The sequence below is a fragment of the Lynx rufus genome, unplaced genomic scaffold, assembly GCF_022079265.1.
Source record: "Lynx rufus isolate CCGP_SWC_20201006 ecotype Redwood Valley unplaced genomic scaffold, mLynRuf1.p SCAF_4, whole genome shotgun sequence".
NCBI lineage: Eukaryota > Metazoa > Chordata > Mammalia > Carnivora > Felidae > Lynx > Lynx rufus.
Genome location: NW_025814856.1, coordinates 485,880 through 553,694, shown reverse-complemented (window position 1 = coordinate 553,694; position 67,815 = coordinate 485,880). Strand labels below are relative to the sequence as shown.

General features: G+C 58.1%; 3 protein-coding genes across 5 annotated transcripts; 2 read left to right on the top strand and 1 right to left on the bottom strand.

Moving 5' to 3' along the window:
* Positions 1-10,412: 10,412 nt before the first annotated feature.
* On the top strand, positions 10,413-30,223 carry LMNB2 (lamin B2). The gene is made up of 12 exons (XM_047095521.1): positions 10,413-10,709; positions 17,415-17,551; positions 21,899-22,055; positions 22,276-22,401; positions 24,360-24,530; positions 24,624-24,749; positions 25,077-25,297; positions 25,486-25,780; positions 25,868-25,975; positions 26,489-26,608; positions 26,870-26,983; positions 27,626-30,223. Exons 1-12 carry the CDS (start codon positions 10,413-10,415, stop codon positions 27,665-27,667), a joined length of 1,914 nt encoding a protein of 637 aa, XP_046951477.1. The 3' UTR covers positions 27,668-30,223.
* A 348-nt stretch (positions 30,224-30,571) lies between these two features.
* TIMM13 (translocase of inner mitochondrial membrane 13) lies at positions 30,572-32,481 on the top strand. 2 transcript variants are annotated; one of them, XM_047095523.1, is made up of 3 exons: positions 30,572-30,709; positions 30,841-30,909; positions 31,061-32,481. In XM_047095523.1, exons 1-3 carry the CDS (start codon positions 30,635-30,637, stop codon positions 31,157-31,159), a joined length of 243 nt encoding a protein of 80 aa, XP_046951479.1. In that variant the 5' UTR covers positions 30,572-30,634; the 3' UTR covers positions 31,160-32,481. The 2 variants fall into 2 exon arrangements, with proteins under 2 accessions (XP_046951479.1, XP_046951478.1); XM_047095522.1 differs by having other exon boundaries at positions 30,578-30,754.
* TMPRSS9 (transmembrane serine protease 9) lies at positions 32,010-61,633 on the bottom strand. Of its 2 annotated transcripts, XM_047095519.1 has the most exons (18): positions 61,492-61,633; positions 57,584-57,711; positions 54,486-54,553; positions 54,197-54,376; positions 53,303-53,340; positions 52,094-52,207; positions 49,453-49,624; positions 46,770-47,044; positions 44,684-44,820; positions 43,662-43,965; positions 43,353-43,524; positions 42,561-42,832; positions 41,858-41,994; positions 37,595-37,976; positions 33,762-33,933; positions 32,853-33,118; positions 32,642-32,778; positions 32,010-32,171 (listed from the first exon to the last, which is right to left on the bottom strand). In XM_047095519.1, the coding sequence occupies exons 1-18, from the start codon at positions 61,631-61,633 to the stop codon at positions 32,010-32,012; spliced, it is 3,258 nt and encodes a 1,085-aa protein (XP_046951475.1). The 2 variants fall into 2 exon arrangements, with proteins under 2 accessions (XP_046951475.1, XP_046951476.1); XM_047095520.1 differs by lacking the exon at positions 54,486-54,553 and having other exon boundaries at positions 54,197-54,343; positions 57,585-57,711.
* Between the last annotated feature and the right edge of the window lie 6,182 nt (positions 61,634-67,815).

Sequence of the window (67,815 nt, the reverse complement as noted above, 5' to 3'; positions counted from 1 at the left end):
ATCTCACGGTTCGTGAGTTCGAGCCCTGTGTTGGGTTCTGTGCTGACAGTGTGGAGCCTGTTTGGGACTCTCTCTCTCCCTCTTTCTCTTCTCCTCCCCTGCTTGTTCTCTCTCTCTCTCTCAAAAAGTAAATAAATAAACTTAACCCCCCCCCCCAACACACACACACACAAACCTGGGAGACAGGGGTTGTTCCCAATGGATGAAGGACGAGCCCAAGGAGGTGGGATGGGGGTTGGCCTGCCCAGGGTGGGTGGATGGGGCTCCCTGACAGCACAGAGAATGTCCCAGGCGGAGAAGCAGGACCGGGGAGGACAGCCTGCCCACCCCCCACGTCACTACAGGAGGTATTAGGGACCAAATGTTTGTGTTCTTCTGCAGAAGCCCTGACCTCCAGTGGGGCGTACTTGGAGGTGGGGCCCCTGGGAGGTGACTAAGGTCAGGTGAGCTCATGGGGTGGGGCCCCCCTGGGGTGGATTAGCGCCCTTATAAGGAGAGGAAGAGAGATGAGCACTTTCAACACAGATGAGGACACAGTGGACAGGTGGAGGCTGCGGGCTGGGGAGGCCTCCCCCGGACTCACCCCTGCTGGCACCTTGATCTCAGACGTCCAGCCTCCAGGACTGTGAGGAATCAGTGACTGTGGCATAAGTCCCCCAGTCCGTGGTGTTTGGTTATGGCAGCCCCAGCTGAGCAGGCGGGGGGGGTGTGAAGGGTGGGGATGAGGAGAATGGGGACAGAGTCCCCGCCCAGCACGTGGCGGGGAGGGGTGGGGTGTTTGACTGGGTTTGAATCCCAGCTTCCTTCCCGACCAGCCGTGTGAACGTGGGCACATGATTCCCTTGTTCCACTCCCGTGCCTCAGTTTCCCCCCTCTGCAAATGGAAATAATAGCCTTGTCTAGGATTGTTCTGTGCACCGAACGAGGCCATTCTGGTCCACACTCAGAGGAGGGCTCTGTGGGTAGCAACTGCCTCTGAATAGGGCTGCTTCCTGACTTGCGGGCATTGATTGGAGACCCGAGTCACGTGAAGAAGCCAGGCTCGGAGGCATGAAGGGAGAGGGCCTCCGACACAGCTCGTGCAAAGGTCCTGAGGTGGGGCCACAGCTGGCATGCCCACGGAGCCCCGAGGAGGCCCAGGTGGCAGGATAGTGAGCAGAGATAGTGAGGGGGTGTGGGGGGTTGAGGTTAGAAAGGTGGGTCCTGGGGGCTGCAGGTTGGGGCGTCTGGATGTGACTCCGGCTGTGCCAGGAAGCCATTGGCAGGTGTGAAGCAGAAGAAAGGCCGGCCTCTGACGTCATGTGGGTGTTTTTGCAGAGATGAACAAGACGGGATTCCTGTCCCTAAGGAGAAGCTTCCGGGTAGATGTGAGTCATCATCTCCAGTTTGAGATGTTGGTAAGACAGGATGGGTCGGGAGGAGGTAAGGGTGACCCAGCAGGTGGGGGAGGTGACAGGAGCAAAGGTCATGGGGCCAGGAGCCCAGGCACACTTGGGAAAGAGATGGCACATCCTACAGGGGGGTGGCTGAGGGGGGTTCTGCTCTGAGGTCACACTCACCTTGTTCAGATCCCACCTCCACCCCCCTCACAAACCGTGTGTCCTTGAGTTGGGGTCGTAAACTCCCTCAAACTCCCTCTTTTCATGGGAAAATCGGGCTGTTGACAGGCGAGAAATGATGGCCCAGACTGCACTTGGCACGTGGGAAGTGTGTCTCCATACGCCCCCCCTGCTGAGGTTACCTGGAAATCCACGGAAGGCCACCCCTTCCCTCCTTGGACACCCACGCCCCCCCCAACTGGCCTCGCTGCAGTGCTCAGAGGATCCCTCCCTTGACTCACCCTCCCAAAGTAACACACACGCCAGAAAACCTCCCGCTCCCCTTTTCTGTTTTTTAAGTAGGCTTCACGTTCAGCGCCCCAATGCGGGGCTTGAACTCACGACCCTGAGATCACGGCTGAGATAGGCTCAGCAGGGCTGCTGAGCTGCTGTCCTTGGAATGCACCGGGCAGGGTCCTACCCCCAGGCCTTTGCTGGTTCCTCTCCCTGGAACACCCTCCTACCCCATGTCATCTCCCCACTGTCCCCCTGCACCCCCCATCTCAGCGGGGCTCCCCGCCCCCCCCCCCCGCAGCCTGAGATGTTTCACACCCCTGCCCCGCCACCTCGCACATTTCGTACTCACCCCTTGTTTCTTCTTAGCCTTTCACACCGTCTATGTGTCTTACCTCCCCCTCCTAGTTACCCCCCGCCCCGTGCCCCTTATGGGAGCATGGATGCCCCAGGGCGGGAGTTCCCAGCACACAGTAGGTGCTCAAAAAAGACGTGTTGGTTGAACGACTGAATGAGCCCGCTAACTAATGAAGGGACTGGTGAGATGTCACAACACTCTCAACTCCAGAACCACACATTTCTAGGCAATCGGGATGCTGAAATAAATGTGTTTCACGGGTACGAAAGGATACGGACCACCATCGACTTTCCATCGTTGACCGGAGAGTTCATGCCGCTTGGCTGGAGGACACGGTTCCCCGGAGGCTGCCCACACTGCAGGCACCAGCCGCGAGCCTGGGGGCCCGAGACGGCCCAGAGCCACCGAGGACTCGGAAAAGGGCTGGATTTACAACAGCAGCACAGCGGTCTCCCGTCTCCCGGGGCCGGACGACAAATCCCCACACGCTGGGCAGCTTAAAATGACAGGGATTTATTCTCTCCCAGTTCTGGAGGGCCAAGGTCAAGGCCGGGCTGGTTCCTTCCGGAGGTTCTGAAGGAGAGTCTGTTCCGGGCCCCTCCGGCAGAACCGGGACTCCTTGGTCCCACCTCTGCCTGGGTCTGGACCCGGCCTTCTCCCTGGGCGCCTCTGTCTTCACAGAGACCTTAGGGCTGACCTTAATCCCAATGACCTCACCTGAATTCAACCAATAATTATATTATTATTTAACCAACCCTATTCCCAACCAGGTCCCATCGCTGGTTCCAAGGGGCCGTGAATTTTGGGGGGACACGTTCGCTCCAACACACAGTGAAGATTCAGGGCTCCCGGGCAGGAGGGGGGCACACGTACAGACAGGTCAGCCAGCAGGAGTGCAGGTGGGAGGTGGGAGGTGCCGCAGGGGTGCAGGAGGGGTCGGGTGGGGCTCACCCTCTCACCTCCCTGCCCTGCGGCATCGAACTCCTCAGCTCTGACTCCAAACCAGGCCTCGTGTCCATGCCTTCCCTCGGGTCTGGCCCACGGCCAGCGAGCCTGTCTCTAACATCCATGGGACCCAGAGCAAGTATTTGGGGGGGGGTGTCACAAAACCCTCATCCAAGGGTTCAAAGTCCATACACCGAGTGACAAACTGGGGCACAAATGTGTCCGTCCTGTCTGGACAGATGCTCTGATGGATTAGAGACGCTTGCCCTGGGACCGCGGGCAGGCTGCCTGCCTCACGCCCACCGGGGCGGTTACAATAAAGACACAGATTCTAACAAATGTCGGCAGGAGGTGGACACGTTGGAACCCTCACGCGCGGCTGGCGGGAGGGTGAAACGGTGCAGCCGCTGTGGAAGAGTCTGGCGGTTCCCCCAAAGGGTGAACGCAGAGTTTCCATCTGACCTGGAAAGCCCAGCCCAACCCTGATCCGGGAATGTTAATGGCAGCGATGTTCATAATTTCCCAGATGTGGAATCAACCCCAATGTCCATCAGCTGATGGTGAGAGAGATGTAGTTCATCCCCACGACGGAATTCATTCACCTGCTAGCAAGAGCGAGGCGCCCACCCCCGCCGCCCCGCGGATGGACCCCGAGCACACGACGCCCAGGGAGGGAACCAGACCCGAGAGGGCACACAGGGTGTGAGTCCGCGTGCGTGAAACGTCCAGAACGGGCCCATCCACGGACGGGAAGGGGGCTCTCGTGGGGGGCGGGGGAGGGCAGGGGGAGTGACAACCTGTGGGGACGGGGCTTCTTTTTGGGGAGAGGGAATGTTCTAAAGTTGACTGTGTTGGGGGATGCACCATGCTGTGGACATAGTAAAACCCACTGAAATGCACACTTTAGGGGGTGAACTGTTTGGTATGTGAATTACATGTCAATAAAGTTGTTAGGAAAAAAAAGAAGGTTGCAATTCTTGGACATCCCTCCCATCGGCGCATCCCGGTTCCCCTCTCCTCCCTCACATCTGGGTTGCACCTGGTCCTAAAATTCAAGAGGCCTGGAGCTTCCGTCTGGCTCCCAGGGAGCCCCGAGACACCACGTAAGAAGTTCCACTGTGCCGCAGCCACAGGCACGCGGGACCACACAGAGGGGAGCGGGGCTCGCTGAGGCACCAGGCCAAGCACAGAAGCATCTGGGAGCCCCCACCCCGGCCCACCTGCAAGTCAGACGCCACCCCGTGACCCCTGTCAAGCCCACCCCACCAGGCACGGAAGAACCACCCAGCTGAACCACATTCCCGACCCACAGGTTGGGATAAAATCTGGGGATGGTTTGTGACACAGGGATAGACCAGAACTCAAACCTTCCGAACTTCCTGGCAAGCCCGCTTCACGTTTAGAATTCTTGGATTCCTTGTGGTTCTGCCCCGGAGGCTGCAATGTGGGGAGAGCCGGCCCTGTGTCCAGGCCACCCGCCGTGGCTCGCTCTCTCCCTGGGGTTTGTTCTCTGTGATAAGGTCCTGGCCTGGACCAGGTGGCATCTCGGCTCACAAATCCCCCCCCCCCCACACACACACACCTTCAAAAACCAGCCGCCCTTCACCACCTGAGTCCGGGCAGCACACACACTGGGCCCCAGAGTGCCTTTGGGAGGACAGGCCAGAGAGGGAGGTCGGCCCAAGTGTTGGAGACAGGTGAGTCCTGAGATCTGGGTGCTGGAGTGAGGTCTAGAAAAGGAGGTGTAGGGAGAAGCCCACAAAGGGAGACGGACTAGGTCCAAGTGCAGCAGCGACCCCCACCCAGGCCACTACAGTCCCTCCCCTGGGTGACCTTCCCAGAATTCTCTTCAACCTGTGCTGGCTGGTAGCAGCTGCGTGTGGCTACTGAGCCCTTAAAACAGGGTTAGCGTTGGGGCGCCAGGGTGGCTCAGTCTGGGGGGCTTGAACCCATGAACTGGGAGATCATGACCTGAGCCTAAATCAAGAGTCAGATGCTTAACTGACTGAGCCACCCAGGTGTCCCTAAGGTCTCATTAAAAAAATTTTTTTTGGTAAAGTTTATTTATTTTGAGAGAGAGCACGCTCGCAGGAGGGGCAGGGAGAGAGAGGGAGAGAGAGAATTCCAAGCAGGTTCCACACTGAAAGCTCGGAGCCCGATGCAGGCTCTATCTCACGGTTTGTGAGTTCAAGCCCCGTGTCAGGCTCCTCACTGACGGTGCAGAGCCTGCTCGGGATTCTGTCTCTCCCTCTCTCTGCCCCCTCGTCGGTTTGCTCTCTGTCTCTCTCAAAATTAATAAATAAACTTGAAAAAATCTTTAAAAAAAATAAAGTAACAATGTGGCTCACATTCTATATCTTTTCTTTTTTTGGATATTCTTTTTAAAAGAAAAAACTTGAGATTGGGGCACCTGGGGGGCTCAGTCGGCTGAGCGTCCGACTTCAGCTCAGGTCGTGATCTCATGGCTGGTGAGTTCGAGCCCGGCGTCGGGCTCTGTGCGGACAGCTCGGAGCCTGGAGCCTGCTTCGGATTCTGTGTCTCCCTCTCTGTCTGCCCCTCCCCCCACTCGCGCTCTGTCTCTCTCTGTCCCAAAAATAAATAAACATTAAAAAAATTAAAAAAAAACTCAGAGATATAATTGAGTATAACATTGTGTAATGTAAGATGTACAACGGGTAGAGTCGATACATTCCTAGATTGCAACACGATTACCACCATACCTTAGGTAACATCTCCATGAGGTTGAGCGGTTACCATCTCTCTTTTGTGGTAGGATGTTCTATTTCCATTTTTTCCCCCACTTTTGAAACGTGAAATATATCAAACACACGAAAAGCATCTATAACTCATATGTCCGGCTTATGGAATAGAGACTTCACGACCACCAGGCGTACAAAATACAAGGGGACCACCATGTTGAAACCCCCACCGTGTACCCACCTCAGGTATCACCCCCCTTCCTCACCAGACAAAACCACGAGCTGACTTCTGAGTAAACAAGTTTGTACTTTTCCTTTCAATGTGTCACCTTTGCAGCAGCCCTCCAAAATATAAGCTAGGGCGGCCACGTGTTGAATTTTATAAAAATGGCAGGATGTTGTTGGAACTTTTCTCCGTTTCGCTTTCTTTGCACGATCTTCTGTTGGGGAGAGCTTTCTGTGGATGGGTGTCCCCGGGGCACATTCAAATTTACTGCTGTATAAAATTCCACGGTGTGTATTTACACGAAGGTGTGGGTCTGTTGCCTGAGGGATATTTGGGCTGTTTTGGGTTTTGATTCCCTGTTACAACAAATGGCGAGGGTTTCAAAACCCAAATGAGATCCTCTGTTATGTGATGAGGAACTGAGACAGCCCTTGGACCACAGCTGGCCAGAACCTGAGACCCTCAGCCCAACTGCCTGCAAGGACTTGAACCCTTCCATCAACAGTGTGAAGGCGGCACCTGGGTGGTTCAGTCGGCTGAGCATCCGACTTCGGCTCAGGTCGTGATCTCACGGCTCGTGGGTTGGAGCCCCGCGTCGGGCTCTGTGCCGACAGCTCGGAGCCTGGAGCCTGCTTCGGATTCTGTGTCTCCCTCCCTCTCTGCCCCTCCCCAGCTCATGCTCTGTCTCTATCTCAAAAATAAACATTAAAAAAAAAAAAAAAGTGAGTGAACTTGATGTGAGCTTTTGTGAAGCCTTGGCCAGGTGTGCAGCTAAGCCCCACCCAGATTCTGGAGCCACGGAAACTGAGAAAAATGGGAGTTGCTTTAAGCCACTACATTTAGGGCTATTTGTTACACGGTGATAGATAACCAATACACTAACATCATATCCTATATTTGCTTAAAAGCGGAAAGTCAAAGAAACAAAGATGGCTCCACTAATGCTTCCATAAAGCTTGATTTTATTTTATTTTTAAGTTTTATTTTTTTAATGTATTTTGAGAGAGAGGGAGAGCATGAGAATGCAACAGGGGAGGGGCAGAGAGAGAGTCCCAAGCAGGCTCCGTGCTGTCAGCGCAGAGCCTGACGCGGGGCTCAAACCCACAAGCCACGAGACCCTGCCCTGAGCTGAAGTTGGATTTTAAAGTACTCTTTTTCCCAGGGCACCTGGGGGGCTCTTTATCCCCAAATCTGTCCTCGGGCTACTAGTTTGGGTGAGAACACCCCTCCATGCCCAGAGGCAGCGCTGGGGGGTCCCTGTCCGTGGAAGGCTTTCTCCCCACAGTTGACAGGGTGGATCCCCTCCTTCTCTGGGAGTCCTTGCTCAAACGTCAGCTTCGCTAGCACGAGGCCCAGCCTTTAAGGAGCGCTCCCTACTTAAAAATGCAACCCCCCTGGGGCGCGTGGGGGGCACAGTGGGTTAAGCCTCCAGCTCTGGATTTCGGCTCAGGTCATAATCTGAGGTTCCTGGGATCGAGCCCCACGTGGGATCGAGCCCCACATCAGGCTCCGCATGACGTGGAGGGGCCTGCTTGGGGGTCTCTCTGACCCTCCCCCGCTCTCTTAAAATAAATAAACTTAAAAATAAATGCAACCCCCTATCCACATGCTCCCAAGCCCCTGCTGCGTTCCCCCGCAGGCCCTGTCTTCCAGCTCCGCCCAGGTCAGCTGCCCCAGAGCCGGGATCCTCGTCTGGGTCCCCGATGCAGCCCCCGTGCCCGGCACAGGGGAGAAGTTCAGTGAGTCTTTGGTGGTGTCTCCAGCGCATTCCGCGCCTGTGAGGAACGGCAGCCTGCACCCAGATTCCATCTGGGGCCACCCGTCTGCAGCCCTCCGGCCTCCCGAATTCTGCCTCTGTATTCCAGGGTCAGCCTGCAGGCTCTGGGGTCTGGGCTCCAGAATCCGCACTCCCCGCCAGGCCCCGGAACCCAGGATCCAGGCTCGCGAGCCGGGCCCGCAGCCAGCGGCGTCCGTTGGACCGAGGTTTTGAAAAATCAGGCGCCAAACGGCGCGCGAAGCCCGGGGCGCGGAGGGGACGACTGGGGGAGGGGTGGGCGCGCTGGGCGGTCCCGGGTTCGGCCCCTCCCACCCCTACCCGGACCCCCTGCCTCCAAGGCAGACAGCGGAGCACTCTCTGCGTGCGCTCCTGGGTTCGAGCCCCGCCTCCGCGTCGCCCCTGCTAGGGGGTCCCGTGCCTTAGTGTCCCGTGCGGGCCGGAGGTCCGGAGCGCAGCCTGCGGAGGGGGCGGGGTGCGGCCGCAGCTGTCGCCGCCCCGCCCGCCCAGCGCCAAAATTTGAAAACTGCCGAAGCCTCTCCAACCGCGCGGGGAGGGGGGACGTCCCGGGCCCCACCCACGGGGAGCGCAGGGCTTTCTGGGACTTGGAGTCCAGCCCCCGGGGGTCCCGCGTCGGGGGGTGCTCCGGACCCCGAGCCCCGCCCAGCGCTGAGAGGTCAGGGCGTGTGGCAGGGACCCGACCCCGTTTCACAGACGGGAAGGCTGAGGCCAGGCCAGCCCGACAGCCAGCAGGGCAGTGGCACCCTGGCCTGGGAGAGACCAGGAGGCGGATGGGACATCCCCGCGTCGGGAGGGGTGACAGCGGTTCACGGTGCGCCGGACCCTGCGGGGCCCTGAGTTGCAGGCGCTGGGGGTCAGTCAGGTCGCTGACCTGTGGCTCTGGGCGCTGGTCCAGTTGCTTTGATGAGGAGGGGGTGGCAGCTCAGTCTAGGGGTGGAGCGCTGGAAAGGTGACCCCATGCCACCCTCAAACCTCAGTCCTCTCCTTCCCCTCTGGCCCTGCCGCCTGGAGTATCACCTACCTTCCCTCTGCTTTAAATGCCCTCACATTCTACCAGCTGTCTTTTGTATTTGATGGCCCACCGTTAGCAGGTGCAGACGACAATATCAGGTTTAAAGCACAAGGTAACGTTTGAGAAGACAGCGGAGTGACAGTGTAGCTGGGGACCTGCTCCTGCCTGGGTGTTCAAGACCGGTGACCACGCAGGGCAGACCTCCTGGCCTCCTCAGAAGGCTGGAAGGGGAATCACATTCTCAATGTGCCACTGGCCAGGCTCCCTGAGGGAAGCTGTTTAAGCCACAGTCCCCAAGGTGGGACGAATGGGAAGGAGGGGTTCTCGAGGCAGAAAGAGCACCTGGCAAGGTCCAGGGTACGGGGAAGGAAGTGATCCTAACTGGGGGTGATTTTGCCTCGGAGGTGACACGTGGAAATGTGTAGACATTTTGGTCTTAGGGACTGGAGTGAGGCAGTGGTGCTCCTGGCTTCAAGGGGAGCGGTGGGGAGCCCGGAGATGTTCCTCCACGTCCCACCCCCACAGAGCAGGACGCGGCCAAATGTCCAGGCTCCAAGACCCCGCTCTGTAGAGGCCCCTCTTGTGGACATTTTATACAAGTGGAATCATAGACTGTGTGGCCTTTTGTGCCTGGCTTCTTTCCCCGAGGGGTGTGTGTGCGTGTGTGTAATATTGAGATGTAATTGACATATTACATTGTAGTAGTTTCAGGTGTACAACCTAATGATTTGGTCTTTGTGTGCATTGTTGAAATGACCTCAGTGGGTCTAGTTAGCAACCATCGCCGTACATAGTTACAATTCTTTTTCTTGTGGTGAACACTTAGCAACTTCAAATATGCAATAGAGTGTTATTAACTACAGTCACCATGCTGTACATTACATCCCCAAAACGTATTCATCTTATAACGTGAAATTTGTGCCTTTTGACCATGTTCACCTACTTTGCTCACCTCCCACCTCTCCACTTCGACCACCCCCAACTTGTTCTCTGTATCTATGAGCTCAGTTACTTTTTTTAAGTTAATGTACTATTTTTTTTTTTTAAGTAATCTCCACACCCAAAGTGGAACTCAAACTCACGATCCTGAGATCAAGAGTCGCAGACTCCACCGAGTGAGCAGGCCAGGCACCCCTGTGAGCTGTTATTTTATTTTATTTTTATTTTGTTATTTCATTTTATTTTAATGAATGTCACAGGTAAGTGACATCACTGAGCATATTTTTCAGGTTCCTTCACCTTTCATTTTAATAGGACTCCAAAGAAGTAGGTAGGCTATGCAAGTGTGGAAACTGGGCATTGGCGGGAAAGCCGGTGTCTCTCGGTGTCGAGCTGGGAGTTTCGGGGCGGGCGGCTTGGCTAACGGATTAAGGTTTATGGACAGCCAAGGCCGGAGCGGGAACCCGAGCGGGAGGCGGGCCGGCCGAGCCCGCGCAAGAAACTACAGCTCCCGGCGTGCCCCGCGAAGCCCCGACGGACTACAAGTCCCAGGCTACTCCGCGGCGGCGGGCGCCGGGCGCCATCTTGGTCGGCGGCGCGGATTGAATGAGCCCGCCGAGCCGCGGCCGCCGTTCCGAGCCGCGCGGGCCCCGAGCCGTCGCCGCCGCCGCCGCCGCTGCCGCCGCCGCCGCCGCCGCCATGGGCACGCCGCTGCCCGGCCGCGCGGGCGGACCCGCCACGCCGCTGTCGCCCACGCGCTTGTCGCGGCTGCAGGAGAAGGAGGAGCTGCGCGAGCTCAATGACCGCCTGGCGCACTACATCGACCGCGTCCGCGCGCTCGAGCTCGAGAACGACCGGCTCCTGCTCAAGATCTCCGAGAGGGAGGAGGTGACCACGCGCGAGGTGGGCGCGGAGCGGGGGCTCCGGCCTCCGAGGGTTCCGGGGGGTTCCCCTGCGCGGGAGTGACACTGGGCAGGCCCCGCCCACCGGGGGGGGGTTCCCCGGGGCTTCGGGGGGACCCCTAGGGTCGCACGCTGGGGTGGGCGTCGGCCTCCGAGGGTACCTGGGGGGCTTCGGGGATCCCCGCGAGTGAGGTTTGGAGGCCAGGTGGGCCCTGACCACCGAGGGGTCCTCAGGGGTTTCTCGGGGAACCGGTGAGCGAGGGGTGCACACTGGGGCAGGCCCCGCACACCGAGGGGGATTCTCGGGTTTTTCGGGGGACCTGTGAGCAACGGGTGCACACTGGAGCAGGGCCCGCCCACCGAGGGGGATCCTCAGATTTTTCGGGGGACCCGTGAGCAAGGCGTGCATCCTGGGACAGGCCCCGCCCACCGAGGGCTCCCAGGGAATTTTGGGGGGACCTGTGAGCGGGTGTTGCATACTGGGGCGGGCCCCGTCCGCCGAAGCGCCCGCAGAGGGTTTCGGGTGTCTCCTAAGCGAGGCGTGCAGTCTGGGGCAGACCGTGCTCTGAGGGACCCCCAGGGCATCTCGGGGTCCTCTGTACGACTGGTGGATATGGGACAGCCCCGAGCGCTGAGTGATCGGAGAAGATCTGGGGATCCCCTGACTGAGAGGGTGTGAGCCAGAGTAAGCCACGCCCCTAAGAGAGTTGTGGGGATGTGTTAGTCTGTTTTGGTGTCCTGGGAGAAAATTTGGTGGGGTTCTCTGGTCTCTGAGGAGACTGGGAGTTCAGGCTGTCTGATGGGGCCCTGAGGAGGGGTGGAGGGTCTCATGGGTGCGGGTGGGGTCCCTGGGGCGAGTCACGTGGCCTTTTCTGGTAGAACTCTGCAGAAGTCCTGTGATGAACTCTGGGGAGTTCAGGGACTGGGGAGGTGGTTAGGCTGTAGGCTTCGGCTCCTACCCGCACCTGGGGTGGGAGGGCGTCCTGGGGGGGGGGGGGCTGATGTGTTAGGGACCCCGCGGGAAATTTGAGAGGTCCTCAGTTGGGCCCTGGGGAGCCCTGTTTGCTGATGAGTTGTTTGATGAGTGGATGAGAGGGGATGGGGAGACAGCTGGTCTTGGGGACCCACTAGGAAGTTTTGGGTTCCAGGTGGGCCCCAGGGTTTCACAGACTGAGGGGCTGGGTAAACCCTCCCCCTAAGGGGATGTGAGAGCCAGATGTCTGGGGGTCCTGGGTGGGTTCTTGGTGGGGACTACGGCTCCCACCCAACTATCCCCCAACCCTCATTGGCCCCAGGCTCTTTTCTCGTTTAGCCGGCCCCCTGAAACCCACGTAGGGGTCCTCTGAGTATGGGTTGGGGTGACGAGGGTGCTCACCTTGCGGTCCCCCCTGAGGGCCGCTAGGAGAGCCAGGTCCTGAAGCCACGGCGTCCCTAGCCTGACAGTGGACCATGTGACAGAGTTGTGGGAGGACAGCAGCTAGGGGGTCATTTCTGGGAGCCACTTACTTACCCTTCGTGTGACCCTGGGCAAGTCACTTACCCTCTCTGGGTCTCAGTTCCTCTTCTGTAAAGTGGAAATATCAATACCACCTTTTGTGCCAGCTGGTGGGCCCTGGGAGTTGGTATTGGCTTCGTGGAGTAAAGGGCAGGCACTCAGGGGAAGTGCCCTGTGGCTTCGTTGCCCCTGTGTAATCGTGGCCTTAGTGGCTCAGAAAACGGCTTGGGTGACGGGGAGGAAGAAGTGTCCTTGGCGGGGGGTGGTGTTGTGTGTTGCTCGGAACTGGATTCAAACCCAGATCCAAACTGCTTTTAGTCTGTGTGACCAGGGGGCAGGTCATTTACGCCGTGGGGCTAGAATTGTCCGGTCCCAAGCGTGGCCACCTGCCTCAGCGGTGCTCGTGTCCTCAGGATGTGGACCTCCAGCTCCCACCTGCAGGTTGGTCAGGACGCCACGGGACCTGGCTTCTGGTCTTTCCCCTGGCCTCGGTTGTCCCACCGACAGACAGAGTAAATGGCGAGCAGACCTTTGGGGGCCATGAGCCTGGTGGGCGGAGCGGAAGTGGGTGCTGTCCCTGGAGTGCACACAGGTGGGGCCAGGGAGCTGTATCCGGGCCCTGTCTGTCTGTCTGTCTGGGCAGTGGCGTTACTTACTTTTCAGGGGTGAGGCTTGCTCCTGGGAACAAGGGGAGTGGTGCTTGGGGCGATAAGCCTGCCCCACCGTGACCTTGAGGGCTGTGCACAGGCTCCAGGGGTGAGGGATGGGCTCCCAGGATAAATGGGGGGATAAACGCCCCTCTTAACTGGGCAGTGGAGGGAGCTGGTGACCTGCGGAGGGATGGGGAAGGTGGTCACATGGGCCCTTCAGAGGGAGTGACCTGGAAATGGCCTTGGGCTACAGTGGGGCCCAGGCTTGACTGCTGAGCTGGGCAGAAGCAGAGGGGGCTGGAGAGGTGGCTCGGGTGGGAGGGCCATGGGCCGAGCAGCGTTTATTTTACCTGCGCGGAAGCTTCGCACCTGGATGGAGCCTGCCCGACACAGAATGATGTCTGGGGACGCTAGTGGTCATCACGCTGGGGGTGCTCCTGGCATCGGGTGGCTGGGGAGAGGGGTGTGCTCAGCCCCCACAGTGCCCAGGATGGCCTTGCCCCAGAGGATGAATCCGCCCCAATGCCAAGAGGAGAAACCACTTGAGGAACCCTTTGAAGATGCCTTTTAAACTGTTCTGAGCGTGTCACACGCTTGTCATAAAATCCAGACAGTGGAACTGCATGAAGTAAAACCACAGCTTCACCCCTTTTGAGTCCTGCCCGCAGGTTCGCTCTCACACGTGGGGCGGGCAGTGCACTGCTCAATAGCCATGTGCTCGGATCACTAGAAGGTTTCCGGAAAGGCTGGGGCGGGCCGGATTCTGTTGGGAGAGAGATCTGGGTGCGGGCGGGGAGGGAAGGGGCCCCGGGAGGGAGGGGCAGTTCTCCAAGGAGCCTCCCCTTGGGATGTTAGGTTCCTCCAGCCTTCAGTTTCTTTTCCCTTACCTGCCCAGGTGTCCTGTTCCTCCTGGGGGGGGGGGGTGGGGGCGGGTCGGGACTCCCTCAGGTGGACCCAGGGAGCAGGGGCTGGGCAGGGCGAGCTGGGTGGGAGAGGAGCACTTGGGGCTGCCTGCATTAGGGGATTGTGGGACTGTGGTTCTCAGCCGGGAAGTCGTCCCCCGGAGACACAGGGACAGGAAAAGGCCACCTCGGGTTACGTGCGCCTCCCCCCCCCACGCCCCCTCTCTGCCCAACACATGTGAGCACATTTGCTCACTCCTGGCACTTGCAGAACGCCGTGAAAGACCGAACGATGGGCCGAGCGCTTGGTCTCCGGTTGCCTGCCCGCAGTGCCTCACAGGTGCAGGGAAGCAGGGCCTGCCAGGGGAGCGCCTGTTAGTGGTCTGAGAAAAAGGAGTCTGTGAGCTCGTCCCCTACAAGAAGTTTCCAGGTTGCCCCGCTGCTGTGAGCCGGGTCCGCGTTTTAGCTCTGTGGGCTGGAAGTCTCCGTCGGGGCCGCTCGACTCCGAGGCTGCAGTGGAGCGCGGCCGCAGACACCGCGTGAAGGAGCGGGCCAGGCCACGTGCCCGTGAAACTTCATTTGTACACGCTGAAATCGGAATTCCCGGGATTTCCCTCCCTGTGTCGCAAAATCTTTCTCTTTTCTCTTTTGTCCCCCCCCCCCTCGGCCGTTTAAAGATGCAAAAACTATTCGGGGCTTGCAGGCTGGACGAAGACAGGTGGCGTGGTGGAAATTGGCGCGTGGGCCCGAGTTTGCAGACCTGGCTGTAGATGAGTGCCTTGTCGAGACCAAAGGGACACCAGCCGCACGCGGACACACGCAGGGACCTGAGTCACGCTGCAAGAACTTGGCGTTGTGCTTTTGGTTTTCTTTTTGTTTTTTTAAGTAATCTCTGTAACCGTGGGGCTCGAACTCACCACCCTGAGATCGAGAGCCGAATGCTCTCTGACGGAGCCAGCCGGGCGCCCCAGAACTTGGTACTTTAAACAGGACACTTGAGGTGGTTGTGACGCTTCGGGCACAGAATCCAGGGGGGGGTGCCAAAAATCTCAGTCGTGAAGACAAGCGATAGGGTGTATTTTTATTGACTCAACCTGATGTTTTAGGCCAGTTTTAGATGTAGAGAAAAATGGCAAGGCTAGCGCGGGGTTCCCACAGAGCCCAGCCCCGTTCCCCTTCGTGTTACGTTTGTCACCGCGATGTCACCAGTTTTGACGTCACGTTGACCTCGTTGACTAACACCCATACTGTATTTGTGGGTCCTCAGTTTCCCCTGACCCCTCTGCCCCAGGACCCCCTGGGGACCCCACATGGCATCCAGGGGTCCTGTCTCCTCGGGCCCCTCTGGACCGAGACGCTTTCTGAGACTTCCCTCGTGTGCATGCCCTGGGCCGCCGTGAGGAGTGCCGGTCAGGAATTCGTAAGATGTCTGTCCAGTGGGGTTTGCCTCCTGTTTTCCTCGTGGTCAGGCTGGGGCAGTGCGACAAGTAATAGTTTCACAGACTATTCAAGAAACTAAAACGTGTAGGACGCCTGGCTGGCTCACTCGGTGGAGCACGTGTCTCCTGATCTTGGAGTCGTGAGTTTGAGCCCCACGTTGGGGGTAGAGTTTACTCCAAAAAAATTTTTTTTAACTAGTACAAAAATCTCGCTGTGAGTGAAATACGGTGTCATAGTTGCTGGCTTCTCCTGCCCTGTGCCCTGACCAGGCTCCGTACTGAGGTCGCCTTAGTGACCGTTGTGTCGGTCACTGTTCGTCCCAGGACCCCCTGCCTGGTGAGGGGAGGGTGTGAGGGAAAGGGCCCCAGGCTGGGGGAGGAGCAGGGGTATGTCCTGCGTGTGCCCCTCCCTCAGGCTCAGGAGAGTTCTAGAAGGTGAGATGGCAGTTGATGAGGAAAGACACACACGTAAACCCAGGTGCCCATCTACCTGTGGAGAGAGGAGCCAGTCACTTTGTGAACTGAGGTTTATTCCAGAAGCCAGTTCCCAGAGTTGGAGGCATCGGGTGTGGCCAGAGGTGACCACCTTTGTGGGAGGGAGGGCGGGCCCTTGCTGCTGGGGGTGCAGGAGGGAGAAGCTGGCTTTGTCTCCACTCCCCCTATCGTGTGTCCTGACCTTGGAGCTGCGCCCGGCAGACCGGCCCTGCACCTGCAGGTCAGGAGACCACAGCTCACCGCTCCCTGTCTGGGAAGTGGGCCTGGGAGCCCGGATCCCGTCTTACCTGTGGGATGAGATGACTGGGAGCTGCCGGGTTGAGGCACAGGGTGCCCGGGCCAGTGGGGGTGGTGCGTGGGGTCTCAGACTGGATGTTAAAACCCCAGCTCTTGGGGCGCCTGGCTGGCTCCGTCGGTGGAGCATACAACTCTTGGTCTCCAGGTTGTGCGTTCAAGCCCCGTGTTGGGTGTAGAGATTACTTAAATAAAACTTGAAAAAAACTTAAAAAAAACAAACAAACCATCTTTTCTGAAAAGCGCCACCTCCTGGAGGCTCCTTGGCCCCTGGGCGAGCCGGGATGGTCACGACCCTAGCACATGGCAGGTTCCACGGCCCCTCTGCTCAGGGGCCTTTCCTGTGGACGGGTGGGGTCCCAGCCGCGCCCCGGACACACACCCGCGCGGGCACCTTCTAGCTCCACAGCGATGGCTGTGCTTGTCGTCCCGCGGCCCCGTCTTCAGCCGCTTTACTGAGCTGGAATTCCCGTCTCCCACCTCTCACCCAGTTACACTCTACATCTCCGTGCTTTTAGCACTTCCAGAATGGTGCAGCCTTCACCTCCGTCCAATTCCAAAACATTCCATCTCCCCAGAGGGAACCCCATCACCCCCAGCCCCCAGCTCCTAGCCCCCACGAGCCCCCCTCCTGTCCGTGGAGGAGCCCGTTCTGGACGTTTCACACACGTGGGCCCACACCCCGCGTGGCCTTTCGTGTCCAGTTCCCTCCCTGAGCGTCGTGTGTTCGGGGTCTGTCTGCGGGGCGGTGGGGGTGGGCGCCTCGCTCCCGCTTGAGGCCAAGTGAGTGGGTGGGGTGCCGTGTGTGTTCGTCCACGGATGGCCCTGTGGGTCGTGTCCACTCTGTGGCTGTTGTGAATCGTGCTGCTGTGAACACGCACCCGGGTTTGTGTAGACGCGTGTGTCACTGCTTCTGGGCAGACAGATACTCAGCCGTGGAATTGGCGGGTTACAGGTGAGTCTGCTAACCCGTCCGAGGGGGCGCCCCGCGGTCTTCTGCAGCAGCTGCTCGACTTTCCATTCCCCCTGCCGTGCGTGGAGGGCCCCATTTCTCTGTGTTGCCAGCATTTGTTATCCTTTGTCTTTTCGACCCCAGCCGTCCTAGAGGGTGGAGGGGATACCTCACTGTCCTGTTGGGTTCCAGATATCCGTGAACACATATGCGTGGTCCTGGGCACGTAGACATGGGGGAGGCTGGGGCAAGAAGGCCACGAGAAGTGAGCCGTGTGCCCAGCTGGTGGGTGACCTGGGCAGGGGACGGGCCACAAGGGCGGGTGGGACCGGCTGGGGTGGCCCCGGGCTAGCGGGGCCGAACTGGGTGCGGAAGCCTCCGCTGTCCCTACGAGCTCCGTCTGGCCCGGGGGGGTGTGGGGAGCCTGCGCGGTGGGGAAGAGGCTTCTCTTTGACCTGGGCCTTGCCGAACCCCCTCAGGTGAGCGGCCTCAAGACGCTGTACGAGTCGGAGCTGGCCGACGCCCGCAGGGTGCTGGACGAGACGGCCCGAGAGCGGGCCCGGCTGCAGATCGAGCTGGGGAAGGTGAAGGCCGAGCTGGAAGAGACGAACAAAAGGTAGGTGTGTGGCTGGCGTCTGCCACCCTCGTTCTGGGCTGCGTCCCCGCGACCGAGCTCTGTGGCCTCGGCCTCCAGACGCCCCTTCCCAGCATCATGCAGCCCAGGGGAGATTCCTTTCTTTTTTTTTTTTTTCTTTTCAGAAGTTTATTTATTTTGAGAGAGCGGCAGGAGCAGAGAGAGGGGGAGAGAGAGAATCCTGGACAGGCTCCACACTGTCAGCACAGAGCTCGATGCAGGGCTCGATCTCACCGACTGTGAGATCATGATCTGAGCGACGGCAAGAGTCGGACGCTCATCCGACTGAGCCCCCCAGGCGCCCCTTCCCCAGGCAGATTTCAAACCCGAGCAGCTCTCCTGAAGCGAGTCTGTAGGGAGCTGTCAGCACGGGGCCCCTGTGCTCCCAGGGGGAAGGACGGGCCAGAGCCCAGCCTCCCTTCTCTGCCCTGGACTTGGGAACCACTGTTGTGTCGCGGGTCCCCAGGGACCTTGCCGCCCACCTCACGTGTGCGCAGTGGCCCTCGTCCTCCACGGCACCTGTTGGGTGCCCGCCCCGGGAAACTCGGTCCGCTTCCGTCCCCCCACTGGAGCACCTCAGCCACCATACAGGCCGCGTGGGGGAGGCAGCCTTCGGGCTGTGGGCTTTTCTCTTCAAAAGCACACACTGTGGCCACTTTTGAGTGAAAGGGCCGCACGGGAAACGAGCAGAACCAAGTTGTGCGGGTGTGGACAGCAGCAGGACGGAGTACTTGATCGGGGACACCGTGCGCCACAGCAGGCAGTCAGATGTGACCCGCTGTAAGCCTCACACCCGCCAGGGCCCGACCGTCACGGTCTCCAGTCCGGACGGGCAAACTGTGGCAGGGGCCGGGCTTATCCAGGGTCCCTCAGTTTGGTGGTCACCGGGAGAGGCCTGGTGCCTGTGTCCCTGCCCACAGCCCCAGCCGCCACCCAAGTCACCGTTGCATTTGCGGGAATTTTTCCTTCCTATTTTTTAAATAGAGTTTTGGGTTTTTTTTTAAGGCAGTTTTACGTTTATAGGAAAACGAGTGGATGGTACAGAGTTTCCAAAATCCCCCCTCCGGTTTCCCCGTTATAAACACCTTTTTCACCTTCCATTAATGAGCGGGCTAGGCTGTTGTAACGGACGAGGCAACACCAATACGTTGTCGTTAACTGAAGCCCACAGCTGACGTTAGGGCGCACTCTCGCGGGGGTTCCCCCGTGAGTTTGCACAAACGCATCGTGAGGACGTATCCGCCCCTATACCGTCGTAGTCCCACTGGCCCTCAAAGTCTCGTGCTCTATCCGTCCCTCCCTCCCTTTCTCCCTCCCTCCTCCCTTCACTGCCTCCATGGTTCTGCCTTTTCCAGAATGTCCTAGACTTGGAACCACACTGTGCGTGTGGCCCCCTCAGCCTGGCTTCTGTCGCTGAGTGATGGGCACCTGTGGTTCCTCGGTGGACTAGATCCGCTGGAGCAGAACAGAGAGCCCAGACACGGGCCCACGCTGCGCGGTCACCCGGTCTTTGGCCAAGGAACAAAGGCAAGTCCTGCTTTTGTAAAAGGCCAGGTAGACTGTGTGGGCCATCCGTTTGGTCGGTTTTTTTCATTAAAAAGTGATCCTGGAGAAGACTGAGGGGATTCCAGAGTCAGCACCGCCCGGACCCCAGCCTCTCTCTCTCTCGTGTCGGTGCGGAGTCCAGAACTCTCCAGACGCTCCTTGTCTGGGCCAGAAGTCTTGGTTTTTTTTTTCCCCACTATCGGTCACAGATGCTCACTGTCAAGAAAGTGGAAAATGCAAGATAGTTTGAAGAGAAGCAGCACACGTGGCCCCAGCCTTCGCCCAGAGTCGCCTTAGTGGGCCTGCCATGTTTCGGTCCCACGGGTCTTTTCTGTGTGGCCTCAGGCAACTCCACGAACTGGCGACGCCTGAGGGCAATGGGAGGGGCGTCTCTAGCGGACGTCCCCCGAGTCATGACATGCCCCTGTGCTGGGGCTCTGTCCTGGCTGCTGGGATGTCCCCACGTCTGGGCTGCTTCACCAATGATGCCGGGGCTGTGCACTGCCAGCCCCATTGTTCTGTGACCGCCTCCGCGGGTGACAGCTGCGGGGTGGGGGTGGGGACAGATAGGACAAGAAGAATGGCGAACGCTGCTAAGTGTCTGGGCCGGAACTTTCCCGTAAGGCCCCTACTCCAGAAGGAAGCCTTCCTGTGCTTGCGGGCCTGTGGACGCCTCTTTGGCCCCTGACCTCCGGGGCTTCGCGCAGTCGCCTCACTTCCTCTCGTCCGTGCAGGAGCCCTTCCAGACCAGGGCGGCCGTTTAGCTCTGGTGTCTTTCTTCTCCCGAACAACCTGTCACCACAGCCCCGTGAGGATGGGAATGTGGGTAGCGTGTGGAGGAGCCGCATTCTCCCACTTAACCTCCCAGGACTTCCTGTCAGGCAGGTGAGCGATCTGCCTTAGCGCCTCGAAGCTGGTGAGACGCGGCCAGTGAGACGAAAGCCAGTATAAGCCCCAGTGCCCCCGCTTTCTGGGCCGTTCTGTGTAGTTGTGCAGGGTACCGAGCACTAGATAAAGTTGTTCAGAAGTTCTCCATGTTACCTGACGCCTCTGTCCCAGTCGCCCTGGCTTCGTTGCCGATTTCAGACGTGCCGGGCACACCTCGCCCCAGGGCCTTTGCACTTCTGCGTCCTCTGCCTGAACGCTCTTCTCCTGGAAATAACAGATCTGGCTCCTCCCACTGCTGCCCTCTCGCAGGTCTGTTTCTGGCCCCCCCCCCCCCCCCCCCCCCGGGCACGGCTGGCGGGACTTAAAAGTACAATTCCCACCTCGCTCTGCTCACCCCGCGTCTCCCCTCCCTGCTTCACCTGCCCTTCTGATGCAGACTTACGTCTGGCAGGCAGCGTGTTTCCCTCTGGTCCCTACCCACGAGAAAGTTCTGCACCGTGGGAGCAAGGGTGTTCCCGGGTGGATCTCTGGCAGGAGGGTGTCCCCCACAAAGCGGGCTGTCAGTAATGGTTGTGAAATGAGTGACTTGTTTCCCCGCCAAACGCCTGCAAAACCGCTCTAGGGGCTCAGGGTTTGCAGCCCCTGGAGAGCCAGGACTGTGTGGCTGTGGGGACCCTGAGACCCCCCCCCATGGAGAATGGCCATATGATGCCCGGGCAGAGCCCCACGTTCGTGGGGCTGCTCTTGGGGACAGGGGCAGCTTGGCGGCCAAAGTCTCTGGTCCTCATGCCACCCCACCTCACGTGAGCTGATGCGGGGTCCCCTGCGCTTCTCCCGGGGGGGGAATGGCGGGGATGCCGCCCAGCCCCCACCGTGTCCCACGTGAGCAGTGCTGCTCGATGGGGATGGCTCCCTCAATTCCGTGGTGGGGAGGTGGGCCTGTGTTCAACTCCAAGGTTGAGAATTCCTTTGAGAATCAAGGGCCAGGGGCCCACGCTAGTAATAGCTGTGCCTTAAAGAATCTGTTTGTCATCTTCAATATCGGGAAAGTTGTCTACTAGGATACCAGGTGAACCTGCTTCAAGTAACTTAAGTTTGCAAGTGAGATGGACTTTTCAGCGGCTGGGATGTTAATTTTATAATGTTTATTTTTGAGAGAGAGAGGCAGACTGCAAGCGGGGGAGGGGCAGAGAGAGGGAGAGACAGACTCCGAAGCAGGCCCCAGGCTCCGAGCTGTCAGCACAGGGCCCGACGCGGGGCTCGAACTCACCAACCGTGAGATCGTGACCTGAGCCGAAGTCGGATGCTTACCGACTGAGCCACCCAGGTGCCCCAATATATACAACTTTAATAAATTTAAATTATACATTAACTTTTTAAAAAATTTATTTTTATTTTTAAGCTTATTTATTTTGAGAGAGAGACCATATGCAGAGAGAGAGAAAGGGAGAGAGAATCCTAAGCAGGCTCCGAGCTGTCAGCACAGAGCCCAACGCAGGGCTTGAACCCACAAATCGCGAGATTAGGACCTGAGCAGAAATCAAGATTCGGACGCTTAACCGACTGAGCCACCCAGGCGCCCCAGTATATGTTAACTTTTTGATAAATTGTTCTCCCCTCTACGAGCCGTCCAGTGTCCAGAAATCACAAAACAATGACATTAAAGCTCTTCCCTTGGGGTTTTTGGAGTGTGTGTGTGTGTGTGTGTTGGCCAGTGGGGCCCTGCTGGCCTGGCTCAGGGCAGGTTTGTGCCGAGAGCCGGGGTGGGTCTGGCCTGCTTGGGCCCGGGTGACCTTGTCCCGGGGCTTCCTGGGCTGCCTGAGGGGCTCCCTGTAGCCGCACCACAGCTGCCCTCCTGCTCTGCACTCTTGGCTGAGTCCCGCTCTTGACTTTCAGCTCCAAGAAGAGGGAGGGCGAGCTCACGGTGGCCCAGGGCCGTGTGAAGGATCTGGAGTCCCTGTTCCACCGGAGCGAGGCGGAGCTGGCCGCCGCCCTCAGCGACAAGCGGGGCCTTGAGAGCAATGTGGCGGAGCTGCGGGCCCAGCTGGCTAAGGCGGGTTTCCGGGGGGCCCTGGTCTGGGGGAGGCCCGGTGCCACTGGGCATGTGCGTGTGCTGCGGGCCCAGGCGGTGGCTTTCCTGTCGGGTGTGAGCGGCTTTCCCACCTGGCGACGCCCCATCAGAGTGTGTGTGTGTTTAAGGGGATCCCCCGCGCCCCGAGAAGCTGCGTGGTGCGGCAGATGGTCACGTTGGCTTGCTGTCCTGTGTCCCCCAGGCGGAGGACGGTCACGCGGTGGCCAAAAAGCAGCTGGAGAAGGAGACGCTGATGCGCGTGGACCTGGAGAACCGCTGCCAGAGCCTGCAGGAGGAACTCGACTTCCGGAAGAACGTCTTTGAGGAGGTGCGGCCCGGCCGGCCCGCTAGGGCCCTGCGACAGCCTGAGGACAGGGGCCTCAGCCCGGCACAAGTGTGGGGGGCGGGGCGGGACCCGGGGAGGGTCCTTCTGCCTCTCTCAGCCTGGGGGACCCCGGGCACCTCTCCATCTGTGCCTTTCTTCACGCGGCCTCTCTGCCTCTCACCCAGACACTTGTCACTGGGTCTAGGGCCCACCCAGCTAATCCAGAATGATCTGATTTTGAGGCTCTTAATCGCATCTGCTAAGCCCCCCTTTCCAGATAAGGTCACACTCCCAGGTTCTAGGGATTAGGATGTGGACTCCTCTCTTGGACTTGGGGCTCCACCATTCAATCCACAGCAGACCCTCCCCATGGAAGGGAAGGAAGGGGGGGCCCATCTGCTTCCCTTGCTTCCTGGGTCTCTCCCTCCCCCTTTAAACCTGGGCCTGCCCGGGAGCGAATGAGCGCTCCTGGCGGTTAGAGCAGGGGTTTCTGTGTCCCCCCCTCCCCCCCCCGTGGCCCCTCCCAGCTCGTCCTCACAAAGCCCATTGTCCTGTCACAGCCCAGAATGGAACCCTGGGGCCCTCGCTGCTGCCCTCACTGCCCGGGTGAGCTGCTCGAGGGAGGGATGTCCATGCTCCCGAGGAGTGGTTTCCCACTCCAGCCGCACCCCGCGAGAGCCAGGGCCGCCAGGGCACTTGGGGAGCAGCCCGAGAGGGAACCCCTGAAGGCATCCGCCAGAAAACTGGAGCCTTCGAGGGGATCTGTAAGGGACCCTGAACTTGTGAGGGGCCCCTCGGAGGCACCAGTGAAGGATCCCGGGTCTGCCAGGGGGCCCGGGGAGACAGACATGAGGGGGCCTGCCAGGGGAGCCGGAAGGGCACCCCAGAAGGGCTCCTGGAGGGGCACCGTGAGGGGCGCCGTGACGGCGGGTTCGTTGTCAACAGGATCGGCTTCCTTGAGAAACATTCCTGTTGTTCTTACAAGCGATGGCGCAGTGTGATAAGTGACAGCTCTCTGTGCTGGGGGGAGCTTCTGGGAGGAAAGGCTGTCCCCTTTCCTGGAGCCGGAGGCTGGCGGACAGCTCCTTCTGCCTGCCCTTGACCCCACCGTGCGTCTGGGGCAGCTGTGCTCTGGGGCCCCTGCCTTCCTCAGGCGTTGCCCTGTGTCCTCTGCTGTCCCGAGGTCCGGGTCTCTATCTCAGACCCCAGGTACCCGAGACGACCCGTCAGGAATTCTTTTAGCGACAGCTCTACTGAAATACTCCCAGGGTGCCTGGGTGGCTCCGTCGGTGGTTTAGTGACCGACTCTTGATTGAGCCCCCGTGTCCGGCTCCTTGCTGGAAGCTGCTTGAGTCTCTCTCTCTGCCCCTCCCCCACTCAGGCAGCACGGGCTCGCGCGCGCTCTCTCTCTCTCTCTCTCTCTCAAAGAAAAAAGGAAAGGAGCATTCCCATACCCTAAAACTTTTAAAGTATACAATTTACCGGGTTTTGTATTTAACTCCAGAACATTCCATCAGCCCAAAAAGGAAGCCCCGTCCCTATCAGCAGTCACCCCCCTCCCTCCCAGGTCCCCAGCCCCCCCCCCCCCCCCCCGCGAGCCCCCTTCCTGTCCGTGGACGAGCCTGTTCTGGACGTTTCACACCCGTGGACTCCCGCCCCGCGTGGCCTCTCGTGTCTGGTTCCCTCCCTGAGCGTCGTGTGTTCAGGGGTCCGTCCGTGGGGCGGCGGGGGGGGGGGGGGTGGACACACGTTATTTACCTGCTAGTCAGCTGGAGGACACTTGGGCTGGGTCTCCCCTGCGCAGTGTGAGCAAGCAAGCGGGAGATCCCCCCGCCCCCCGGTGGTTCACTGTGCAGTTCTGAGCTCGGCCTTGGCTCTCGGGTGGGGGACACCGCCGACCGGGAGGCCAGGGGTGCCCGGGCCGCGGGCCCGCCGCAGCGGTGACGCTCGCTGTGCCGCAGGAGGTGCGGGAGACGCGGCGGCGGCACGAGCGCCGCCTGGTGGAGGTGGACAGCAGCCGGCAGCAGGAGTACGACTTCAAGATGGCCCAGGCGCTGGAGGAGCTGCGCAGCCAGCACGACGAGCAAGTGCGGCTGTACAAGCTGGAGCTGGAGCAGACCTACCAGGCCAAGGTGCCCGCGGCGGTGGCGGCGGTGGCGGCGGTGCGCGGGGAGGGGGGGGGCGCCCGCCGCCAGCCGCTCACCCGCCGGTCCGTGTCCCTTCAGCTGGACAGCGCCAAGCTGAGCTCTGACCAGAACGATAAGGCCGCCAGCGCCGCGCGGGAGGAGCTGAAGGAAGCGCGCATGCGGGTCGAGTCCCTCAGCTACCAGCTGTCCGGCCTCCAGAAGCAGGTGACTCCCCGGGGCCTCTCTACCCCCCCCCCCCCCGTCGACCCCCGCCGCTGCTGCGGGACCCCCGCTTCTGGCTTCGGGTGTAGATGCAGTGGCGAGTCACGGGCGCTGGTGATGCATGCAGCGCTCCTTCCGGCCTGGCCTGGCCGAGGGGGCTGTGGGGCCCGCCGGCCACCGGAGCTCCTGGGGCTGGGTGTCTGTCCCCGGCCCGCCCCAGGAGCCTGGCCGCGTGTGCAGGAGGACGGGAAGCGAGGCGCACAGCCGGGAGGGCTTCTCCCCGTGACCTGCAGAGGCCGCCCTGACCTGGCCGCCCCGACTCCTCCCCAGGCCAGTGCCGCGGAGGACCGGATTCGCGAGCTGGAGGAGACCATGGCCGGGGAGCGGGACAAGTTCCGCAAGATGCTGGATGCCAAGGAACAGGAGATGACAGAGATGCGCGACGTGATGCAGCAGCAGCTGGCCGAGTACCAGGAGCTGCTCGATGTCAAGCTGGCCCTGGACATGGAGATCAGCGCCTACCGCAAGCTCCTGGAGGGCGAGGAGGAGAGGTGGGGGGGTGGGGGGGGGGCGAGGGGGCGGGGCGAGGCCGGCTGTTGGGGCCGAGGGGCGGGGCTCCGGGGGGGAGGGGAGAGGCGGAGCCGCAGAGGGTGGGGGCTCTCGGGGCAGGGGCGAGGAGGACGGGGAGGCCGAGCGGGTCTGGTCCCTTGGGAGCCCTAGTCGGCCCTCCGTCCCCCAGGCTGAAGCTGACCCCCAGCCCGTCGTCGCGGATCACTGTGTCGCGGGCCACGTCGAGCAGCAGCGGCAGCAGCGTGGCGGCGGCCGGGCGCACGGGCCGCGGCAAGCGGAAGCGGCTGGAGGCGGAGGAGTCGCCGGGCTCGAGCGGCATCGGCCCCGGCGGCGGCGGCGGCGGCGGCGGCGGTGGCGGCGGCGGCTTCCACCTGGCGCAGCAGGCGTCGGCCACGGGCGGCGTGGGCATCGAGGAGGTCGACCTGGAGGGCAGGTTTGTGCAGCTGAGGAACAGCTCGGACAAGGTGAGAGGCCCGCGTCCCTGGGGGTGGGGCCCCGTGGGGTTCCCCCCGAGCCGTGCGTCACGTCGGGCCGCGTGTCCCCTTTGCCAGGACCAGTCTCTGGGTAACTGGAGGATCAAGAGGCAGGTCCTGGAGGGGGAGGAGATTGCCTACAAGTTCACGCCCAAGTACGTGCTGCGCGCCGGCCAGACCGTCACGGTAGGTGGCTGCGGAAGGGCAGGTGGGCCGGCGGGGGGGGGGGGGCAGTAGCAGCTAGCCAGGTGACCGATGTGACCGGGGGCCGGGATGGGGCAGGAAAGGGGGTGGGGTGGGGGGCGGTGGTCGAGTGACTTTGCCCCGAGAAGGGCTGTTGCTTGTCACGGGTCACCCGTGTGCCACTGCCGTGCCAGCGGACCCTCCCCGGAGCCCTGTAGCACCTTGGTGACACGTCAGGGTCCCGTGGCAGAGAAGGATCCAGGTTGTCCGGGCTGGCGGGCGGGCACTGGCCGAAGGTGTTAACAGTGACGGGTGTGGACCCCTGGAGCCGACGGGCTTCTGATCCCAGCACGGCCGTCGTTCGCTGAGATGAGAGCCGTCGGCCACCGTGAACCTCAGTGTCGTGGCAACGGACGTCCCCCGGCAGGCCCAGGGGGCAGTGACAGGGACCCGGCTGGTGGCACAGAGTACTGGGGCCAGAGCCAACATTGATGGGGAGGCCCCTGTGTCCCCCAGGTGTGGGCAGCTGGTGCAGGAGTGGCCCATAGTCCCCCCTCGACGCTTGTGTGGAGGAGCCAGAACAGCTGGAGCACAGGCGACAGCTTCCGGACCGTCCTGGTCAACGCGGATGGGGAGGTGGGTGCCCCGGGCCTGCGGGGGCCGTCCTCTGTCCTGGCCTCGGGGTCCCTCCCGGAGCCTCCCTGGCCGCACCACAGGCCGCTGTGGGAGCCCTGGGGTGGAGCTTCGGCCACAGGGCCAGCGACGCGATCCCGGGTTTGGGGTGCTGGCCTGCGGCGCGCCGAGGCCCGGCCGGAGCATTCTCACCTGACGGCCGACCTGTGGGCCGGGCCCTGGGCACCCGAGGGGTCGAGCGTCCACGGCTCTTCTCTCGCCCAGGAGGTGGCCATGAGAACCGTGAAGCAGTCCTCAGTGGTGCGGGAGACGGAGAACGGGGAGGAGGGAGAAGAGGAGGGAGCCGAGTTCGGCGAGGAGGATCTTTTCCATCAACAGGTAGAAGTCCCCAAGGTGGCATGCGCGGGGGCCGTGCTGCTCCGCGGGCTGCTGCGTCTGCGCTAAGGTTCTTGGCACAGTCCGGGCCTCACCCCCTGGAGGGCCCCACGGCCTGTGGCCAGAGATGGGCCATGGTGGGGCTGGGGGTGGGGGGGGGGCGACATCCCTGCCTCCTGGCTCTTGCCCATTGTGAGGGCCTCAGGGTTCTGGCCCGGGGGCCCCCCAGGAGTGCGGTGTTGGCCCCCGAGCGCCGCCAGGCGGCACCGGTGTAACCCCGAGGGTCCCCAGCGAATGGGCCCTGTGCCACCGCTCCGGCAGCCTGAGACAGCGGGGCCTAGATGATGGTTTGAGGGGAAGGGCCCCTGGAGGGCCCTGGGGCCTTGCCGCAGCAGCTCTAAGTCCTGAGACTGGGGTCTGACATTCCAGTTGTGTTGTGTAGCTCAGAAGGGAGACGTGGAAGGTTCTGGAACGGGGACAGTTGAGGCTGAAGCTGCTGGCCCTGTGTTCTCGCCGGGAGCTGGTGCTCTGGGCTGGCGAAGGCCCTGGTCCAGCCCCTGTCTGGCAGGGGTGGGGGGCCACCAGCTACCTGCCTAGCCAGGCGCGCACGCTCCGGCCTCTTAGGCTGCTGGCCTTTCTTTCCAGGGGGACCCAAGGACCACCTCGAGAGGCTGCCGCGTCATGTGAACGGAACTCGCCTCATCACGTCTTTACCCAGAGCCACTGAAAACTATTTTTATATCATTGGCCGTCTTTAGTCCTTGATACATTTCTAGAGAATTTTTAAGCAAACTGCCAGAACGTGGGGGCGGGTCTCTGCCATCTGTGCTGTGGGTGGGCTTCCTCGGACCCTCCCTTCATCGCCACTGTCTGGACCTGGTTTTTGTTTTTGGTGCCGCGTTTCACCATTTGGCTGAGTTCGAGGAGGCCGAGGAACCTAATAGCTGCCGGGGGCGGGGCTTGGAGGCTGGAGGGCCTGGCGGGGGTGCAGGGGCCCGACTCTCTCCCTGCCTCTGTCTCTCCCTCGGACAGAGCGGGGCTGGCCTCTCCTCTCGCGACCAACCCGTGGGCCTTAAGGGGGCGGAGAGCAAAAATGCCCGGGAGTTTCGTTGTTTGTTAAGCTCTTTCAAAACCAAATCCAGAGCCCAGGCTGTGACCTGGCGGGGGGCCAGCGCCCCCCCCCCCGTGGAATTTTGGCGGCTGGGCCGGAGACCAGAGCGTTGGGAGCGGGTGGTGTGGACGAGGCTCTGCTCTGACTCCACTGGAGCGTGTGTGCGGCTGCAGGCCGGGTGTCTGTGCACGTGTCGGGGGCTCTGCGGTGAGCCCCCCTCCCTTCCTGGCTGTCGGGCCCTGGGCTTCTGGAGCTTTCTGTACTTGAGTTCCTCGGCTTGCGGGACCTGGAAACCTAGGGGACAGGGACAGCTCTGTTTGGAGACTTGTCACCAGGTAAATGGCAAGGGCACAGGCGGGATAGCCTCGCCGGCGAGTGTCCACGTGTGACAGCTGCTTCCCGGGCCTCTGAGAGGAGAGCCGCCTCGGGGTGAGACCCGGCCCCCTTCTCCAACTCTGTGCCTTGTGCACGGGGCTGAGTGCGGGTCCCCGCCGGCTCCTGTGTGCTTGCGTGTCCCGCTGTCCTGGCTTCTGTGGGCGACTTCCTTCTCTGACGGCCGTGCTGGTGCCGGCCGATTCCTGCAGGGCGGCTCCCGGTCACCTCGCCCGGCCCCCCCTCTGCACTCGCTGACCGTTCATACCCCCTCCCACATAGATACACAGAAGTTATTTTTTTAATGGATATTTATTTTTTTACATTGGTCAGTGCTCAGACTGCCGGATCCCACTTCAGGGCTCGAGCCAGGGTCACTGGGACAGTCCCCCGAGGGGGTGGAGTTGCGGGGGGGGGGGGTGGCCAGCTCGGTGGACGCTGAGGCCGAAGACGGCAAATTCCTTCAGAAAGCGCAGCTCAAGTCTTAAAGACGAAATACTGAGCCATGGAGGCACGCTGCCCCCAAAAGGTAGCACGTTTACCAAGCTGGCCCCTCCCACTCGCCCCAGGCAGGGGGGACCACATGGGCAGGGAGCCCCGCATGCGGTCCCTGCGGTCCCCACCGGTCTCCCTTTCCTTGGAAACTGCCTGTGGCCAGAGGGTTAGAGGCTTGTAGGCTAGCGAACAGTCTGCTGCATCTAGGGTCGGCTTTAGGTCAGGTACTTTGCGTGGCCACCAGAGTCCCCAGGGTGTGAACTTGGTTTTTCTCGTGAAGGGAAATGTCTCACCGCTACCCCTCCCCCGTTTCTGGTGGGTCCTGGGGTGGGGGGGAGGGCTCGCCTGCCACGATGATGCACCAGCCTCCGCCCCACGCGTGACCTTCCCCAGGAGTGCTTCCGGGCCCCCGAGGCCCTAAGGTGGTGCCCCCACACCCACATCACAGGAACTGCATGCGCAGTGAGGGTCTGGAGCTCAGACGCAGAGGCATCAGGCGGGTTGTGGGGGGGGGGTCTCCAAAGTCTGCACTGGTCTCAGCCACATCTTGCGATGTATGGGGGAGGGGGGAGGGGAGAGGCGACTGTGGACAGGGAGTGGGCCCCATCGTTCCCATGGGCCCAGATGCCTCATGGCATCCTTTTCGGTTCCGGGCAGGGCCTCCAGGTGCACGGGTAGGGCTTGCTCCTGGCAGGTGACATTTGTCTTTTCCAGGCCCGCTTCCAGCCTTTCCCCCCAACCCGTGTAGGCCTGGCCTTCCCCCTCCCCCCCCAACCCGTGGTGGCCTGGCGGAGGTCCCGAGTGGAGGGGTGAAAGGGCCCAGGCACCGTGGTGTCCTTGTCTGGTGGGGGGAAGGTAAACTAGGGACCCTTGGTGACTGCAGGAGGATGGTGGCCGTTGGTAAGGGAGTATTTGGAAATCCAGAACGGAATCCAACGTTCAGATGTCAGCGCTGGCCTGGGAAACAGTCTGCAGTTGTCATTCTTAGCTTTAAGCCGCTCTAAACGATGCGGGAACGATTCCTTTGTCCGAGCCCCACTCGCTAACCGGGCGCCCGGGCCAGCGGCACCCCCGCTGGGGTCTCGCCCCGCGGCCCGCGCCCCGACGGATCATCAGCACAACCTGCCGTGGGGCCGGCTGGGCGGACGGCGTCTAAGGACTTGCATGCCAAACGTGTGGTCTTTTTCTTTCTCCAATGATTTGTAATATGCATTTTATGACCGGAAACTTTTTGTACAACACTCCAATAAACATTTTGATTTTAAGTTCTGCCCCCGAGTCTACTCTGACGCGGCTGGCCCCAGACCGGGGACGGAGGGGGGCATACGAGACCGCGGGACACTCCCTGGCAGCGACCCGCGTCGGGGTGCCCGAGCCTCGGCGGCCGGGCTGCGCCTTCGGTCACGCGACACGCCCGACGCTCTGTGCACATGCGCCGCGGGATCCGCAGGACGAGCCGGGGACGTTTTCCGCAGGCCCGGGGCCTCGAAACCAAAAGCTGCTGGCGCAGAAGGTGACTCCTATCCGCGCATGCGCAAAGGTGGAAGCACAGCTTTGTGGGGGTCGTAGTCCAACAAGCCCGGACTCCATTTCCCGTGGTGCCCTGGGGGGGGGCAACTTCCGGCGCGGGTACGGGTCGGCGCACGCGGTCTCGGTTCGGTTGACTTTGCGGAGCCATGGAGGGTGGCTTCGGCTCGGACTTCGGGAGCTCCGGCGGCGGCAAACTGGACCCGGGGCTCATCATGGAGCAGGTGAAGGTGCAGATCGCCGTGGCTAACGCGCAGGAGCTGCTGCAGGTCCGGGGTCGGGCCGGGGCGGGCGCCGAGGGCAGTGGGGTCCACCGGGCGCGGGTGTCGCGGCTGAGTTCGCGTTGTCCCCACAGAGGATGACGGACAAGTGCTTCCGGAAGTGCATCGGGAAGCCGGGGGGCTCCCTGGACAATTCGGAGCAGGTGAGGCGCGTGGGGCCGCGTGGAGGCAAGTACGCGTGCGCGGATCAACGGGCGTCGCGGTGGGACGAGTGCGCGTGCGCGGCCCGCTGCCTGGGGTGGGGCGCCGGTCCGGCCGCTGCTGAGCCGAGCCGCGCCCCCTTCCCGCCCGCAGAAGTGTATCGCCATGTGCATGGACCGCTACATGGACGCCTGGAACACCGTGTCCCGCGCCTACAACTCGCGGCTACAGCGGGAGCGAGCCAACATGTGACCCCCCCCCCCCCCCCGCGCCGCGTCCGGCCCGGCGGGCTCCCGGCAGGCCCCCACCCCAACCCCCTTTTCCGTTTCCATAAAGGCCCTTTGTGAAGCGGGGGCCCGCCTGTGCATCCTGCCTGCCCGTGGTTCCTGAGGACGAGACCGGTGCCGCCACACTGGGGTCGTCGCTCCCTCGGGTCGTGGGGGGCCCTGGGACTTCCCAGATTGCAGGCGGCGCGGCCCCTGCGGGGTCCAGGCTCACCGTGCACCTCGGGTGGCGAATCCGCCCTGGGACCTGGGGGCATAGTCAGGCCCCACCTGGCTGTGGCCACCTGAAGGTGGAGGCCAATAAGGGAGGTGCGGAGAGCACCCGATCGGTGTTCCCTGGAGGGGGTCTCTGCGGGAGGTGGCCCGGCGTGTTCCCGGGTCCCCTGACCGGCCTGCGCCTCTTTACCCTCTGTGCCCCTGGTTTCCAATGACCGTGACCGGGAGCCGGTTGCTCACGCGAAAGGCAGCTTGGAGAGGAAGCGTGGCCAGACCCCCCTCCCCAGCTCCGGCGCCAAAGACGGAGGGTAGTCCTGCCCCGGGGAGGCCTTGCTGCCCCTTCCCCGCACCTCCCATATCCGGGCCCCGGGTGAGCAGCAGCCGAACGGTCCCTGCTGTGATACGGAGGTGCTGAGCCAGCAGGCTGGGGACAAGGGGCTGTTTATTGGATCCAAATAAGCAGCAAACGTGCACCCGGTTACCCGCAGCCCCCTAGCCCCCCGCCCGCCCACCCCCTAGACTCTCCTCCTCGGGCAGAGGGGCCAGCGGGTTCCTGGCGCCGTCACCTCTCGTCCCGGGCGTGTGCAGCCACGTGCTGGCGGTCACTCCTGGATGTTCTGCCCGATCCAGCCTCTGACGGCAGCCACCCGAGTATAGACCCCTGGGAAGTGGGGCCGCCCGCAGCCGTACCCCCAGCTGGTGACCCCAGTTAGCACCCACCGGCCAGAGGGCTCCCTGCAGGCCAGGGGTCCCCCGGCGTCGCCCTGAGGGAAGGAGAGGAAAGGCCTTAAGAGCAGGCCACTACCTCCCCCATAGTAGCCCTTGGGCCCGGGTCCTTTTCCTCGTGAGCTTATTTTCTGGGGAAGGGGTTCTAGGTTAGGATGACCCGTTCATGCAGACACTCATGGACACTCGGTATTTCCCCCGGGCTGAATGGGGGCCTCACGCGGCAGTCACTGCCCAGCCCACGTCCCCATCCCGCCGGGGCCGGGCCGGGGAGGGGGGCGGGGGATGCCGAGGCGCCGAAACCGGCTCATAATGGATGCCCAATAAACGGTGGTCGAGTGAAAATTCCTCCAGGGTCAGAAAAGGTGCCCTGCTTGGTGGGCTTGAGAGGGCGGCGCCGGAGGGTCTTGCAGCGGTGACGACTTCGCCCCGCCACGCCCCCCCTTGCCCTCTGCGTGTGGGACCTGGGTCCTGAGAAGCGCCCGCTTCCGCTGCAGAGTGCGCTCACCGAACAGCTGTCCACGCCGCCCTGCGGGAAGCCGGCGCACAGCATGCGACTGCTGATCTGCACCGGGTAGAAGCGGCGGCACGTCTGCTCGCTGAGGAGGCGCACGGCCGCCTTCTGCAGCTGCCGCGCCATCGAGCCTGCGGGAGAAACGGGAGCCGTGGGCCGAGGGCCCTCTCGCCGCGGCGGGGGGAGGGGGGGCAGCCGAGCCTACCTCCCTCGCGCACCGAGCCCCAGCCGGTGATGACGCAGCGCGCGCCGTCGGGGGGCCGCGGCGTGGGCTCGGGCAGGCAGATGGGCCGCACCAGGCGGCCGCGGCGCACGGGCCCCGCCAGCTCGAGCAGCGCCACGTCGTAGTCGAGCGTGTAGAGGTTGTAGAAGGGGTGTTTGTAGATGCGCGCCACCCGCTCCAGCTGCCCCTCGGCGCCACTCAGGAACGGCGTGCCCAGGAAGGCCGCCCACTGCTTGGGGTCCCCGTAGCTGCGGGGTGCGCGGGGACAGGCGTCGGCCCGAATCCCCGCGCCCCGGGCGCGCCCCCCCATCTGGAAATGGGGCTGTCGTCGCTTCCCCCTAGGACGGCGGGGAGGGTGCGAGGGTCCCGTGCCTGGAGCGAGTGCTACCGCGCACGGAGGTGACACCACAAGCGTATCCGTTCCCGTCAAGTATTAGGGCTCTGACCCTGGGAGGCGCGCTGCGCGTTTCCCTGGAGGACAGGGCCCCTAGCCTGGTCTACCCTACGAGCGCCCTACCGGGAAGGGGACTCACCACTGGGTGGCCTTTGGGTCTGGTGCCAAGTGCCAGCGGGGCGGGCCAAGGTGGGAGTGTTCCATCGTTCCCCAGAGCCTTCCGCCCCGCCCCGCCCGTGGCTGCAGACCTGGCCCCCTGGTGCCGGCAGAGGCCATGGCCAGGGTTCGGGGTGGGGGGGCTGCGGGGCTGGACGGGACCGCGGTGCCGCACGGCCAGGGGAGGGGCTGTGTAGAGGAGGGGCCGGTCTGGGGCGGTGGGTGCCAGTGGCTGGGGAGGGCATTTGGGGCCAAAGCGTGGACAGGCGACGCGGTGAGTTTTCAGACAAGGCGCTCCAGTGAAGCGCACAGGCCAGGGGCGCCGGGGCGGCCGGACTCACACATCGAAGCAGTGCGCCGCCGACAGCAGCCACCTCTCGGCCACCAGGACGGCCCCGCAGCGGTGCTCCCGGCGCCGCAGCCACAGGCTCACCTGCCACGGCCACTCCCCGCGGGCCGCGGCGCTGCCGCCCACGATCCTGGTCATCGCTGCCACCGGTGCCAGGCCACAGTCTGCGGGGGAGTCGGGTGACAGATCGGCGGGCGAGCGCATCCCTGCCTGCGGCGCGCAGGGGAGGAGGAGCCCACACTAGGTTGGGGGACCTGCCTCGGGAAACCTCCGCTGTCAGGAACACTGGGCCTGGTGGTTAGGCCTGCAAATGAGGCTTCTCCGAGCTTTTCTCAAATAGTATTTGAAATGCACTTTAGGTTTGCCTCCTTCGTGGCTGAGGGCCAGCCCAGCAACTCTGCTCACCTCCCTCTCCTCACCAGGCGTCTCCCACTGCCCTAGTAGCCAAGTTCCTTGCTGCCCCGGGGCCTTGGCACACCCTAGGCTGCTGCCCAATAGGCCCCTTCCCTGTCCCAACAGCTCCTGCACTGCCCTGGATGCCCTCTCTGGGCATCTCCCCTTACTGGGGTCCTGTGTGACTCAGTATCCTTCCCTCGACACTTCCTCCAGGCTGTGACATGTATCACTCCCCCTCCCCCAGCACAAGATGCCCTCTCAGAACACTACTGCAGACAGAACAAACTGGTGGTTGTAAGGGGTGCTGCAGGAACCCTTACCACCCATAGGGGCACTCGGGGACCCGCCCTATCATTCCCACAAGGAATTTCCTGCCTCCGGAACAGTCCTCCTTCCCCAGCCCGCCTTTCCTGCCCTTCAGCCTCCTGTCCCAACCTCAGCTGGAAGGGGAGAACGGAGAGATGGGGGGCCACCTGCCCGGTTCCCTCTCAGCCCCACCCCCAACACGCCAACACCATGGGGATCTTGCCCAAGACCAGGAGGCCTGGGGAATCTGATGGAAACAGCTCCTCTCCTGGAAGTGCCCCCCCACGCTGAACAACGTGAGAATGTGTGCCATTCCAGGGGGCTTCCTCACCTCCACTGGAGGCCAAGTTAAGAACTTGGCTGTAACTATTAGAACAGTAAAAATCACCAGGGCGGGAGGCCAGACCCAGATGAAGCCGGCTACAGAGACAGCGTTTCTGCCAAGAACAAGCAGCAGCAGCTGTGAAGTGTCCCTGAGTGTCCCTGCTGGAAGCTTCCCCGCACCCAGACCAGCAGAAACTGCCGTCAGGAACCAGAGCCGCGTGAACAGAAGACCCCCTTTGGCCTGGGACCTTGGTCTCCTTTCCGGTCCAGGACAACTTCTCGGCGGGTTCCGGACTGGATGCTCCGCATCCGTCTTAACTTTGTGTTGCCAGGGAGACAGGACCGGGGCCCCCCTGAAAGGGTCTAGACGACCCTTGCCCGGACCCCTGGCATGTGGCCGACTGGGCCCGCAGCCAACAGAGACTGCTTCTTTTCGACGCCATCCACCCCCTCTGTGCCCCCAGACCCTTCCTTGGTCTGGGAGCCGTGCGATGGTTCTGAAGGTGTGCGGGCTGCCTCGCTGCAGCGAGCCCCTAAACCTGGCTTTGTGGGCACAGGTCTGTGCCTGAGCGACCCAGGCTCATCGGGCCACGTGTGCACACGTCCATATGTGTGCGAGGGAAAGGGAAGAGAATAGGGAAGAGAAGGCGACACATCCTTAAAGAGAGTGACCATGAGCATTTTCCCCCAGCTCCTGCGTCCTGGGGTTAGACCAGACGCACACACCCCTGCCACCCCTGGACAGGACAGTGGGGATCCAGGGGCCCAGGGAGGGACCCTGATGCAGGAGGGAAGCAGGGAAACCCCCCTGGGTCGCAGTCTCTATAGGGGAGGCGGTGAGGATGCTGGAGATGGGGACTTGGAACAGCCGGGAATTCTGGGAAACTCCCCAGGAGGAAGGGAAGTGGATGCAGCCGGCAGAGGTCCGCAGCCCCACGTGCTGAAGCCCTGGGACTCCCAGAAGCGTGCTCGGTCCCTCCCTGCCGACCCGCTCCCCGCCTGAATGAAGCCAGACTCCGTCCCTCAGCATCTGGACACGAGCACAACGTTCACGTCTGCTGGGGGCAGGCGGGGGCGGCGTGCCCGGGGCCCTCCCCCATCCCCCACCCCGCCTCCACCCTACTTGGTAGGGCCCCTCCTCTGTGGCAGCACTTCCTCTCTGAGTTTTGCGACCTACCGCTCGGTCCCTTGAAACTGACACGGTGGGGGGGGGGGGTTGACAGGGCAGGAGTGGGATGGTTGCTAAGACAGGGGTCCCGCCAGCACACCCCGCGCCCCACAGAAGCCAGGCCTTGTCCTGCCCTTGGTTCCCCACGACGCTGCAGCCAGTATGAAGCTGGCTGCTTTTGATGGCGTTTTACTCCGGACCTGCCAACACGCGTTCGTACCTTCTGATCACTGTTTAATAAAAAACGCTTTGGTCACGCACGAAGGATCTCAAAGGCACGTTCTCCATCAGTATCTCTCTGGGCCCGTTCTGCCAAGATGGGCTGAGCCAATTTAGCCAGGGGCCCCTGAGCGGGGCCTGTGGGGTCAGCTGGGGCCTGCACAGTCCCCTTTTCACTCCTGCCTGCCAGGGACTGTGTGTGCGTCGCCAACGTCTGGTTCCCTGCCGCGCCGCATGGCATCGCACGGCAGGCTCGGCCCAGGGACCCAGGGCGGCCCAGAGGAGGGATTCAAGCATGGACGACGGGTGCCTGGACGTCCGTGATGACCCTCCCGCCGGGCACTTCCCCACATGCCCTGGTGCCTCAGAAAAGTCTCCGTTTTGTAACAGGAGCACACAGCGGCGCCTGGGTGGCCGTCAATTGAGCGTCCGCCTCTTGGTTTCAGCTCAAGTCGTGGTCTCAGGGTCGTGGGATCGAGCCCCACGTTGGGCTCATGTTGGGCACAGCGCACAGCCTGCTTGGGATTCTCTCTCTGTCCCTCTCCTTTTGCCCCTCCCCCACCCGTGCACGCTCTCTCAAAATAAATAATAAATAAGCATTAAAAAAAATAAAGGAGTGCCCGGGTGGCTCAGTTGGTTGAGTGTCCAGCTTTGGCTCAGGTCACGATTTCATGGTTCATGAGTTCAAGCCCCGTGTCAGGCTCTGTGCTGACAGCTCAGAGCCTGGAGCCTGTTTCGGATTCTGTGTCTCCCTCTCTCTCTGCCCCGCTCTCTGTCTCAAAAATAAACAGTAAAAAATTTTTTTAATAAAAAATAGGGGCACCTGGGTGGCTCAGTAGGTTAAGCATCTGGCTTCAGCCAGGGTCATGGTCTTGTGGTTTGTGGGTTCAAGGCCGACATCAAGTTTTGCGCTGACAGTGCAAAGCCTGCTTGGGATTCTCTCTTCCTCTCTCTCTGCCCCTCCCCTACTTGGGCTCTCTAAGTGAATAAACAGACTTAAAAAAATTAAAAATGAATAAATAAGTAAATAAATAATAAATAGCACAGGAGCAGACAGGGGCTTGGGGCTAAGGCATCCGCCGCTAGACAACATACATCTGGCCAACCAGTGCCCGTGTCCCTGGCTCTCAGGACTGGGGGGTGGGGGGGTGCTGATCCAGTATGACAGGTGTCCTTACAGGTGACGACATGAGGACACAGACACGCACAGAGGGACGGTCCCATGAGGACACGGACAAGGGAGAGCACAGTGTCTACACAAGACTTCTAACCTCCAGCCTGGGTGAGAACAAGCGTCTGTTGGTGAAGCCTGCCCCCACCCTCCGCGCACTGTGGCCCCTGTGACGTTAACAGCGTGAGCAGACCCACGCGGGACCCCTGCCACCCGCACATCACTCCACTCGCCCCAGTACCTGGTGGCTGGAAGCCCACGGTGGTCCTCGGGGCGTCTGGGAGGGGTGTCTGTCCCCCAGCAGTGGCGCTTACGGTGGCTGCAGTCATGTTGGCGGGCTGGCTGGTTGCCCCGCTGGTGGCCGAGGGGGTGGCTGTGCTGGCCGGGACTCCCGGGACTGTGAAGGCAGCTGCCGTCCCGGAGGACTGCCTGGTGGCGGGGGTCCTCGCGGTGGGGAGGAGGCCGGAGGACATGGTGTCCAGGATCCAGCCCTTCAGCCTGGTGATTCGAGCGTACACGCCAGGTCTCCGGGCCTGAGCGCAGCCGACCCCCCAGCTCACAATCCCCGCCAGGTAAAACACACCGGGGGCCTCCTCGCAGGCCAGGGGTCCCCCGGAGTCGCCCTGAAAGGGAAGGAAGGAGAAGGTGAGCTACATCCGTTGTGGCCATCATTTCACACGGCGCGCGAGACCACACGCTGTCCGCCCCCAGCACACGCGATGGTGCAGATCACTTACTCCTCGGAGACTTGGGGGGGTGGAGAGGGGAGGAAGTTAAAGCGAAAAAGTAGAGGGGGCACCGCCTGGCCCTCCAGCCTTCCCATGGGTGGCGGAGGCCCATCAGCGGAGCAGGAGACACGGCACGGGGGCTCCGGAGACCTGGCTTCAGACCTTGCATGACCTTGCTCAAGTCACTTCTCTCTGAACTTCAATCTTTCCTGCTTTTGTTCTTGAGATGTAAAAAAAAAAAAAAACGCAGAAAACCCCATCTCTGCTCATTAGCCGCCAGCCTTTTTCCTATACGTTTCAAAAAAATTACACCAGTAACATACTGCTCTTCCTTTAAAAAGAAAAAAAAGGGGCGCCTGGGTGGCGCAGTCGGTTAAGCGTCCGACTTCAGCCAGGTCACGATCTCGCGGTCCGGGAGTTCGAGCCCCGCGTCGGGCTCTGGGCTGATGGCTCGGAGCCTGGAGCCTGTTTCCGATTCTGTGTCTCCCTCTCTCTCTCTGCCCCTCCCCCCTTCATGCTCTGTCTCTCTCTGTCCCAAAAATAAATAAAAAACGTTGAAAAAAAATTTAAAAAAAAAAATAAAAAGAAAAAAAAAACTTTTTTTTTTTTTTTTTTTTGAGAGAGGGAGAGAGAGCGGGAAAGGGGCGGAGGGAGAGACAGAATCCCCAGCAGGTTCCATGTAGTCTGCACAGAGCCGGCTGGACACGGGACTCCAAGTCCTGGACTGTGACATCATGACCCAAGCTGAAATCAAGAGTCAGAGGCTCAACGGACTGAGCCACCCAGGTGCCCCCATTTTGTTTTTTAATTTTTTTCATGTCTGCTTATTTTTGAGACAGAGAGAGAGAGAGAGAGAGAGAGCATGAACGGGGGAGGGTCAGAGAGAGGAGACACAGAATCCGAAGCAGTCTCCAGGCTCTGAGCTGTCAGCACAGAGCCTGACACGGAGCCCGAACCCACGAACCGTGAGATCATGACCTGAGCTGAAGTCGGACGCTTAACCAACAGAGTCAGCCAGGCACCCCTTGCTTTTCTTTAAAAACTCAGAATGTTACAATAGAGCTTAGGCCACACAGCAGACTGCTTTTCCCAAAGGTGGCAGGAGACTGTCTCCCTCATCCCACATGTGCTCTTTGAACGCGGAGATCTTGGCACTCCTCCCATTGGGTGGTGGGGGTCTGCCTCTCCACATGACCCTGGGCACAGCTCTGTGGCTGCCTTCGCCCCTAGACTTTGGGGACAGTGATGCCAGGTGACTTCCATCTTGCTGCCTTGAATTACCCGCTCTTGGGAGCCAGCCAGCACGTTTCGAGGTGGGAAGGAGCCCAGGCGGAGTCCACGTGGAGAGGCCACATGTAGGGTGTAGCTGAGACCCCAGCCAACAACCGGTATTGGATGTGCAAGTCGAAACCCCGTCAGAACCTCCTGGGACATCAGCCTTTGAGCCGTCCCACTGCAGGCCGCAGACGCCATGTGGAGCACACGAGCCAGCCCCACTGGGCCCCACGGGAATTTCCAACCCACAAAATCTACGATTGGAAGAAATGGCTGTTTCACACCACCAAGCTTTGGGGAGTTTTGTTACACGGCAGCGGGGACCGACACAGCCCTGCCCCTGGTCCCGGGGCCCCATTTCCCCAAAAGTGAACATATTAGGAGCTTGGTGGGTCCCACTATGCTTTTACATTTATTAGTAATTTTAGAAAATATGTAGTGCTGTCTTTAAAATGTACATAAATGTTACGTGTAGTATTTTACAACTTGCTTCATTCATTCAAGTCACAGCAGCCCTAGCAGACAGGTATTACTATGACCCCGTTTTACAGACAAGAATCTGAGGCCCAGAGAGGTTGAGTAACGTGCCCGGAGTCACGGAGCTTGTGGGAAGAGGAGCCAGGATTTGAACCCACAAGTGCACTTCCCAGAGGTTCCCACTGCAAGTTATTTGCCACATTTCCCTCAACTGCGGCCTGTGAGTGTACGTTTATGTTGCAGCCGATATCTTCAACCTGGCGGATGTGAGCAACACCTCTGAGTGTTACTACTGAAGTCCACCCTTTGGGGCCCTGGCCCTCTCTGCTGGGACGAGCAGGCGGAATCCGTCCCTGCTGAGCTCTTACCAAAGTGCAGGTTCAGGAGCCCCATCGATGAGTCTCGTTCCCAGTCGCTAAGCTTCGGGCTGGTTGTTGACACAGAAGTAGGAGCCATCGCCACTTCCTATTTTGTTGTTCCCGGCGGTACACACATTCCTGATTCTTCTTTACCAGGACTATCCTGCCTGGTCAGGTACCATTACTTTGCTCTCCTGCGTGAATTTAAAACCAGCCTGCCAAGTCATATGGTGAAATGCTACTGGAATTTTGCCTGGAATTGCAGTGATTTATAGGAAAAAATGGAGACAAATAGCTCTTCATAATATTGTCTTACCGTCCATGAATATGGTATGTTTTTCCATTCATTCAGACCTTTTTATTTTCTGCAGAGTTTAGTAACATTCTCCACGAAAACCTTGAACATCTAGAGTTTACTGCTAGACACCACACAGATTTTGTTCTCACGTCAGTGGGATCCCTTTTTCTAGGATGCTGATTTTTGCTGGGAAAAGAAACGTTCTTGACTTTGTATGACCTTGTATCAAGCCAGACTTGCTGGACTCTTTTGAATCTTTGTAGTTTCTTACTTGGCTCTGTGTGTTTTTATTTTATTTTACTTTTTTGGTAGACAGTCATGTTACTGCAGATTACATTTTTGTCTACTTTACAAATCCCTATGCTTTTCTTTTTTCTTGACTTCCGGCATTAATCCAGATGTCCTTGGTGACGGCAGGCAGCCTGGTGTGTGAAAGGAAGGCTTTGTTTCACCATCAACATGATGTCGGCTGTAGGTTTCTGTTGTCTTTCATAGGATTGGAATTTCTTAAAATCGTAATTACGAATGGTTGTTAAATGGTTGTTAAAAAGTATCGGATGCCTTTTTCTGTGGTTTTGGAGAAGACGCCCTCTTTCCCTTTTGGTCCACTAATGTGATGAGTGGCGTTACTGGGTTCTCCTGTGTCAGACTAGATCTTATGAGATAAACTCACTATGGTTGTGATTTATTTTCCTTTTAACACATTATTAGATTTAGTCTAATATTTTATTAAGGGTTTTGCATCGATATTTCTTCAAGATTTTTAAAAATGTTTTTTGAGAAAGACAGACGTGGTAGGAAGAGGAGGAGAGGGGGAGAGAGAGGGAGGGGGAGAGGGAGAGAGACAGCGGTGGGGGGGGGGGCGGAATCCCAATCAGGCTCTGTGCTGTCAGTGCAAAGTCTGACATGGGGCTTGATCTTGCAAACTGAGATCATGACCTGAGCCAAAACCGAATCAGATGCTTAACCAACTGAGCCACCCAGGCGCCCCACATCAATGTTTCCAAGACCATACATTTCCCCACTTGTATATTTCTTTGGCCTTCACGGCATGGTTCTGGAGCCAGGTTTCCCCTAAGCTGGATCGCACACACCTCAGGTGCTCACTGGCCACCCTGTGACACAGAGCAGTCACATGTGCCATCACTTGTGATTAGCTTTTCCTCCTGTGAATACATGCTGCACATTTTCAAGTTAGTGTCTGTATTTTTATGCACACCCACCTCATCTTCTGCTTGGAAATATGACAACTTCTCTAAACCACACATTTACAGGCATTCAGGTTCTCTTGAGGGCTCCCCTGCTCGCTGCGACGCACTGGAAACTGTTTCCCTTCCGTCTGCGAACACGTCAGGCGGCCCGCTCACCTGGCAGGAGTCCACTTTGCCCTCCAGGAAGCCGGCGCAGAGCATCCTGTCCGTGAGGGAGGAGTTGTAGAGTGCGCTGCACGCCTTCTGGTCTATGATGCCTACAGACGCTCTCTGCAGAATGTCAGGCTTGGTGGCTGCCAAGGAGAGGAGGCCCCACACAAGCTCACTCACAGAGCGATCCCTCTTCCACGTCGGCTACGCTGTGGCAACACCCACCCGGGCAGGGGAGTCCCTGCCCTATGGATAAAGAACCACAGCCCCTCGGGGCCGCAGGGGTCCGTGTGGTCGTGTAGCGATAAGGGGGCGGACCCCGTGCTCCTACTCAGCACCCTAGACCCTCACCAACATCCCCAGGCAGATTCCCTAGCGCCTTGGGTGACCTGCAGGGAGGACAAAAGCAGCACTAACTCTTGGGGGTCCCTGAAGGGTACAGCACAAGGGTCTCCGAGCTTTTCTACCAAGGGCCACAGAGCACATAATCATGGCTTTACGGGCCAGACAGTCTCTTGGAACGACTGAGCTCTGCCCTTGTAGCAGGAAAGCCCCCAGAGACCATCTGTAAACCAGTGGATGGGCTGGGCGCCGATAAACCTTTACGAAGCAGGCGCACTGCCCGTGCGTCAGAGCCTGCGACCCTGGGGGGAGCGGAGGGGAGAGGGGTTTGCAGGTGTGGGACCGGAGAGCCTGGTGGGGAGCTCACCGTTTCCCTCCTGTGTGTTACCCCAGCCAGAGATCATGCACTTCCGGCCCACGGGGAACTTCTGGATGGCCAGGGGCAGGCAGACAGGCTGGATGTACTTGTTGAAACCCAGGGGCCCGGCCAGCTCCAGCACGGCCACATCGAAGTCCAGGATGCCGGGGTTGTACTGGGGGTGCAGCACTGCCCGCTTGAGCCCCATCTTCACTGGGTTTCCGCCGACGCCCGTGAGGGACGCGGTGCCCAGGTGGGCCCGCACCAGCTCCACCTTCGTGCTGCCGACAAGGGGCCGCTCAGACACCCCGCTGCCCCCAGGACGCCAGGCACAGCTGTGGGGCCCGGGCTCTGGGGAGGGGAGCCGGGAGGACGGAGGGGCCACAAGGCTGTTGCCCAAAAGTGGTCCCAGGCCGGGGGCCTGTGGACAAGGCAGGGAGCCCCTGCGGGCTCATCTCCTCTGGCTAGAACACAAGGGGCCCCTGGTGCCCTGTGACTGACAGACTAACCATGGGGCGGAGGCGAAGATGCCCCCACTTGTCCCCCAGAGACCAGCCCAGCAGAATCATCCCCCCAGGAGCTGCGGCCCAGGTGGGGCCCTTGAGAGGCACCCCTGAACCCTCACTTCTCCCGCCTGTTCCCTCTCGGTTTTGCAGCTGGACAGAACCAGTTCTTAAGCCCAGGGGAAGGGCTGCCTCTGTGTGGCAGGATTTGTGTTCACCAGAGGAGGGGGGCAGGGCACCGGGTGACAGAGGGGCACAGGGGTGGCTGCGCAGACCCGGGGGCCGCGGTGGGTCTTACTGGTTGAAGCAGTGGGCGGCCGACAGCAGCCAGCGGTCCCCCACCACGGTGGCGCCACAGAAGTGCCGGGAACCTTCCTTCAGGCTGACCTGCCAGGGCACTTCCCCGGACACGGCTCCCAGCCCGCCCACGATCCGAGTGGGCTTCTCCATGGCGGGCCTGGCCCCGCACTCTGTGGGGAACGAGAGAGAAGGGCCCAGACGGCATGCATCTCCTTCCCGCAGAGAGCTGCCGGGAGCCAGCACCCATCCGCCCAGCCCCGCAGGGGCGCACGCCTACCCTACCTGCGCCCGCGCCCCTAGAAAGTACCTTGTGGCTTAGAGGCGGTGACTGAGTCGGGAGGCGCGGCGCCGAGGCCCAGAGTGGGCCTGGTGGGGCTCTCAGGACTGGTGGGCCGGGCAGTGCTGGCGGTGGTGGAGGCGGGAGCCGCCGTGGGGGCCAGAGGCCGGCCTGCCGTGGTGATGGCCTCCAGGATCCAGTCACGCAGCCTGGTCACTCGGGCATAGACGCCGGGGCGTCGGGCTTCCGCACAACCTATTCCCCAGCTCACGATGCCGGCCAGGAAGAACCTGCCAGAGGGCTCCTCGCAGACTAGGGGGCCTCCCGAGTCGCCCTGGGGGACAGAGGCACGCCTTTGGGAGGGTCGGGGGCGCTGGCCGCAGCCAGTCCGGATCCCAGAGCCGCAGAGTCAGAGGCGCCCCCCTCCCCACGGGCTCCTGGAGCCAAGGTGGCTGGCGAGCCTCCGTCTGCTCTTCGTAAACACACAGCAGGACAGCTGGACAGCCGGGCCGTGGGGTCTCCAAGACCTCGCTCGGTTCAGCCTCCGGCAGTTCAAAACCCAGCCCAAATAAACATCCCCTCCTCTCCTCGCCCACGGGATCTCTGATGACGTTGCCACTTGCTAAGGCGGCCAGTGTGGCTGCCCCCGTGCCTCACTGGCAGTGAAGGGCCTGATCCGCCCTCACACATCCTGTCTGCTCACCCTTTCCCTTCCCACTCCCAGCTCGCCTGGACTCTCACGTTCCCAAGCACACGCCCTCTGCCACCATCTCCCCACCTTTTCCACAGGCCCCGGTTTTGCTGTGGCACCGAGTGCAGGCAGCAGTCTCCCCCCCTCCCCGCAGCCAGTGGGCTTGAGAAATGAGACCAAAGGCATAAAGGAAAAAGGAGATCCGGAGCCGTGCCAGAGGTCAAGCAGGGAAGTGTTGGTGGCAGACTGGAGACTGTGAGCACCCCCTCTTCCAGGGCGGAAACCTGGGGGCCTCGGGCAGGTGGGGCGGGGCCTGGGCCCTCGGGACTCGTCCCCAGGCCCCGGGGGCCGCGGGGCTCACCTGGCAGGAATCCACCTTCCCGTCCAGGTAGCCGGCACACAGCATCCTGTCGGTGAGCGAGTGGCCGTACAGGCTGGCACACAGGCCCTGGTCCAGCAGCTCCACTGTGGCTTTCTGCAGCGTTTCTGGCTTGACCACTGCCCAGGACAGAGAGACACCAGCAGGATGAGCGCTTCGGGGCCCGGGGCAGCCACCCCGAGGCCGGAGGCTGCAGGCCGTCTCTGCTCTGGCCCTCGGCTTCCCCAGCGGGAAGGGGCTCCGCGGCAGCAGCCAGCTCGGAAACCGGCAGAGCACACGCTCCACAATTGCCCCCAGCAACCTCCGTGGCCCAGGCGGCGAAGAGGCATCAAAGTGAACACCCAGGACTGGGCTCCTTCCCCACCTCCCTCCTAAAACCTGCTCCGCCCTGAGCCTCCCCGTACCTGCTTCTGCTATCATTCTTGTCCTACTCTGCGGAAATCTTTTCTCGGCCTGCAGCCAGTGCCTTCTTTGCTACAGATTATGTTGCCCTCTCCCCAGATCCCGCAGGGTGATGCCCTCCCCCCATCCCGGCTCAAATGAAAAGTCCAAGTCTGGACCACCGACCCCAGAGCCTTTGTGCATGCTGTCCCAGCTGCCTAGAGCGCTGTCTGTCCCTACACAATCTGCCTGCCTTCCCCCCTCACCCCCATTCTCAAGAAGCCCCTCCCGACCACCCTATTAAAGCTTGCAGCCCCCATCTCCACCCAACCTTAGTCTCCAATGCACTCATCGCCACCTGTCGTCCTCGCCACCTACTTCCTTCCAGGGCTGTGCTGTCCAGTCTGGCAGCCACTGGCTACATGTGGCTATTTAAATGTAGATCTAAACGCGTAAGATGCCATAAAATGTAAAAACTCGGTTTCCCAGGCACACGGCCACGGCCAGCTTGCAGGGGGCTGCTGGCTCCTATAGCGGGTGACACAAACATAAAGCACAGCCCCCACCCCCCAAGGGAAGCGCTCTTGGATAGTGCCGGTCTGGCCTGGGAGCCCCACGTGGCGAGGCTCACTGCTCTGCTCCCTGCCCCGCCCTTGGACCTGTGGTCGGTGAACGAGGGAGGCTGAAACGAAACGTTTGTGGCCTGGGCTTAATTATCTTTATATTCCCTCCTAATTAGGTCCGTGTGGAAAATACCTTTCCTTTTCAGAAGGTGTAAAAATCATACGACATTTTTCTTTTCTTTCGTATCAGGCAGGCACAGACCTGAGAAAACCCCAAATCACAGGCCATGGGCCCTGCACCTGAAGTCAGCTGCGGTGGACGCCCAGACCCTTCCGACAGGGCAAAGCTGCCCCTCAGCTTGGGGGGCCCTAGGGCACCCCCCACTTCCATGCACAGCCACTGAGCCAGCCTGGACAGTTTGCTCTAGAATGTTCTAGACTAGCGTCATCCAATAGGACTTCCCGCAATGATGGGACTTCTCGCTGCAGGACAACCCCCTGTCCGAATACTTTATCTCATCCACTGGGTCATAGCTGAGGCGTCACTTTCACAGTCCTTCCCTGAAGCCATCCCCACCCCAAATCCTTTTCCCTGAGACATCCTGTGGGTTTCCTTCCAGCACCTTCTGTCAGATTACAGTGGATTCTCACCCCTCCTCCGAGACAGTTCTGTTCTGTAAAGTCGCCACAAACCCTGACTTATCGCTTCTGTAGCGTGGCTTGTGGGGGGCAGAGGGCAGGTTCCTAGGAGCCTCTGCTCTCAAGGTTCATAACTTACGGTGTGTGTGCCTCTGAGCACGCGCACTTCGCTCAGTTTACGCTCTGGAACCCACCGCGGAAAGCAGCTTACTAGACACCCCGGCCTGTCTGCACCTAGAGACGCCAGCTGCCACTCTGCACCAGGGGCCATTTTAGCAATCACCCACCAAGAGCACAAAAACGCACAAAACGTGGCAGTGAATACGCCACGGAAAGGACGCCGGTTTCTGGCCTGGGCTGACACAGCAGGGCACATTCGCAAATGGCACAGAACTGCCCAGAGTACCCTCTGGGGCGGCAGGCACCGCAGGCGCGGAGCGCCAGGACCCCCGGCCACGGGAGGAGGCAGGGGCGGAGCGACTTACGGAAGTCCTCCTTGAGGTAGCCCCAGCCGGAGATGAGGCACTTCCTCCGCGGCGGGAAGACGTGCGTGGCGGCAGGCAGGCACACGGGCTGGACGTGCCTGCCGAAGGCCAGCGGGCCGTCCAGCTCCAGCACCGCCACGTCGAAGTCGGCCGTGTCCGGGTTGTACAGGGGGTGCGGGGTGATGCGGGCCACGCGCACCCGCACTGTGCTGGCCTCTGCGCCACTGAGGTGGGTCGTGCCTGCGTAGGCCACCCACTCCGCCGGGTCTTGGAATCTGCGGGGCACAGAAGCCACAGCTCCAGGGCCCACCCAGCACAGACGGGCAGCAGGGGCGGCGAGGGAGGCACCCGCCCTGGGAGCGGGCGTGATTAGGGTGCGCCCCGAAACTCAGTCATCACGCGACTTTGTCGAAAATGGAAATGGATGCACACGAACCCATTCCACGCCAATTTTCAACATCTGAAACAAAGACAGATCTGGGTGCGGAGTGTTGGGGTGGGGGCCAAAGCCCACAGGCCTTGGGATAAACCGTGTCTTCGCGCCATACCACAGAACGTCCAAATGAATGCGAACCCACGACAAACAAAGTGCGGACATTTTACATAAACACAGGATCCGGCTGCCCCAGCCCCACTCACCGCCCAGCCTTCGAAGCCAGAGCCCCGGCCGGTCAGATCTGGTCTGAATTTCCCAACTGGACATTCTGTTCATTGTGGATTTTGTTTTTTGCGTTTTTATTTTTTTGCAACATGACATGAAAATATTACTTGTCATAATGACTGTTCTGGGCAACACCTGACACTTTGCCCCCCCCCCCCCAATCACCAAAAGTGCCTCGTTCTCCTCACCCTACTCCTGGCCTTGTAGTGGATGTTCCTCGTGGGCCCCGTACAGGGTCAACGGACGGAACACCACGCTTCCCAGCAGAAGCAGGGGACAAGGCCCAGTTCTGTCTCCCAAAGCCCTCCCTCCCCTCCCCCACCCTCTCTCCGTACCTTTGCGGAATCATTCTGCTAAGTTCAAGATCAAAACTCTTACTGCCTTAAATAAGTTTTACCAGAAGGAAGTTTTACCATGTTACCAGAATAAGAAAGAAAACACAAAGGCAGCTCTAATGGACCCTTGGGACAAGCGGGGAGATCGGATGTGGACAGGGCGCCGGATGCCAGCGTGTGGCGGTGGGTCACGATACTGTGGGCGCGGGCGACAGTGTTCCTTGTTTGTACAGACACGTGCAGCAGAGTCAGGGGGACGCATCACGGTCAGAGGGGAGAATATCAAATGGTTTGGCACGAAAAGACGCAGAGCCGCGTGTGTGTAGGTAAAGGCACAGCAGGAGCGATGGCTAATACGGGAAAATGCCAACGCGTGCTAAAATCGGCTAAGAGCACACAAATGTCTGCCGTGCCGTTTTTTTCGTCTTTTCTATCTGCTTAACTACTGCTGTAATAAAATATGGGAGAACAAAACTGAATGGAAAAATTGCCACCTACTGTCCTGAGCTGTGACTGGTTCTGGCATCCGTCCCCAGGCTGGCAGCTGAGGCAGACAGCAGGCTGCACGCGGGGCCCGGCGGCAAGCCAAGGGCTGTAAAGTACTGGACCATCTGTCCAGACTGCCCTGCCCTCTCCCTCAGGTCTCCAAAGACTGCAGCAACCAAACAGCAATGCCTGGCACAGAGGCTTCTAGAACCTTCTCCCACTTTTGACCAGCTCCATTCTGCCTGGCCACTCTGGTTTGTTAAAGATTCTGACCATCCTCAACAACAAGCAACGACCTGGTTCAACAACAGGCAAAGAGTTCAAACACATTTCTCTAAAGAAGACATACAAGTGGGCCACAAGCACAGTCAGGCAGCACGCGACAGCTGCCGCGGTGGCTCAGATCAAAACGGCAGATGACGACAAGTGCTGGGGAGCACGTGGAGACACCGGAGCCTTCTGCGTGGCCGGCGGGGATGGAAAATGGTGAGGCCCCCGGGGATAACCATACGGTGGTTCCTCAAAAAGTTTAAACACAGAATTACCAGATGACCCAGCAATCCCACTCGCGTGTCTATACCCATAGAGGCACTGGAAACAGGTCCCAGTTCACAACCACCAAGAGCTGATGAAAGCACTCGAGTGTCCCTCCATGGATGAAGGACAAACACAGTGTGGTCCGTCCACACTCCGGAATGTGACCCGGCCTCAGGAAGGAAGGACGTCCTGCTGCCTGCCACCACGTGGACGGACCCAGAGGATATCATGCACAGTGACAGAAGCCAGACACAGAAGGACACGTCCTGCATGACCCCACTCACAGGGGGTCCCCAGAGGAGTCCCGTCCACAGAGACAGAGAGCAGATGGTGGGAGCCAGGGGAGGGGCAGGGACAGGGAGTGAGTGCTTCATGGGGACAGAGTCTCAGCTTGGGGACATGGAAAGTTCTGGAGATGAGTGGTGGGGGCAGCTGGACAGCAGTGTGAACAGCAATGCTACTGAATTGTGATGGTTAAGGTGGTAAATTTATGTAGTGTATATTTTACCACAACTTAAAAAACAAGAACACATTCAGATTCAACAACAGAAAAGAAAAAGAAGGGAGGGGAGGGACAAGAGAGCTCCACGGGGCTCTAAGGACCCCAGGAAAGGCGGTGCTCCGGGAGTGGGACAGAAGGCAGGACCAAGGGTGCAGGGCTCACCCGTTGAAGCAGTGGGCCGCGGACACCAGCCACCTGGCCCCGATGACAGCAGCCCCACAGAAGTGTTCCTTGTTTTCTCGAAGGCTGACTTGCCACGGGAACTCTCCCGGGGACGCTTCCACGCCACCCACGATCCGGCCGGCTGTCTTCCAGCCGGGCTGTAGACCACAGTCTGCAAGACAGAGGTCACCAACCAGGGCCCTCAGAAGGCAGGGCCGTGACTATGTTCCCACCATGTTTGTGCAGAACCGCTCATCCCTGCCACCCTCTCGTTCAAAGACATGCTCTAGGTCCCTTGCACTTGTCTTTGCCGACTCCTTTGGGGTCCCCCTAGCCCTCGTGTGCCCCACCTCCAGCTGCCCAACAGGCCAAACACCCAAGGCTGCGTGCACCAGGCAGTGGCAGAGAATGTCTCTGCCGGGACCCTTTCTCTGCCTCAGGCACAGGTGGCCTTCAAGCAACCTTCACTTCTCCACATTACACCTGTCACGGAGCTCATGGCCAAGGGCGAGATCCAGGTGGAACTCCACACTTTCGACTTGATTCGTGGGTGTGCCGACTCATAAAGCAAAGGGTCGACCCCTTGCTTCCTCATGTCTCTAGCTACCCAGAGGGCACTTTCTTCCTTTTCTTCCCCACACGGCCCCCTCCCTCTGCGTCTCCACTTCAGCTCATGTTGTCATGCAGCAAACACTGAACTGAGAAGAGCTGTCCAAACACTGCACATCTCAGAGAAAGTACTGTTGCCCTTGGCCACTTCCTGGGAGGAAACCTCTAAGCTCTTGGACTGTTGTTTGAGAGCAGCTTGACCTTGACCTGCCTGGGGACTTGGGTCACCCAGAAAGTTCATGGTGACTTTGGGCCACGTGGTATCACCTTGACCTCTTGAGGGGCTGGAAACTCAGTTTTTTGGGCTGAGTTGTGTCCCCCGAAAAGATGAAGTTTTAACCCCCAGTACTTGTGAGTGTGATTTATTTGGAAATAGGGTCTTCAGAGATGATCAAATTAAGATGAAGTCATTAGTGAGGGTCCTGAATCCAATGACTGGTGTCTTCTTAAAAAGGGGAAATTTGGGGTGCCCGGGTGGCGCAGTCGGTTAAGCATCCGACTTCAGCCAGGTCACGATCTCGCGGTCCGTGAGTTCGAGCCCCGCGTCGGGCTCTGGGCTGATGGCTCAGAGCCTGGAGCCTGTTTCCGATTCTGTGTCTCCCTCTCTCTCTGCCCCTCCCCCGTTCATGCTCTGTCTCTCTCTGTCCCAAAAATAAATAAAAAACGTTGAAAAAAAATTTAAAAAAAAAGGGGGAAATTTGGACAAAGGCACGCACACAGGGAGAATGCCATGTGGACGTGATGGCAGAGATCTGGTGACACTTCCATAAGCCAAGAAATGCCAGACATCCATCAAGCCCCAGAAGCCAGGAGAGAACCATGAAACAGATTCTCCATCACCAGCTCAGAAGAAACCAAACCTCCTGCTACCTTGACCTCGGCTTCCAGCCTCCAGATTGTGACAGGGACCGTCCCTGTTGTCCAGGCCACCTTGTTTCAGCAGCCCTGGGACTCTCACACCTAAAGTGAGCTGTGCCGGTGCTACCTGCCTGTGTGACCCGGGACACCAAGCCTCAGCGAGTTTCCCTGGCTGGAAACACTTTGTATGTGTTCACGTGCTGCTGCTGCTGCGACTTTCAGTCCAGCACCGTCCCGTGACCGCACTGGGCAGTGGGGAGCCTGCCCACCACCGGTCTCGCCCACTCTGTGCCCAGTGCACCTCTTCCTTTCATGACCTTTTCACTGGGAGAAGCTGTAACCTTGCATAGGAGGACACCTTTCTGAGTTCTGCGAGTCACTTTTGGTGAGTCACGGACCCCGAGGTGGGGGGGGGTCACAGCCGCCAATTTCAATTGGCCTCCACAGATCATCCAGGTCCAGGTGCCACACGCCACCAATGTTTCCTCCACCGTAGACTTTGCAAGTTTCAAAGTTCTTATACATCCATCTTTTCACGGGATGCCATGTTTCAGCTTATTTGGTCCACTTTTACGTCCAGTGAGGTTCTATAATTTTATAGAACTTTACAGGCTTGACATGCTCATTTTTTGTTGCTTCTGATCACATGCGGGATTTTTTGCATTTTATCTTCTAACCCGTTGTTAGTTGCATAAAGCAAAGGAATAGCTTTTGTATGTGTTTATGTTTCTCGTACTCTCCCCTCCATGTCAAACTTTCTCATTTTCTAATCCCGGGCTAGTCAATTTATTGACTCATTTATATAGTCGATCACATCCACTGTGAATTATGATGGTTTTGCCTCTTCCTTTCCACACTTCAACTGCTGCTCTTACCCTGTCGCATGGGCTAACATCGCTAGAAAACGTTGGCTCCTCTTACGGCACTTCCACCGTGAGATTCCCTTGCTCGAATCCCACTGCATATAGGACAGAGCGCCAGTTCCTGGCACTCGAGGCTTATCACGCTTCGGCAGGGACCCATCTCACAGGCGTCCCCTCCCTTCCTCTGCCCAGCTCCAGCGATGCCAAGCCCAGGTGGCGTGTATAATGTGTGCAGCGGGCCAGACAGCAGAGCCAGCAGCTGACCGTGGAGAGGGGACATGGCCCAGATACCAGCCAGACAGGGGACTGACCACAGTGGGCCTCATCAGATCCGTCGGGGCAGTCCACTCTGTCGTCACACTCCGGGTTCACTTTGGTCACACACTGGCCGTTGCGGCAGGAAAAGGTGTTCCCTGGGCAGTGACCTGTGGGCAGAGAAGAACCAAGCTCCTGACCCCGCTCTGTACCTCCCGGCTGCAGCAAGATTCCGCTCGCTACTCAGAGCCTTCAGGGCATGGAAAACCTCTTTTTTGCTTCCTTGGCCCTAAATGTTTCTGAAGTAATTTTCTCAGAACCAGTACGGAGACACAACACGAGAATGTCAGTCAGCACACAGGCCGGGACAATGTAACAGAAGTATAGGCAGACCATGTGTGCTTCCACATTTTTGAGCGCCCACATATTTTTAAGTTAAGACACAGGTGAAACTGAACTTTTCGGGGCACCTGGGTGGCTCAGTCGGTTAAGCATTAGACTTTGGCTCAGGTCATGATCTCACGGTTGGTGGGTTTAAGCCCCAGGTCGGGCTCTGTACTGACAGCTCAGCCTGGAGCCTGCTTCTGATTCTGTGTCTCTCTCTTTCTTTGCCCCTCCCCTGCTCACACTTTGTCGTTTTCTCTCTCAAAAATAAATAAAACATTAACGAAAGTATTTAAAAAAAGAAATCGAACTTTTCAAGTTGTAGTAAAATATACAGAACGTGAAGTTTACCATGTTAACCATTTTAAGTGTTCGGCGCACACGTGGGGCCCAACCGTTCTCTGCGAGGGCATCCTGGGCACTGCGGGGGCTGAACAGCACTCCTGGCCCCACCCCCTCCAGGCCAGGAGCCCCGCTCCTTACTACCAGATGTCCCTGGATACCACCCAGCATCCCTTGGGGCCAGGATCGCCCCTACTTGAGGACTCCATGTGGTACTCATTCTTTTTTCTTTTTTCCCAAACTGTTTGTGTTTTGTCTTTTAACAGCAGATCCCTACCACTTTTCCAAAAAAACCCACCAGTAATGTTTTCTCTTACTCGTATTTGGCCACGTGTGCTTCAGCGTCTCATCTTTCCATCTCTTGCCCACACAGGACTGTAAGTCCGTGCCTCCTGGCCCCCAGAGGAGGCTGGTGTGCAGAACTAGCCTGCACTGCATTGGAGGGAGCCCTCTGTGTCTGAAGTCTTGGGGAACCTCTCCAGGTGACTCTCTGGAAACTGCAGAGGGCAGGGAGCTCCGTGGGAGAGGGGAAGACATACCTGATTTTAAATCTCTTTCTGTCCATGGCGCTTTCTGGCTTCCTGCGGTGAAATGGACAAGACACGTAAGCTCATCCAGTGAGTTCTGTAGTTTTTTGAAAACATCGGATTGCAAGGCAGCTGCACGGTCTATCATGGGAGCCACTTAAATTCTAACTTAAATCAGTTAAGATGAAACCCAACGAATCATTCTGTTGCTTGGTCTCACTGGCTGCATGACAAGCACTCAAGGGCCACACAGGCCTAGTGGCCACCATATGGACTGTGCAGGCACAAGACCGAGGAGAGTTCAAGTCACACTGACGCCGAGGTTACTAAGACTCAACCAGCATGTCAGCATTGGTGGGCAAAGGGCATAAATGTCCAGTAGGACAAGGTCAAGGCAAGCAGTCTTTAACCTGACGACAGACTGAACGAACTCATGTCTGGTTCTCAAATCACGATGAACTGCACTATCCGACCTTGTGTGAAGTTTTTGGTTCATGATACGGAATCTGCACCATCAGATCTTAGAGCACAGCATTTACTCTTATTTCTATACCAGGATTGGCAAACAATGGCTGCAGGCCAAATGCGGCCTACCATTTGATTATGCGTTAAAGTTTTATTGATACACAACAGTGCCCATTTATGTATTGTCTTTAACTCTCACGTGACAATAGCAGAGTTGAGTGACCTCGACCGAGACCCAAAGGGCTGCAGGGATGAAAATATTTACACTCCGGCCATTTGCAGGTTGCTGTCACCTGGTCTCTACTAGTGAGGGTAAAGCAATGTGCCTGTGTTATCTTTTCAAGGGAGGGAGCGGCTGTTGAAACCTAAAGTTTAATGCAACGTTCAGCTGCCACCTCCCCCACAGCCTCCCCCTGGTGTCTTTCAGGGTCTATAGCCTACTTGCCTGTGAGCTGGGCGGACACAATGGTGCCGTGGGCAGCCAGGGGGATACCGTGCCCCTGCAGCCTCGCTCGGAGTCCCTGCCGCAACAGCTCCTCCTCTAGGCCCAGACTCAGTGACTGCGAGGCTTGCAGCAGGAAGTGCAGCCGGAAATGCACGAAGACGCTGGAATTCCCATCCCTGCAGGGAGGAGAGAAGCCTTTGGGGAGGGAGGGCTCCTGCTGGAATCTTCTGGAACCTCTTGGGTGTCCACCGGGGTTCCTTCGCCTGAAAGGAGGCCCTGACCCACCTGTAACTTAGCACGGTGCAGCCCACACAGCTGGCCTCCAACTCGGTCTCCCGAAAGCTGCTCACAAACTGCAACAGAAACCACAGCAGCACGCGCTAAGGCCACAGGCTGGGCGGCCGTCCCGCAGGGACCCGCGGAGTTGGGAGAGGGCACGGAAACGCGCCTCCTCTTACACTCAGTGCACCCGGCAGTCACAGAGCCGTGTGCGGGACAGGGAAACTTGGCAGTTATTTGGATGAAAGTACTGCCCCATCAGCAGATGGATGGATAGAACGTGGCCCATCCACACGGACGGGAGCGAGGCACGGACACGAGCTGCCTGTGGGACAGACCCTGGACACACAACGCTCAGAGCGGGAACCAGACACGAGAGTGTGGTTCCCGTGTGTGAAACGTCCACAACAGGCACATCCACAGACAAGAAAGGGCTTCATGGGTGCAGGAGGCTGCGGAGTGACAGCTAATGGGGATGGGGCTGCTTTTGGGGTTGGTGGAACATCCCGGAACTAGACAGAGGTGACGGCTGCACAATTTTGTGAATATACTAAACACCCCTGAAGTGTTTACTTTAAAAATGGTTAATTACATTTGACATGAATTTTTATATGAAAATAAACTCTGCTTTGGGCAACCAGACGCCATTAGGAACTTGCTTGTCCTTCGTGTGCTGTTCGAGCGACCACTATCCACAGTCTCCGGTTTAGCACTGAAGGGCCCTCATCCTGGGCACCGGGATAGGTGTTACTCCAGATGCTGTCCCCAGCAGCACCAAGGTCGGGGGTCCGGAGAGTCCCCCCGGCACATTATGTGACCTATACCTAGGGCTACCAGATGTCTCCGTTTACCTGCTCTCAGTGGAGTCACTAATAGCATCCCTGTTCACAGTCAGTGTCCCGGCTTGGCTGCTGAACCTGACGCTCACCGCGCCAAAGCACACGATACACAGGTCTCCCGCCCAAAACTCCCTCTGACCTGCTTCTCTTCTGCCCACTCTCCGAGCCTATGTCCCCCTCACCCACATTCAGACCTGCACTGGCCCACAGAACGGCACACAAATCTGGGAAATGTTCTTTACCCGCCCTGCCCCACGTGGCGGCCACGGGTCACACGTGATGACGGAGCATATTTGACACATGGCACGGCTGGTGCCACAGGGGGACTGGTTTTTACATTTTAGTTAACTCACACTTAGATTTAAAAACAGATACTCTGCACAGTTACCAGAAAACTCTTAAGAATACTTGGGGCAACTTACGCATGTACATTTATGGAATCTACACACGGATTAAGTATTCCTGGTGACAATTTAGCAAATGCATTGAGATGTGAGTGTAAAACACACCCGGGTTTTGAAGACTCAACACAAAAAGAGGTGAAAAGTCTCATTAATACCCACTTTATCTATGCCGATGACATCAAATGATAATATTGTGGATACTGTGGGTTAAGTAAAATATATTAAAATTAAGCCTACCTGTTTCCTTTTCCTTAACACAGTGGCTAAGCTTCGTGTTGTACTTCTGGACAGAGCTTTAGGGCAAGGGCTTAAATCAGCAAGCTGACACCCATGGGCCAAATTCGTTACCTGTTTTTATACAGTACACAAACTAAAAATAGTTTTTACAGTTTTAAATGGTTGGAGAAAGTCAAAAGGAAAATATTTCATGGTACGTGAAGATTATACGAAATGTTTATTTCGGTGTCCATAAACAAAGCTTTATCGGCACACAGCCACATCCATTAATTCACCTGTCCCCTGTGGCACCTCTTGAGCTGCCTCAGGCCAAATTGAGTAGCTGGGCCAGAGAGTGTCTGGGCCCCAAAAAGCCAAAGATCTTGCCTGTCTCGGTTAGAGGAAAAGTGTGTTGATCCCTGGTCTGGATGGCGGTGCCTTGTAACTGCCCCCCTGCTTTCCCATGTCTTATCATACAGCCTCCAGGCCACAGGCAGATTGCTCGTCTCAAAACGTGAATTCTTACCTAGTGACCCTTCTGCTCTCTTACGATGAAATTTAAAACATTTTCTTTAATTGAGATATAATTCACCTACCTAAACTTACCCTTTAAAAGTGGACAACTGGATGGGTTTTAGTGCATTCACAGAGTTGTGCAGCCATCACCACAACCAATTTTTGAATATTCCATCAGTCCCAAAGCAACCCCATCTCCCCTAGCACTCACGCCCCACCTCTCCCCAGCCCCCATGAGCCCCCTTCCGTCTGTGGATGAGCCTGTTCTGGACATTTCACACACGCGGACTCATACCCCGTGTGGCCTCTCGTGTCTGGGTCCCTCCCTGAGCGTCGCGTGTTCGGGGTCCGTCCCGGGGCGGCGGGGGTGGGTGCCTTGCTCCTGCTCCTGGCCGAGTAACGTGCCCGTGTGCACGCGGGCCTCCTCGTGTTTATCCATTTACCCATCGATGGGCATTTGGGTGTTTCCACTTTTTGGCTCTTGTGAGTCATGCCGCCGTGAGCACTGGGTGTGCAGGTTTTCTGTGAGGACATGAACTTTCATCTCTCTTGGGTGGACACCTACGAACAGAATCGCTAGATCATGTGGAAATTACGTTTACCCTTCTGACCAACTGCCTGCCTGTTTCCACAGTGGCTGCCCTCTTTCAGGTTCCCACCAGTTGTGTGTGAGGCTCTGGTCTCTCCACTGGAATACAACTTTTTTTTTTTCAAGGTTTATTTTTATTTTTGAGAGAGAGAGAGGGGAGCAGAGCATGAGTGGGGGAGGGGCAGAGAGAGAGGGAGACACAGAATCCGAAGCAGGCTCCAGGCTCTGAGACGTCAGCACAGAGCCCGATGTGGGGCTCGAACCCGTGAAGTGGGAGATCATGACCTGAGCTGAAGTCGGACGCCTAACCGACTGAGCCACCCGGGCGACCCTGGAATACAACTTTTAACCTTTTAAAAGTGCCTACGAGCCAGCAGGGGTCAGTCCCCACCGATACCGCACTGCCCCGTATTCCAGGGGCCACCAGCGCTGGCCACAATGGCCTCAACCTCTCCGCCCCACACGCCCTCTTTCCTGCCTCAGAGCCTGCCTGGGCTTCTCCCCCGCTGTGCTCTGCTCGCCACCCACGGCCGCCCTCACCAGCCATTCCAGAGCGGGCGTCAGGGTGCGGTAGTAGTCCGAGGCCTCGTGTTGCAAGCTGCGGGCGTAGCGGACCCCTTGCAGCTCCGCCGTGTGCTCCACGTCGACACCCTGTGTAGAGAGGGAGGCTGCGGACAAGACCAGGGCCCCGTGAGAGAGCCCAAGTTCGGGGTCAGGGTGCAGTTAAGTCAGCCTCAAAGGCCCCCAGCCACCCAGGGGCCATCACCCTGACAAACAGGTGGTGGGCCGACTGCCAGGGCGGGGGGGTGGGCCCTGAGTGGTCACCAACAGTGTCCCCCTTCGTCTCTCACACAGGTCTCGGTTTGGTGACGGACTCTACAGGCAGCCGCCTGAAGGCACCGGCCGTCCCCAGGTCTCCTGAGGACACGGTTAGCTCCTGCTCACCCCTGGCTCACCAGGTGTACCTGGCTCAGGGCCTGAAGCTGGCCTCACCAAGAAATGGCCTCAGGAGGAGCAATTCCCAACAAATGCCACGGGGGCGTGACCACAGCCGGGAGGCACCAGGACCCTCAGCCCACAGCCCCATGATGCCACCCTCTGAAAAAACAGGGGTTTGCGACTGTTGGAAACACGGCGTCAAAAGCACTTAATAACAGAGAATCGGACCCATCAATACAGAGAACAAACCAACGGGTACCAGAGGGGCGGGCGGGGGAGGGCAGAGGGGTGCAGAGGACAGGGTGGCACGGTGCCAGGAGTCCAGCCAGTGACGTCGGGGTGGCCGATGGCAGCCACGCTCACGGTGAGCACAGCACAAACCACAAGGCTGTCCCGCCACTACGCTGTATACCCACCAGTAGCCCCTAAAATCCACTTTGCTTTTATTTAATTATCCATTTAAGGGGCGCCTGGGTGGCGCAGTCGGTTAAGCGTCCGACTTCAGCCAGGTCACGATCTCGCAGTCCGTGAGTTCGAGCCCCGCGTCGGGCTCTGGGCTGATGGCTCGGAGCCTGGAGCCTGTTTCCGATTCTGTGTCTCCCTCTCTCTCTGCCCCTCCCCCGTTCATGCTCTGTCTCTCTCTGTCCCAAAAATAAATAAACGTTGAAAAAAAAAAATTAAAAAAAAAAAATTATCCATTTAAAAAATTTTTTTTAATGTTTATTTATTTTTGAGAGAGAGACCGTGAGAGCGTGAGTGAGGGAGGGGCAGAGAGAGGGAGACGCAGAATCCAAAGCAGGCTCCAGGCTCCGAGCTGTCAGCACAGAGCCCGACGCGGGGCTCAAATTCGTGAACCGCGAGATCATGACCTGAGCCGAAGTCGGATGCTTAATCTACTGAGCCACCCAGGCGCCCCTACTTCGATTTTAAAAAGTACGTGGCAGGGGTGCCTAGCTGGCTCAGTGGGTACAGCACACAACTCCTGATCTCGGGGTTCTGAGTTCGAGCCCCACGGGTATAGACGACTTAAAAATAAAATCTTAAATATAAAAAAAAAGTACACAATAGCAAAGAGTAACAATCATCACAAAGTTTTAAAAGGACACAACAGCAACCACCTAAAACATGAAAACGGGGGTTTCTGCCACTAATGGATCAAAATAACACACCAGTGAAAAATGCTCATAACTGCAATATAAAAACATGAAGGTAGCAGCCACATAAACCGTGACTGCTGGGTACCAATTCTATTTATTGTGAGTGAATGTTCACCTAGAAAAATATTTCGGTATTTATGATTACCACAGGATATATATATCGTAAGCCAATTCCTAAAACAACGGTTTTTCTCATTCGAGAAACTAAAAATAAAGAGAAATGAACGTTCTTCAGTGTGGGCCACGTTGCCTACACTCTATATGCCAGCTAAGCCTTTCTGTTTTCCCTCGGAAATAATGATAGACACACAGGAAGCTGCAGAAATAGTACAGAGGTCCCAGGGGCCCGACCCCCAGCTTCCCTGAAGGCTAACATTACCAACTAACACTTTGAGCTGTCTGGGAAGGGGACACATTTGAATTTTAATTAAAGAAAACATTCTAAAACTTCTTAAAGCCTTCCTTAGTTTCAGAGGTCCTGATGGGGATTGTATTTATGCTGTTCCCCAAAATGTATGTGCTTCTGGAATGCAGGTGTGAAACCCCACCCCCTGCCTCTCCCCAGTGTGAGGACACTGATGTGCTCACACCTATACAATCACACACACATACGCGCACACTCACATGGCACAAATTTTCCTGCATTTGACTCCCACAACCACTAGGGGGCCTCTGTCAGACACGCCAGGCTATATTCCACACTAGATATATTCCAGATGTTCCAAATATATGCACAAAGTGCATAATAAACATATCTGTATTATATATAAGAATCAAGGAAACCCACGTAGCATTGCCAGCTTACACTTTTGCCACATGGCAACATTTTCCCTCAAACTGCCCCTTTGTATCGTTATGTTTTTTCATGAAAAGGTGACCTTCACATCTCCAAATAAAACTGTAGGAAGCTTATCATCTCAGAATAAGCCTGTTCCAGAGCAGCGCTGCCCAGCGGAAATTCCTGTGATGACAGAATGTCCTAGATCCACACTGTCCAGTGCAGTATCCGTGAACTGCCCATGAAACATCACTGGTGGGGAAAAGGAACTGACTTTTAAATGTTACATAATTCTAAATAATTTTTTTTGTCTGTTGGGGTTAAGTAGGCTTCTGCCCAGCATGGAGCCCAACGTGGGGCTTGAACTCAGGACCCTGAGGTCACGACTTGAGCTGAGATCAGGAGAAGGACACTTAACCGACTGGGCCACCCAGGCACCCCTAATGTTAACAGATTTAACCCTAAGAAGCCCCCAGGGCTCAGGGCCACCAGCCCCAGTAGCACTGAGGCAGGCAACACCGGACTGAGCGCTGTCTGTGGTGGTGACAGATGAAAACAGCTCATGGTCTCACAGGGAATGTCCATCTAAACTCTCCAACACGAACATTAGGGAGAATCCAGGACAAATGGTGGAAGGAAAAAGGCAAGCTCCCACAGGGTCTGCAGACCCTGCTGACACATACAGATTCCCCCAAAACAGCACTAGGCGTTATCCGTGGAAACGCGTCTGTGTGTGGAAACCTGTGGACTGTGAACCACTCATGGTCGCTGCTGCCACAAAGGTGGCACATGGAAAACCAGTGCAGGCTGTGGTCAGCTGCGGTGAGTGGTTTCATACTTTGCAAAAAGACAACACTGTGAACGGGCGTAATGAGTCCACATGGTTCAAAATCGAAAGCCACCAAAGGGCATCTGGTGACAAATCTCCCTCCTGTGTCCTCCCCAGAGGTAACCGGTCAGTTAGGCTCTGAAACTCCCTTCCAGAAAACAATTTACGCACATAGGCAAACACGTTCTTTCTTACTATTCGGCACCTCTCTCTACTTTTCCAAACGTAGGCGTCTCTAGATCATTCTACTGAAATATAAAAAGAGCTTCCTCTGTTTATTTTTCACAACTGCAGCCCCACATTGTACAGAGACCATAATTTTGTATGGTTAACTCTAAATAATATGACTATCTACTGAAAGAAAATAGGAAATGGGGCCCACTTTGGATTGTAGGAACATAAACCACTGTTCATTCCTTACACTGTATACTTTTCGGTACTTTTTAAATTTCTTAAATTTAAAAGAGTTCATTTTGCTGTTTTCATTTTCACCCCACAGCAAAAACTTCCTTGGAAAACCTGGTCAGTGGGAAACGTGATTATGCAGTGCCTGGCCCCCTCCCACGCACCACCCACCCCAGACCGCCACCCCAGGCCCTCAGGCTCTTGGCCTGCCTTCAATTCCACACTTGCAGGCTCAACCCTTTGGTTCCGGGATCACAATGTGGATACGACTGAGCCACTTCTAAGCATCTTTGTGCAAGTTGCCCGGTGTGTGAACCCATGCAAGCCCACAGCCACTTACCCATGAGGACTCCCAGGGTGACCATGATGATGCTGGTGGCCACAACAACACAGAGGGCCATGCGGCAGCACGAGGTGTAGGGAGCTGGGACTTCCTTTGCTGTCCCAGGCACAAGCTGTAAGTCACCAGCGGTGGGCTCCATGGCTCCTACGCACTGGGAAGGCGACCTGGATGCCAGCAAGAAAGGGCGAAAAAACAGGGTCAGGGCTGGAGGATGCGTCTCTTCCCCTAAGCAACGGTTTTACTTGTGCAGATGTGGCAGCCTCCAACAGTGCCCTAGGTGCCTGTCTTAAAGTCATAAAAGGCGGCACAGCGTGATCGCTGGCTGGGCCTGTGCATGCGGGCTCCCCCGGGTCCCTGGGGTCCACTGCCAAGACGGATGCGTGACTTCCTGGTCGCCGTTTAACAAATCACCGCAAACCTAGTGTCGCCGAGGAACCCAGATTTATTACTAAGCAGTTCTGGCCTCAGAAGTCCTAACATCCAGGCCTGGGCAGGGCCGGTTCCCCCCGGAGCCCCAGGGAGACCCGTCTCCCCACTTTTCCAGCTTCCAGAGGCGCCGCATCCCGGGCCCGCGGGGCCCTCCTCATCCTCACGGTCAGCAGCGCGGGGTCCGCCCGGCTCTCTGCCTCCCTCTCGTGAGGACCTCGTGAGGACGCCGGGCCCCCGGGCCCCCCCCGAGTCACCCCCGCCTCAGGGGCCTTGACAAGGACCCCTCTGCCATGTGACGCGACACATTCCAGGCTCTGGGACCAGAACGGGTAAGTCTCCAGGCCACCGCTCCGCCTAGCGGCACAGAACACGCGGACGCAGAGCGAACCAACTGGAGCCTAGCCGAGCGCCAGGTCGGGCGCCCGCGCCGTCCTTCGTGGCCCTGGGGTCTAGGAGAGCGTCCGCAGCCGCCAGCATCCCTGGCGGAGGGACAGGCCTCGACGCGCCCTCGGCTGACAGTACGCGGGGTACTTATCCTCGTTAGGGCCTCAGCTCCGAGAGAGCCAGAGGCAGCCATGCGCTCCCATGGTCACGCGTCCAGCCCGCCCCTTCCTCCCGGTCTCGCGAGAGACCCGAGACCAGGCAGGCCCTGCGAAGCCACCACTTGGTCGTAGTCCCGCGAGAGACCCAACCGAGGTCACGCGAGGCCACCCGTTGTTCGCGGTCTCGCAAGAGGCCCAGCGGAAGTCCCCCTCGATGCGGCCTCGATCGTAGTCTCGCGAGAAACCCCGCTGAGGCCGCGCGAGGCTGTCTTGCGAGGCTGTCTCCGTGACGAGTGGCTTCTGCGTCTCCTCAGTCTCCTCCCGGGAAGCGGCGAGGAGAGTAGCTGCAGCCTGGCCGCGCCGGCCTCCTGCTTCCTCATGTCAGGTAGGCCGAGTGCGGGCCGTAGGTCGGCCTTTCTCTCCGGGGGCCTTTGGTCCTCCTCGTGCCTGCAGCCGCTCCCTCTCTGCGCCGGGCGGGCACAGGGCTGCTCTGGGGGGGGGGGGGGGGGTCTGTGGGCACCAACGGCAGGCCTGGGTGTCAGGGAAAACACCGGGCGCCCAGATGCGCTTGGATTTCAGATGAGCAGATCCTGCTTTCGCAGCACGAGTGTGTCGCTGGCCTGGCTAATTTTACGTGTCCTCTTGGCCGGGTTGTGGCGCCCGGTGGACGGGTCAGACATTATGCTAGAAGTTGCCGTGGAGGTAATGGTTAGACGTAACTACCTTTGCAGTGAGTAAATGTTGAGTAGAGCAGGTGACCCTCCCTCTTGCGGGTGGGCCACATGCAATCAGTTGAAGGCCTTCGGAGACTAGGAATGCAGCCTCCCGGCGGCCTGGGGGACTCGAGCTGCAGCATCAGCTCTGCCCTGGGTCTCCAGTCCGCCCTGCGGATCGCGGGCTCGCCAGCCTTCACGTTGGCTGTGTTTCTCTGGAGAACCCCGATTGACACAGCCCCTAACGCGCCTTATGCAACATTTGGGACCTACTTACGCTAAAAAAAAAAAAAAAAAAAAAAAGTATTTGTCGTTCGCTTGAAATTCAGATCTGACCGTGCTGGATGTTTATTGTTAAGGCGGGAACCCTATGCTGGGGCCCAGCCAGAATACTCCATCCTCAAGGGAGTGTGTCCCTGCCGGGAATGGCCACTCCATGCCTCCCCGCCGCCATCTGGAGCTGAGGAGAAAGGGGAGATGTGCGGGGGTGGCGGGGAGTGAGGCTGTGTAACACTTACCCCTTTATTCTCACACTTGAGCCGAATTGCCTTCTGAGGAGCCAGGGGATCTCTAAGAATCACTTGATGAAATGTTTTAGGGACAAAGACACCAAGATTCACCTCTGTGATTAGGGCTGGAAACTCAAGTTTAGTGTATGAGCTCATTGACACGCACCGCCCCCCCCAACCAAACACACACACTATATTCATTCAGCCCCAGCTGCCCCTGCTACCCCCCCAAGCCTGTGGGTTTTCTAAGGATTCCTGTGTTCTCCGAATTGTCTTGTCATCACTGTCATTAGGACACAGAAGGGGCCTGATGCTGTTTAGCATCGAATATAGAAGCACTATTCATTCAGCTTTCTGTCTGTCTGATATTTGTGACGGGCCAGGCCTGGGTGCTCTGTGCTGAGTCCCCAGCCCTGAAATGAGGCAGATGGGATTCTCTGAGCTCAGAGAGCTTAAATCAGAGTGGCAGGGCCCAAAATAAATTAAAATTACAGCTACAATTAAGGCTTGAAAATGAAGATGTGTCCATGGGGCTTTGAGTCCGTGTGAAAAGGAGCTTTGATCTAGATGGGGCCGGGGGGGAGGGGGGTGGCGTCAGGAAGGGCTTCCCTGGGGGAGGGGTGTGTTATCTGAGTTCTGAGGGATAAGCGAGCATGAGTTCAGTAAGTGCCCACGGAAGGAACAGATTTCCACACAGGACAAAATGCGTAAAGCCCCGTAGCTGAGTAGGAAAGGAAGGGCCGATGCAGAGAAGGTGTGTCAGTTGTTGCAGCTGCTCAGCACATTTCCGCCGACATAGCAGCTTAGAACAACGCATAGTTATTCTCTTGCGGTTTCTGTGGCTGGGATCCCGGCAGCTTTCAGCTGGGTCCTCTGCTCTGGGTCTCAAGAGGCCGTGAGTCAGGTGTTGTTAGCTGGGCTGCATTCTCATCCGGAGGCTCAGCTGGGGAAGGATCCACTTCTGAGCTCCCGATATGCCAGAATTTGTTTCCTGGCAGTTGTGGGGCCTGCTGGCTGTTGGCCTGGGGCTGCTGTTAGCTCACAGGCCCCTGACAACACAGTAGCCACGTTGTCAAGGCCAGAGAGAGAAATTCACTGCAGCGTTCTAGGATGGGGTCTTTTTTTTTTTTTCTTAAGTGTATTTATTTATTTTGAGAGAGAGAGAGAAAAAGCAAGCAGGGGAGGGGCAGAGAGAGACGGATAGGGAGGATTCGAAGCAGTCTCCATGCTGTCAGTGCAGAACCTGATGTGGGCCTCAAACTCATGAACTGTCAGATCATGACCTGAGCCGAAACCAAGAATTGGACACTTAACTGACTGAGCCGCCCACGCGCCCTACTACCGTGGAGTCTTACAGAATGTAAGGCGACGATGGGAGCCACATCCTGACACCTTGTTCATCGAATGTGACTTAAGGCAGTGGCCATGACATTGTATTCAGCGGGTTCACACTCGGGGGAAGGGGTTATACAGGGCATTCGTGCTGGGGGACAGAAATCTTAGGAACCTTTTAGAATTCTGCCTACCACAGATATGAGGAGGGGTGATCTGAGGTGTGCATGGGGATAAGCAGGGTGCATATTTCACTGGTGTTTGAGAAGGAGAGATTAGACAAATGGGAGAGGCCATCTTAGAAGAGAAATGAGCTGGGAACTTTCCAGAACTGCTGGAAGATCTGAATCCTCAGACTTGAAAGGCACAATGCCAAGCATGACAGATAAAACAGATGCTCAGAGTAAATCCACAGAATAAAAACAAAGAGAAGGTTCTAGGAGTAACTAGAAAGTAGAGATACGCCACCTACAAAGGAATGCTGGTTAAGAGCAGCAGATTTCTCAACAGAAAAGAAACCGAGGTGAGAGAATAACATGTTCAAAGTGCTAGGTGGAAATAGGTGTCCATCAACAATCATATACCTAAACCCACATGATCAAGAAGGAGACTCAAGAGGCGCCTGGGTGGCTCAGTCCGTTAAGCGTCCGACTTCAGCTCAGGTCATGATCTCGCGGTCTGTGAGTTCGAGCCCCACGTTGGGCTCTGTGCTGACAGCTCAGAGCCTGGAGCCTGTTTCAGATTCTGTGTCTCCCTCTCTCTGACCCTCCCCCGTTCATGCTCTGTCCCTCTCTCCGTCTCAAAAATGAATAAACGTTAAAAAAATTAAAAAATTAAAAAAAATAAACTTAAAAAAAAAAGGAGACTCAAATGCAGACAATTGCAGGAAGACTGTGAAGCTCAGCACTAACACACCAGCACTGAAAAACGCTACTGAAGGATGGAATGAGGAAAACTAAAGTTGGATTTGGAACAAAGAGGTGAAATGCAGAAGCACCATGAACCCAGATACTGGTTAACATGGGGAAGCATCGGAAAAGCACTGTATCTATAAAATGATAATACTGACCAACTTGAGGTGCACAGATACCAAGGCTGAACCAGCTACAAGATGGAAGCATGAGTGCGGTTGAAAGACTCTAAGGTTCAGAGAAAAAAAGAGATTAGTGATTAATTTCAGACCTTGTCAAGTGAAACATGCATGGAAAAATTTTAAGAGCAATTTTGATAACAGAACTGAAATGGATAGCTTCCAAATAGTAGAGTGAAAAAAGATGTGAATGCAGGAGAAAGGGAAGAAGGCAGAGAAAGAGAAAAAGAAAACATACAAATGTACTTAAATGTAAAAGAATTGGTGAGCTTAGGTTTTTTTAAAAGTCAGCTAGATGTTTTAGGTGGTCTCTTGTAAACTGCAAAAGGCACAAAATGGAAGAGAGAAAAATTGTAAACTCTTATGTATGTAATACCGAAATTTAACACTAGACAAGTTTACTTAATGGACCTATATTCCCTATACTGAGAATAAATTTGCTTTTTCAGGATTCTCTGTATTGAGAATAAATTTACTTTTTCAGGCACACACGAAATATTTACAAAAATTAATCATGTACTTAACCACAAAGCAAATCTCCACAAAACCCAAAAACTCTACACTCGATGCACATGTCTTGTGGAGTGCAATTAAAGTTTTTTTTTTTTTTAACGGTTTGTTTATTATTGAGAGACAGACACAGAGCGTGAGTAGGGGAGGGGTAGAGAGAGGGGGAGACATAGAACCCGAAGCAGGCTCCGGGCTCTGAGCTGTCAGCATAGAGCCCGACGTAAGGCTCGAACTCACAAACTGTAAGATCATGACCTGAGCCGAAGTCAGTCGCCTAACCAACTGAGCCACCCAGGTGCCCCTCGTGGCAGTGCAATTAAATTAGATGACTGGAAATAACAAAATCATGGTTGAAAAGTCTAAAATTACTTCTACAGAATTAATGATCCCAGGAAGAAATTATAGCTAATTAAAATACTTAGAACTGAATGTGCTTGGCATCAAAATACCCGATGCACCCAAAGCTGTCCTTACAGCGGTCACCGTCAGTGTTCCATCAAGCCAGACAGCCCACACAGCATCCACTGCACTGAGGTCAGCTGCCAGAACCCTGGTGTCCTTGGCAGACCAGGCCACATTTTGGGTTGTATTGTCCTGAGCAAAGCTCCTTCTCTGTGCCAATGACCCAGGAAGTACTCATGGGGCAAGTGTGCCTGCTGTCTTTTTTCTTAATATTTCCTGAAGACACATCTGAGAAGGCAAATCTGGCAAGAAGAGAATGGAATGGGAATTCAAGGGGGTAAAGATCGCCCGATGAGAGGATGTGTAGGGCAAATTTAAGATTGCTCAAAAAGAAAGCCCAGACTTTATCCTCAGTGTCTGGGAGCTTTCTCTTGGAGGCTGAGATCAACCATGTGGGCAGTCAGTGAATCAGCCGGCAAATCCATCAATGAATCAGTCTCGGGAAAAACGCTGGACACAGAAAATGGACGTTAGGGGGTGCTGCTCAGATTGGTTATAGTCCATGCGTGTTGTCGCACGTGCCCCAAGAACAACACACCCTGGCTGCGCGGGGAGAGGACCATGGAAGCGTCAGGCTTTGTCTTTGTCCTGGTGCTGCAGACTAGTGCTCTGTCCCCCCAAATCCGTATGCTAAAACCCTACTCCCCAAGATGATGGTACGGGGAGGTGGGGCCTCTGGGAGGGATTAAGTCATGAGGGTACAGCCCCCGTGAATGGGGTAAGTGCCCCTGTAA

Excerpts from the sequence above, each read along its gene's own strand:
- LMNB2 (XM_047095521.1), top strand. The coding sequence starts at position 10,413 with ATGAGCCCGCCGAGCCGCGGCCGCCGTTCCGAGCCGCGCGGGCCCCGA. Across the intron at positions 24,750-25,076 it reads TGTCCGGCCTCCAGAAGCAG|GCCAGTGCCGCGGAGGACCG; the intron begins GTGACTCCCCGG and ends ACTCCTCCCCAG. Across the intron at positions 25,976-26,488 it reads GCGCCGGCCAGACCGTCACG|GTGTGGGCAGCTGGTGCAGG; the intron begins GTAGGTGGCTGC and ends TGTGTCCCCCAG.
- TIMM13 (XM_047095522.1), top strand. The coding sequence starts at position 30,635 with ATGGAGGGTGGCTTCGGCTCGGACTTCGGGAGCTCCGGCGGCGGCAAA. Across the intron at positions 30,755-30,840 it reads ACGCGCAGGAGCTGCTGCAG|AGGATGACGGACAAGTGCTT; the intron begins GTCCGGGGTCGG and ends TTGTCCCCACAG. Across the intron at positions 30,910-31,060 it reads CCCTGGACAATTCGGAGCAG|AAGTGTATCGCCATGTGCAT; the intron begins GTGAGGCGCGTG and ends TCCCGCCCGCAG.
- TMPRSS9 (XM_047095519.1), bottom strand. The coding sequence starts at position 61,633 with ATGGAGCCCACCGCTGGTGACTTACAGCTTGTGCCTGGGACAGCAAAG. Across the intron at positions 52,208-53,302 it reads AGAAAGAGATTTAAAATCAG|GTCACTGCCCAGGGAACACC; the intron begins GTATGTCTTCCC and ends CTCTGCCCACAG. Across the intron at positions 44,821-46,769 it reads CTACCTCAAGGAGGACTTCC|TGGTCAAGCCAGAAACGCTG; the intron begins GTAAGTCGCTCC and ends TGTCCTGGGCAG.